Genomic DNA, 54114 nt, shown 5'->3' with positions numbered 1-54114 from the left:
CAAATCTTTACAATAAATTAGTAAAATGCTGTATCTGAACCCTGAAAAGATATGCCTATGCAGTTATAAGGGTCAGCAAAAAGAGTTCCCACTGTTAAACTATGAAGAAAGCAGAAGCTCGAAGTCTCTCAGTTCGATCCCACAGGAAGGCCAAAGAGAAAACTTCTATGCTTAAAGCAGTCTCATTTTGACTCGTCTCGAAACCTGTCGTAGTTAACCCTATATTAACACCTGTACACCCACCGTCGCTCCATCCGTCAGTAAGAAATAACGCGCATGCGTAGTACACGTCCACGAGGTTCTGAAACTGATCGGTTGCGGCGCAGAAACGTTGAAGTGGGCAGTGTGTTAGGCGCTCGCGCATGCGTAAGAGGGATGCTGTCAGGCAAAACAAGCTTTCCACAAACCCCGAGCTTCGTCTAGGCTGGTTTGTGGAGGGTGAAGGAGAAGTCTGGAGTTACGGTGGCCTTGTTGGTTCATGTAGCGCCTGCGCACTGTGGTGTTTGTGTATTCTGGCTGCGCGGCGGCGGCGGCTCCGGGGGAGGGGGGGAATATGGCGGCGTCCTCGTTGGAGCAGAAACTGTCCCGCTTGGAGGCCAAGCTGAAGCAGGAGAACAGAGAGGCCCGTAGACGAATCGACCTCAATTTGGACATCAGTCCTGCTCGGGCTCGGCCTAGTAAGGGAGGGTTTGAATGGGGGAGTTCCAGGGGAAGGGCCCTGTGCTTGAATGACACCGGACTGCCTGGGAAAGGGCCCTGCGACCAGCGGGGTTGTGGGGAGGAAGGTATTCCCGAGTGGGATGGCAAAGTAGGGCTTTTCTTGAGGAGGGGAAGGGGCCGGATGGGGTGACTTATGAAGGTCTCGGGACAGAGGCGAGAGGCAGTGAAGGACCTCTCGTTTACGACGGAGTCTGGGGGAAAAGTGAGGCCCACGGCTGTGCCTGGATGCAGGAAAGATTGGACAATTAAACAACGTGTAGCAGCAGCAAGGTCTCTGCGTAGTGTGTGCCGGTCTGTTTGGAAAGGAAGAACGTGCAAGAGAAACGGGAGGTTGTGGGGACAGAGGTCTTCGGAGTAACCTGAAACCTAATTTCTGGGCTAGTGTGTGGGGTATGCTTTCTGGTGGGCATTTGTGAGATTCTGGGGGTGTGGGTGGGGGAATAATGAGCAGAGCAGAAGGTCGTAGGAACCTTTAGCTTAATGTGTGTTGCACAGATAAATGGATTATCTCAAAGAAATGTGTATTGTGATTACGACCGGAATGGCCCTGTCTTCTTTAAAGATAAGAAAAATATTTGGGGCTCAAACCTACAGTCTGCTTTTTTTTAGTGGAGAAATATGTTCTCTGTGTTCTGGTTAGTAGAAATTAGAGAAGGTAATAGAGAGACTGAAGCTTTTTCCACTGGAGAAAAGCATTTGGGATCTTCTGTCACATAGTAAAAGCAATGAAATGAAAAAATTTCTGCGCACTCTGAAGTGTCCTTGAGTCCATCTCCAGTTCAGAACTGGTATCTCAGTTCCTCGTTGGTAGATAAAGAAGTTCACAAGAGCTCTTTATGTCTGGAAGCCTAAACATAAGAAAGTTCTGTGGGATGCATATAAGGCATTGTTGTCCCAAATTGTTGATATCTGAAACATAATGTTTTTTCCAGCTTGAAATACATGAAATATTTTATTTACAAAACTACATAAAGATCCACTTACAGATGCACACATATTTTCTTGACAATATGTGAGAAAAGTAGTCAGATATCCTCTAAACAGAATAGCCTGATTAATGCTGCATCTTGGAAATAATGTGGTGGTTTTTGGACAACAGTGATACTCCGAGAGGAGCCATGCTGGATGAGAACAAATGTCTTTTTAGTTCAACATAGTGGCCAAACAGATGCCTATCAGGAAGCTCTGAAGCAGGAGATGGAGGTAGTGGCACCCTCTCACTTATGTTCCTCAGCAACTGTTATTGATATGCATGTTTGTGATTAGTAATCATTGATGGTATTGTCCTCCATTAGTATGTCTAATTCCTTTGTTTTGCTTATTTTGAGCTTTTTACTTTGATTTTGAAGAATGGTGACTAGCAGACAAGGCAGTGATACAGACTCCAGATATAGCTTTTAAAGTGCTGAAATTGGTAGCCACAACTGCATTTTATAGTAGCAAATTTCATAATTTATCTATGCATTTGTGAAGCAGTCTTTCCTTCCTATACCTTTTCCAGTTCCACAATATCCTTTTCAAAATGAAGTGACAAAAGCTGCTTCATTGAATTGTAACATAGCATTATTATAATAATAGCAGCCTTATTTTTGCTTTTTTTAAAAACAGTAGCTGCACACAGGATGACATTTTCATTGAGCTATAAACTTGGACCCCTTTCCTGTCAAGTCATCAAGTTGTGTCAATGAATTCAAGTTTATCTTTGCTCTCTCTGGGAATATCTTGGCAGAGAGAGGAAGGCTCAGTACTGTATAGTTCTTCCTCTTCCAAAGAGTATAGAATGGTGCAGATATTTAAGTGGTTTAATATTTTCAAGGCAGACTTCAGCCCCTCTGAGGGCAATGTTTATTTTAGCAGGCTGCTAGAGAATAACAGATAGAACAAGCTGAACATTTTCACTAAGAAAATTGTTTAATAAAGTTCTTAATGCAGATAACAAGAAGAAAAGCTGTGTAAGAACCAAATGGGTCACATAACTGTAATAAGAGTTAACATAGACATTTAGTTTACAGTATTTGTACCTTTGTATTTTAAATTTAAGAGCTGAGATTTTACATGGTGAGCACTGTATAAAGTGCCAGAGAAATTAATAAAATATTGTTCAGCCCATGTGACTGCCTAATGTTACCATTGGCAGCTACTGGATTATGAAATGTACTAAACAAAACATGGGAGGGTATTTATGGGATGTTTAAGTTTCACATAAGTGACATAAATTAATTTTACAATTAAAGTGAGATAGTAGCTGTTGATATTTGTTTTAATTTCTAATTCTTTTTTCTGCCTTTGAAGAAGTAGATTAGTCTAGTTGTAAATTCTCCAAGTCTGATTTCAGATTGTTAATTTAACATAGACTGATTCTGAGTTGAATGTATTTTCTGACAAATAATTTGTCATTGGGGAACGCCTGGTGGAACCTTATGTGGTTGTAGTAGGTTTCTGGCTACTGTATAATCAGTGGCAACTGTACTATAGTCCAAAGTTTGTATTCAGATACAGGGTCCTCTGACTCTGAAGTGCATGGGCAAGACCCCCTTGCACACAGATTTGTCAGTCAGAAGTAGATCTGACTGACAAATCTAATACTACTCAGGTATTAAGCTTCAGAGTATGCAGGGCGGCTCAAAGGGTGGTTGTGATGCAGAGTTCAAGGCTACTGTTGGCACTTTCGTTATCAGGCCTGGCATTCCCAGAGTACAGTAACATGCTTTCTATAGCTTTGCAGATCTTTGCACTGCACATAGGTATGATTTCCAGGTGGTAAGGTGATGTAGGGGTTGAGACTTACACATACCTCTTAATGCAGTTCAAACCCTACCCAGTTTCAGACATAATGCCCAGATAGACCAAGTGGGGGAGGAGAATCCTTGATAAAGTGGATCAAAAGAGAAAGCATCAAACCTGACTGTTCTTAATTGCTTTTATAGTAATGGTTGATACAACTAGTGATCGACTTCTTATGTTGCCTGCACATGTGCCGCCTCAGTAATATATTTTATTTATTTAAAATATTTATATCCCATCTTTCTCCGTAAGAGGATCCAAGGTGGCTTACAGGAGTAAAACAAACAATATTAGAAGCACAAAAACAATAAATTATGACACTATTAAAATGAATTAAACAAATATTAAAACTAGTAGATAAAAACAGTCCTAAAACACATTAAAAACAACAAAAACATCTTCAGACAAAATTTCTTGTAGTCATAGTTTTTTCACATTTCATTATATAAGAAGTTACATTATTCTTTACATAGGAAGTTACGGTATGCACCCTTATGTTTCTTGTTCACACATACAGTGGTGCCTTGACTTACGACCATAATCTGTCCCAGAAGATGGGCGTAACTTGAAATGGTTGTGAGTTGAAGCAGCATTTCCGGTAGGAATATGTTGAAACCCCATTAATCTGTTCCGGCTGGAAAAAAAAAAATCAAAAACAAAACAACAGCAAGCCCCATCGGAATGCAGTGGGGCTGGGAAAAAAATCAATCAAACCAACAGAGCAATCCCCATCGGAATGTGATGGGGCTGGGAAAAAACACACACCAAAAAAATCACAGCACAGAAACATACCCCCCCAACTCAACCCCACCCTGCAAAACAAAGTAAATGTACCTACTCAGAAGCAGAAAGCAGCACCAGGCAGTCCAAAGCCTCCTCCGATGCACACACTCTAACCGTTGGAGTGAAAGAGCTACAAAGAAGCTCTTCACCAACCAACGGTTAGTACCTACATTTGAATTCTCTGCCTTTTTCCCTGCCTCTTTTCTGTTTGCAACTTGAAGCTCCGGCCGCAAGTCAAAGCAAAATTTTTGCGGTTGAAGCTGGTTGCAACTCGAAATGGTTGTATGTTGGGATGGTCGTAGTCGAGGCACCACTGTATTATGAGGGCAGTATAGGTGCAGTCCATATGGAGGAAGTTTCCATGCCACCAGCATTAAGCTTGAAAAGCTTTGAAAGACAGAATAGCTTCAGTTCTGAGCCTTGTTTCAAATAGGCCCAGCTAAAGCAGATCGTCTAGGAAGAAGGGAATGTGAAGAGCTTAGACATTTTTTTCCTGATCCAGACAGATATGGTGTCTGGCTTTTCATATGAGATTGTAATATCTTCAGATCCACTTTCTGTTGTGGTTTTGCGATGCAGGGATAGCTTGTTTTCAATTTTGAGTCTAAAAGTCAGAAATGTGTTTCATAATGTATATTGTACCATGGGATAGTAGAGATAAGCTAAGAGTGTGTCATCAAAAATGATTTATTCAGAGGAATGAGGGTCCTTCAAAATCCTGTATGCAGACTAATTGGTTTTTCTTCAAGGCTCTTTTATTCATGATTTATTCAATCATTTTTCGTTGTTTTTCTCACTACAGATACAAGATTAGTTAAGTGTGCATATTACTGGGGAAGCTTCAGGTACACTTTACATTCAAATCTACGGTATAATAGAAGATAACAGGGCTGGGCAGTTTAGTTCCAGCTGCTGATGCACCGTGACAACCCACAGATCTATTAGCTGTGCAGTTGATACATGTGAGAAGGACTTGACGCACACTGATGTGTACATACAGAACTCTTTCACCTCAAGGTCAGAGTCCTGATTGAATTATCCTAACATGGAAGAGTTTGATGGCTATTTCTTGGTGTACTTGTGCAGCAAAGTTTCCTATGGAAAAATTAGGCAGGAGCTGAGATGTCTGGGTTTGTTCATAGCAAGAAGTAGGACTAGCTCACACAGATCTCCAGATATTTTTCTGTGTGCTTAAAGATGTCTGTGTATGTATGGGGAATCAGTAGCTCATCAATGAATAGGTACTTAACGTTTTGTAGGGTTTCTAGGCAGGGTTTTATTCAGCTTCTATCTAGATCTCCTGTCATCCTGGAATTATGTGTGCTTATCACATATTCAGAGAGGGAAGTGGTGTTTATTATAAATAATAATATTTATATAAAGAAAATATATAAGGGAACATAAGATAGCATAAAAAATCCAAAACAATAAAATGATGAACAAATTAGATTTTTAAAAAACGGAAAAATTTCATAATGGCACATGATAAACAAATTCAGTGATAGATCAAGTTGAAAACTAAGTCTTTAGGATACTCTTTAATGCATGGCTACTTTCCGTTACACAGCTGAGGAGCCACCACCGAGAAAGGTATTTTTCTTGTGTCTGCCAGCCTGATTGCTCTTATCTGTGGCAACACAGTAGAACCTTGAATACTGATTTCATAGTATGGGCAGATGTGGGTTGAGGGTAGTCATATTTCTTCCTCTGCTGCACACATTTGTTCTTTTTAACTCCAAATAAACAAAAATTGTTTCTAAGCCAAGAGCAGCTGTTACTGTATGATAATGGTAGAAATTGTGTAGTAGGAGCTAGAGATTTGGATTGAACTAATCTGGAGAGTTAGATGATATTCCTATCTTGTCATCTGATATACAGTTATTTTAATATGTTAAGGTCTAATTTATCTCAACTGTAGAGTGTGATGAGTCCTGTAAGCCAATAGAAATGACAGATGTACCTTTGGCTTCTGTAATAGAATCTGGCAAGAATTTTTACCAGTCATTCAAGTGAGAGGGGGTTTGAAAGGAGAAACAAAAGTGTAAATCTTCTTAATGAAACATTCCAAATATATATATTTTTTGAAGGGTTATGTCTTTCTCTGTGTGTATGTACATTCTAGTCCCCAGTGTCAGAGGAATGAGGGTCCTTCAATATCCTCTATGCAGGCTAATTGGTTTTTCTTCAAGACTCTTTTATCCATGCTGCTAATTTATTTTCTAAAAATTGGCAGTACCACTTTAATGATTATCAGTTAATTTTATGAAAATTGCACAGAATTAAAAACTGCCAGTGCCAGTTGCATTCCTGGCAGTTGATAGTTTGTGACAAAAGCAAAGGGTTTTGATAGAGGGCTGTAGAAGCATGTTTGTGTGTAGACAGTCCTGGCTTTATTCTCTCATATTTTGAGGTAGAACTGGGAAAAACTCCTGTTGGAAACCATAGAGAGCTCTACTGCCAGTCAAGGGATAGTGTTGAGTGACTAGCCTTTCCCAAGCTTGGCTCCTCAGATGTTGTTGTAGGAGCCTCGTAGTGGTAGGACCAACATGATTTGACCAAACTCTGGGAGGCAGAGGAAGACAGGAGGGCCTGGGGTGCTCTGGTCCATGGGGTCACGAAGAGTCGCGACTTAACGACTAAGCAACAACAACAAAAGTGGTACGAGCCTCGTGGCACAGTGGTTAAACTGCAGTACTGTAGTCAAGACTCTGCTCATGACTTGGGTTCAGTCCTGATGGACTCAAGTATCCAGCTCAAGCCATCCGTCCTTCTGAGGTTGATAAAATGAGTACCCTGCTCATGAGGGGGATGATGTGTAGCTGCGTAATTAAATTGTAAACTGACCAGAGATTGCTTTAAGTACAGTGGGGGCAACATTTAAGCAGCACATTTTGCTTTGCTTTGTTGGGCTGTAGCTCCCTTTGCCCCAGCCAGCATAGACGGAGGTCAGTGCAGATGGGATTTATCATCAAATTTGTGAAAAGCTAAAGTTGGAAACTGCTGAGCTGGGTAGACCAGTGGTATAAATCATGGCCACTGGTGTTTGCATAAGGTTTGTATATCTTGCTTCAGGTAATTGTGGCTAATTGATGAAGAGCTGGGGTGCTTTTCAGTTGCTTGCATGGTTGTGTGCCTAATTTTGCAACTGAAATATGCCCAACACCTCATCAGTTAGTTGCAGTCGGCTATGCCAGTGGTTCTTAACCTTGGGTTACTCAGGTGTTTTTGGACTGCAACTCCCAGAAGCCTTCACCACCAGCTGTGCTGGCTGGGGTTTCTGGGAGTTGCAGTTCAAAAACACCTGAGTAACCAAGGTTAAGAACCACTGGGCTATGCAAACTTTACACCAGTAGGACTTCAGTTAGTGTAAATATTCCCATGTTCTTCACATATGCCATTTGCAATGCAAGACACTTCCTTTTTTGACCATGAATGTGGCTGCTAGGAAACAGCTACGTATTCTGAAGAATGTCAAATAATGTTTTTACTCCTTCCATTTGGTGTGTTCAATGGGGGTTATTTCCTAGATACCAATTTGTGTTGCAAAAATATGTTTGAAAATTACTTTGCTAAAATTAGTTGACTGTACTGTCAAACAGTATTAGCTTATTGGTTGATACAGTACTGTAGTAATAGAAGTATGGAATGTCTATGAAAATGGTTACTGCAAGTAATGCAGAAATTTAACAGGTTCCTATGTATCAATTTTATTTATTTTACTTTTTTTGCAAACAGTGTTGTGAAAAGAACATTTAGTCATAACAGAAAATTTACGTAACAGCCATATGAAATTGCTCCAATTCTACAAGTGGGAAATTTTGTATCCATTAATGTATCCATTGCCTTTATGTTTACCTTGTCAAGAGGTTTGCATGACTGCTTGATGGCTTGACTGTTGGAGCCAAGTGATGGTAACTCAGAAGTAGAAATAAGCTAACATTTGTGGATGTCAAGCAGTCTGTTAGTGTTACCAGAGTATGGGGAAGCACGTCTTGACACTTTAAATTGGAAATATTTTATGAATGAAATTTAGTTTGGGAAAGGTTTTGAAAGTAGGGAAGAATAGGTGGGGAAAAGTTTTGATTTGGTATCAGAGAACTGTTTGAACAACCTGCCAAAGTACATGATTATGGCTATTGGTGTCATGGGGTACCAGTGTGGTCTGGTGAACAGGGTGACAGACTAGGACTCAGGAGAACTGGGATAGAATCCTCAGTTGACAACTGCAGTGGTAATGGCTCTGATAAAACAACCGCTTAAATATCTCACATACACTGAAAACTATATGGTTGTTATTAGGGATGCAACTTAATGACACATAACATATGTACACATGTGCAAGAGAAATCTTTGCTGTAGGTAAAAAATAAGAGATTATAGTTACCTGTCTTTGCTTTTAGATTAGATGATCTTAATTATCCTTTCTGGTTTAGAATTAATATGAGTAAATATTGTGTCAAGAGAGCATGGACTTTAAAACAGGTCTTCATGCTGTTATAAGGGCTAGAAATATTACAGATAAAAATATTTGAGTGCCTAGGTATTTAAAATGTGTGTGTATCACTAGTGCTTAAAAGTATTGAGGCTAGAGCCTGGAATGTATACAGCTGTGTTCAGTTTTAGAATGTAATGCTTACTTTCAACAAAGATAAAGCTGCCTTGTATGCATTTAAATATTTTAAATCAAGTTTCCTTCTAAGATGCGCGCCTGTGGCTCTGCCTCCTTCTGCACATGGCTCCTCCTTTGCACGCCCACAGCGATCATTTTCAGCCCCTTTGATTCGGGCCACGACTGACCCCTGCATGGGGGATGGAGTTCTGCATGCATGGAGGCAGAGTCCTGCCGAGCGGGGCTGAAAATGAAAACGAACATTGTTTTTAATGTATGATTGTGATTATGAAATAGTGGGCGAGTTTTGATGGTCCGATTAATGTTTTGGCCTCTTGAAAGGAAGGCCATTAAACGAGTATTTATCTACAAGAGAGCAGAATCATATAGAGCATAATAGAACAGGGCTTAGAGAATACTCATGGAGGAAAGATGGAAGTGCTTCCTTCACATTATAAGTACTAGGGACATAACTTCTGTGGAACTGATCCTTTGCTTGTTTGGTGCATCTCATTTTCACCTTGTCTGTCCTCTTTGTTGATTTCTCACCACTTCCATTCCTTATCCTGAAATTGATTTGAATATGATTTATTTTCATTTTGATGACTTGATTGTTTCTGTTGTGATTTATCATGTTTTTTTCTTCCTTTTCCCAATCCAGTTATTGTGATCACTCTAAGCCCTGCTCCCGCTCCATCCCAACGTGCAGGTACCAGAACTTTTTATCATCGCAGCTTGGATTTCTTGCATCATTACTTAATGCTTCCTTCAACTGCTTAGAATTACCACTTGTCTGCTTCTCTTTCAAGTGTGTGCCTGACCCTGCTTCTTCCCCAATTTTGGTATTGTCCTTTATTGATCTAGCCTAACATTCTGAGACTGGCTAGATAAAGCAGTGCATATGGCCATGCATGAGAATATGTTTTGATTGTTCATAGCTGCAAGTAGTTGCTTAGCACCTTCCTTTCCTGATGATCTCAAAGCACTTTCTGAAGTCAGGTAACCACTAAACTATCATGCTTATGTAAAACCTTGCCTTAGCCATGTGTCAGAACTTATAGGTGGAATGTGGCAGAAATGCATGTTGTCATACTGTACCTTTGATGCTTTGGAAGGGCAATTGTAAATTGTCAGACTGCATCCAGCAAGATGAAGTACAATGTCTTTCCTGTGTGGAGTACAGTTGCCTTTGAGATAGCAGGCTGTCCTTTCTATTAAACAGCAGCTTGCTCTAGGGCAGAAAGTCAAGATAGTTCTTCTAGTAAAGAGCAACAGCTGCAATGTTCCTAAGATGCAAGCATAGCAGCCCACCATGGAGATAGGTAGAAAATTGCTGTGGTTTCCAATAATAGAGAGGTATGAGAGCAGCTTCTAAAATAAGCAAAATCTATAGAATCTCACAACAGTATATGCTTTTTTATATATAGTCATGGCAAGGGAAAAATATATGTGTGTATTGGTTACCTTTGGATGCCTTTCTCTCTCAGAAAAGCTTGATTCAAAGGTTTCCTAGGCAACATGTTTTCTTAGCTATTGCTTCATCTGAAATATGGTAGGTTTCATTGATGGCCCTAAATATGCTTTCAAGTTGTTTTCTAAACAGATGTTATTTATTTTGTCTTTTATTAGCCTGTACATATTCTTGGGGAAATGAACTCAAAGCAGCTTATTTAAAAACCGTTGTGTGGTCTAGTAGGCCAGTGGTTCTTAACGTGGGCAATAATGCCCCCCAGGGGGCGATTTCATTTTTCAGGGGGGCGGTAGAACGAAAAGGGGCGGTGTGGGGGCGAAAGAACAGAAGGGGGGCGGTGGGGGGGCGCTGGAGCGAGCCAAACTTGTGAAGGCAACTGCAGCTGCAGTGCTGGCAGTAGATCTGGTGCTGCTGCTACCGCCAGATGATCCAGCTCTTTCTACCTGCCATGTCTCGCCTTTCTCCTTTAGGGGAGCACTGAGTGTGGATCAGGTGGAAGGAAAGGGTCTCTTGGGTCCTCATCCTCGCCCCGTGAAGCGCTGCCTCGCACCCGGGCGGGGAGGGAGACAAGGTGGGTAGGTAGTTAGCTAGGTAGGTAGGTAGGTAAGATATCATCTCAGGGAGGGGGGCGATGATAACTTCCTCAATGGCTCAAGGGGCGTTTCTTTCAAAAAGGTTAAGAACCACTGGTCTAGGCATTGCATCTGTTTATTTCTCATATGGGATAAAATTACTTTCACTTTGGTAGCAACTGCAACTTTTAGGAATCCTGAAAACAACCTTGCAACATTGCAAATATTTGGTTAGAGATCTATGCACACTGTTAGCTGTTGTTGGTGTGTGCAGTAAAAACAATCATTATCTAAAAGCTAAATTAAAAATTAGCGTATTTGGGTATTATATTGGCCACAAGTTTGTATTACAGAGTAATAGTATTGATTGAAATGCAGAGTTAGCATTGTACCCTGCATGACTTTCAGGAGGGTAGCATTAGAAATTAAAAAAACAAACAAACCAGTGCCCAGTGCTTGTCTGTTCTGTGTGGTATTGGAATTTTTTGATCGTTCATAGCTACAGTAGTCATACAGTGAGCTTCTAGCTTTGATCCATGTTTCTTTGATGCTTTACTATTTAACAATACTGCACTGGTGAAATCTCTTACTGAGACTTTCAAAATAATCAGCAGTGCTTAAAAAATCCATAAGTGTACCAGAGGGGTTGCACTATTCACGTGCTAGTCCTGGTGCGGCCTGCCTTCTCAAAAGTTCAGGTACTAGTCCTGGCATGCCCTGTCCTAATGGGCTTCTTCACTTTCTGCCCTCACTGGCTCTAGCTGTACATTATGAGAGAGCAACTGTAACTTTTCTAGAGGCAGCCATGTTTGAATGTGGACAGTAGAGAGGGTAGCAGTTTGTGTAGGAGATGCTTGCCTGCTAGTGCTTTGATCTCTTTTCAGGATGGGACTGAGATTGCCTTCCACTGCTTCCCAACCTTGTCTTCCACTGGCTCTTACCTATGCTTTCATGCAGTGCCACTTGCTCTTTGCAGATACCATCCAGCAAATTATCTTACCCCACCATTTAAAAATAGTTATTACTCTAACCTTGTCTTCTGAAGGCAGTATATTGACTATTTGTGTGGCTTTTAGATGTAAAGGTATCATTACTTTTGACTTGTCTAGTTAGGATTAGAGGAGGAATCAATGGGATTTATGTAAGTGTTATGTTACCACTTTGCATGTATTCTTGAAGGCTTTCATGGCCAGGAAGATGCTGGCCCCAGTGACTGGCAAAATGTTAGGAAGAAAAACCTCCAGAGCATGGCCAAAGAGCCTGAAAAACCTACAACAACTATTTCTTCTAGAACACAGACAGAGCTCTAGCTCCTGTCCTCTGAAGATGCCGGCCACAGAGACTGGCGAAATTTTAGGAAGAACAACCTTCAGAACACGGCCAAAGAGCCCGAAAAACCTACAACAACTACCACTTTGTAGTTGATTTACTTGGGATTAACAGTTGCATTTAAGATCTTGAGGAATCACCCTGAATTGCTGCTCCTACCATATGAATGCATTTATTTAAATGATAGCATATCAACATTCTGTTGAAGTGGTAAACTTCCATGCCTCCCTAAGATAGATATATTGAGGATAAAATAGGGCAACTTCCCAATTAACTTTGCAGAATTCATGTGCAGTGCTGCTGGGTGAATCTTGTTGGGGTTAAAACTGTGTTTCTCCCCATCTACCTCCCTAGTCCTTGCAAGCATATGCATTTTCTTTCTAAAGTAAGTCCCGGGGGGGGGGGGGGGACACATTTTTTTAGCCACAAGCTTTAAAAATTCCTAGTCTGAGAAAGTGCTGAGGTGTGTCTCAAGCACTGCTTTTTCCATTTCTTGTAATAAATGACTCCATGAACATGAATTTGGAACTTGGTTGTGCATATTGAGTGCAAACAAACATGATATGCTGCCTTGGATTCTTTTGGGAGAGAAAAGCAGAACAAAAATGAATAATCTGTAGGCCTTGTTTTTAGAATAATGACCAGTAGATAGCATCCACACAAATTTGAATGGTGACCAAAAGGTGGCATACACAAATGTTCACTGATGGCATTCATGTACATTCTTTGTAAACATGTGTACTAATCATGGGGGGTTGTGGGTTGGAATTTTTTGTACTACAGATCTCATCATTCTCCATTTTGGGAGTTCTGGCTGACAGACCCACACATGCATAGCACGCCAGGCCCTCCCGTCTTCCACTGCCTCCTGGAGTTAGGTCAAATTCATGTTGGTAGCTTTGGTGACACTGTCCAACCATCTTGTCCTCTGTCATCCCCTTCTGCTCCTGCCCTCACACTTTCCCAGCATCAGGGTCTTTTCCAGGGAGTCTTTTCTTCTCATGAGATGGCAAAAGTATTGGAGCCTCAGCTTCAGGATCTGTCCTTCCAGTGAACACTCAGGCTTGATTTCCTTCAAAATGGATAGGTTTGTTCTCCTTGCAGTCCAGGGGACTCTCAAGAATCTCCTCCCGCACCACAATTCAAAAGCATCAATTCTTCGGCGGTCAGCCTTCTTTATGGTCCAGCTTTCACTTCCATAGCTTTGACTATGTGGGCCTTTGTCGGCAAGGTAAGGTCTCTGCTTTTTAAGATGCTGTCGAGGTTTGTCATCACTTTCCTCCCAAGAAGCAGGCATCATCTGCAGTGATCATGGAGTCCAAGAAAGTAAAATCTGCTACTGCCTCCGTATCTTCCCCTTCTATTTGCCAGGAGGTGATGGGACCAATGGCCATGATCTCAAGTTTTTTTGATGTTGAGCTTCAGACCATTTTTGGCACTCTCCTCTTTCACTCTCATTATGAGATTCTTTAATTCCTCCTCACTTTCTGCCATCAGAGTGGTATCATCTGCATATCTGAGGTTGTTAATATTTCTTCCAGCAATCTTAATTCTGTTTTGGGATTCATCCAATCCTGCCTTTTGCATGATGTATTCTGCATATAAGTTAAATAAGCAAGGAGACAATATACAGTGGTGCCTCGCTTAACGAGCGCACCGTATAACGATGAAATCGCATAGCGATCCGTTTTTTCGGATCGCTAATGCGATCGCTCAACGTTTTTCCAATAGGGGAAAATTCGCTTTGCGAAGACCGGTAAGCGTTTCGCTTACCGATCTTCGCAAAACGAACCCCGACGATCAGCTGTTCGGCGGCCAAAATGGCCGCCGGAAGCTTGGAAATGGCCCAAAATGGCCGCGCGCAGCGTTTTCGCGCCCTCGTTAAGCGAGGCGAGGGCGCGAAAATGGCTGCCGGCCATCCTGAAGCATCGCTGAACGGTGAGTATTTGGCCCATTTGGAACGCATTAAACCATGTTTAATGCGTTCCAATGGAAATCCCTGCCTCGTTCAGCGATGCTTCAGCATAGCGAAGGTTAATCCGGAACAGATTAACCTCGCTATGCGAGGCACCACTGTACAGCCTTGTCGTACTCCCTTCCCAATTTTGAACCAATCAGTTGTTCCATATCCAGTTCTAACTGTTGCTTCCTGTCCCACATATAGGTTTCTCAGTAGATAGATAAGGTGGTCAGGCACTCCCATTTCTTTAAGGACTTGCCATAGTTTGCTGTGGTCCACACAGTCAAAGGCTTTTGCATAGTCAATGAAGCAGAAATAGATATTTTTCTGGAACTCTCTGGCTTTCTCCATAATCTAGCGCATGTTAGCAATTTGGTCTCTAGTTCCTCTGCCCCTTCAGAATCCAGCTTATACTTCTGGGAGTTCTCAGTCCACGTATTGCTGAAGCCTACCTTGTAGGATTTTGAGCATAACCTTGCTATCGTGTGAAATGACCCATACATACAAACACGTAAATGTAGTTCATCTGGAGTAAAGGCCTAGCTGTGAAGTTTCTAAGGCTTAGCATAGACCTAGCTTCACCCTAGCTTCCAGTGCAGAAAGGCAGCTACCCCACTGTTACCAGGGAGCTTCCTTTCTGAACAGGAAGCTAGGGTGGAGCTAGGCTTGTATTAAGTCTTGAAACTTTCCTAGCTAAGTGGTTGCTCCAGGTGACCCACTTTTAAAGGTAAAAGGTTCCCGTTGACATTTAGTCCAGTCGTGTCCGACTCTAGGGCACAGTGCTCATCCCCGTCTCCAAGCCGTAGAGCCAGTGTTTCTCCATAGACAGTTTTTGTGGTTACGTGGCCAGCGCGACTAGACATGGAACACCATTACCTTCCCACCGTGGTGGTACCTAAATGTGGATCGGTCAGATGGACCACCCAGAACCAAGAAATACTCTGCTAGTTTTCCCCCTCTAATGAGCTTCATGAGTTATATTTAGGCAACAGTGAGATAGATTTGAGTTTTTTCACCCTGTGTTGCCATGCAGTCACATTTTTGGACAGTGGACCATGTTTCCATTTGGGATGGCCTTGTATTTAAAATGATCCAGATTTGGTGTGTGTGTGTTTGTGTGTACAGGCATTGAAGGAAGAACTATCCAGCTGTTAGAATAAAACAAAACCTTCTCTATGCTTCAGTTTACAGGGAAATTGCCAGAGCCCAAAGACACAGGCCCCATTTCTCCCCTTGCTATGTCTGCATCGAAATGTCCTTTCCCTCCTCCAGATGACTTCCTTAGTGTTAAAAATCTCTAGTGAGCTTTCTTAATCAGATGCTGGCTTGAGCTTCGCTTCTTTATTTAGCCCTCCATGTTGCTAGATGGGTGAGATTTAAAAGACTATAACCCCCCCCCCCAAGAGAGTGAGAAGCACTTGTACTCCAACAACTAAATGTAACGTTGGGATAGATCCTACATAGTTAATAATTGTGTTTGGGCAAAGAAGAGTGTTTCAAAAATGCTGTTTTGTATATAGTTGTATTGGATTAACCCTCTTAACATGACTCAGTACCAATTTACCTCTGCCTCTCTTCCCCCCCACGTTTGAATAAGTAAACACGAGTTAGCATTAAAATGTAGATGCAAAGCAAATCCTAAGCTTAATATTGCTCTAAAAGATACTATAGGCATACATTTTTCTTTTCCTTGTCCTTTGGCTAAATAAGCTTTGCAGATGTCCTGATACTTTAACTGATACGTATTGTATCATATTTATGAATATGCTCAAATACATTATTTCTATCCCGCTTTTCTCCCAAAAAAGGAACCCAAGGCAACTTACAAAGGAATAAAACGCACAACATTAAATCACAATAATTACAATAAAGCGTTAAAATGCATTTAAATATGCCAGTATTAAGAAACATTAATTAAAAACAGTTCATAGTTGATTAAAAACACAACAAAAGCAGCAGTATGCTGAACCAAAGCATTTTGAACCAGCTGAAGTTTCAGAACCCTCTTCAAAAGTAATGCCACGTAGAGCACATTGCAGTAAACCAAATGGGATGTAACTAAGGCATCTGTCACCGTGGCCAGACCAGACATCTCAAGGAATGGGGGCAACTGATGCACTAGTTTTAGTACATGTGAAATATACTCCTAGGCACCACCAAAACCTCTGCATCCAAGCTCAGAGATGAGGCCATCAGGCTGAACCCTATCCTCTGATTAGCGTTGTGACTGACCAAGAGCACTTCTGTCTTGTCTGGATTAAGTTTCAGTTTGTTAGCCCTCATCTAGTCCATCACTGACAACAGACACTGGTCTAAGCAAAGAATGAAATGGATCTAGGTAATCTGCTTCATCCAGGAGCCTCTGGAGTTGAGATACAACATGCTCCAAGACCTTGCCCAAAACATGGACTATTGAAGACTGACTGATAATTATCCAATATAATTCAAGGAGACTTTTATTTATTTTATTATTATTTATTTAATTTCTGTCCCACCCATTTAGACCGAAGTCTACTCTGGGCAGCTAACAACGGTATTAAAATAAAATAAAACATCAATATTACTACACTAGAGGATGGCGAAATAAGTTGGGTATCGACAGGAGGGAAGGCCTGTCTGAAGAACCAGGTCTTAAGTTGGCTCTTTAAAACGCCCAGCGAGGGAGCCAGACCAATTTTTGGGGAGTGATTGTTCCAGAGGCAAGGCTCCACTGCTGAGAAGGCCCGCTTTCTTGTTCTTTGTCTTCGGGCCTCCCTCGGCTTTAGGCCCCTCAGCCGCCCCTCCTAGCTAGAGCGAGTGATACTGGTAGATCTAGGTGGGAGAAGGTGTTCCGCTAGATATTGAGGTCCTAAACCATTTAGGGCTTTATATGTCATCATGGAGACATGATGGCGCTGTGGGCTAAACCGCAGAAGCCTGTGCTGCAGGGTCAGAAGACCAAGCAGTCGTAAGATCGAATCCACGTGATGGAGTGAGCGCCCGTCACTTGTCCCAGCTTCCGCCAACCTAGCGGTTTGAAAGCATGCAAATGTGAGTAGATTAATAGGGACCACTTCGGTGGGAAGGTAACAGCGTTCTGTGTCTAAAGTTGCACTGGCCATGTGACCACGGAAGATTGTCTTCGGACAAACGCTGGCTCTATGGCTTGGAAACAGGGATGAGCACCGCCCACTAGAGTCGAACACGACTGGACAAAAATTGTCAAGGGGAACCTTTACCTTTTTACCTATGTCATCATGAATACTTTGAAATCAATGCGGAAACGAACAGGTAGCCAGTGCAAGGCTACCAGAGTGGGGGAAATATGTTGATGTTTTCTCACCCCAGTAAGAAGTCTGGCTGACGCATTCTGCACCATTTGAAGCTTCTGCATCAATCTCAAAGGTAGCCCCACGTTGAGCCCATTAGAGTAGTCTAATCTCGAGACTATAAGCACATGGACCAGAGTGATGCGGACTCTGACATCAAGATAGGGACGCAGCAGGGCGATCTGCCAAAGGTGGAAGTACGCGGTGCGGACCACTGACGCTACCTGAGTTTCCATGTTAAGCGCCGGATCAAGATGAAATATTCTGGTACCTTACCTTGTTACAATAAGGCATTCACTTCTCTAAACCATTCTGCCAGTCTCCCACTGGCTGATTTTATAAACCAGGAAGGGCAAGGGTCCAGCATACATGTCATGGCTTTATCTCCCTGTCCACATCAGACTGCACCCACCGAAACATATCCATTTTAATGAGATAGGCAGGGGCCAGAGTTATATCAGCAAGTCTTGTGTCAACCACAGCACCTAAGTCAGGGTGGATCTGAGCAGTAGTCTGCGAAGTGCCATGCAAAATATTCAGGGCCATTGAGTGGTCAGCATCCTTTTCTTGTGGCCATCTGTGGAATAAACCCTTGACCACACAAAAGAAATCCACTGGATGGCTTTGGGCAGATGCAATAGTGACAGAGAAGCATAACTTCTTTTCTGTCATCACTGCTGCAGAGTAGGCTTCCCAGTGAGCTGTAGTCTGTGTTTGATCACATCTGCTCCAAGTTTTCCGCCATCGTCACTCTAGTCTGTGTTCCAGTTTTTTCATCAACCCCACCTCCTTAGTAAACCAAGGAGCTAGTTTGGTTGTACTTTGTGGAAGGGGACACTTAGGAGTGATTGTGTCAATAGCCCTGGCCACTCCATATTCCAGAGATCCACCAAAGTCTTGACTATCACCTGTCAGGACAGCTGGAGCCCCCCTAGGAGCTGTCAGGAAACCATTTGGGTCCATCAGTCTCCTAGGGCAGATCAGTTTACTTGGTCCTCCACCCCTGCAGAGACTGAGAGATCCAGTAAGTGTACATTTTACCAGATAGTCCATGACGATGGAACTACTGAGAGTTCCTCCACGTCCAGATCACTAGCATCCTGCCCAATACTGAAAACCAGTCCAAGAGTGTGCCCTGCAACATGTGTGGGCCAAATATCAGTTGAGACAGCCCCACAATTGTCATGGTACACATGAAGTCCTGAGCCGCTCCTGATATCTCTGCGTGGATTTTGAAGTCACCCAGCTCAACAAGCAGAAGTGACTACAACAACTCAGCTGAGTCCAGCTCAGCCAGGGAGACTTCTGTGCAGCAGTGGGGGCAGTACACCGACAGAATCCTTGTTCTGTCCTGGGCATCTACTCTCAGGAACATGTATTCAAACCCAGCAGTCTGTGGGATAGGGCATCTGATAAGGATGATTGAATCTTGGGAGACCATTGCAACTCCTCCCTGCCCCCTAGGTCTGGCCTGCTGCTGCATAGAGCAGTGGTCCCCAACCTTAGGCCTCCAGAAGCTCCCAGAAGCCTTCACCACCACCTCTGCTGGCCAGGATTTCAGGGAGTTGAAGTCTAAGAACATCTGGAGGCCCAAGGTTGGGAACCACTGGCATAGAGAACCAAGGTGGACAAACAAGGATACCATGGTCAGTGGTATCAAAAGCTGCTGAGAGGTCCTGCAGAACCTACAGGGACACATTCCCCATATGGTGGCTATCACCTCCAAAGATCCTGTCCACATCAGGACAACCAGGTATCTTTGCTGCAAGCCAGGTTAGCTTGTTAATCCAGAATCAAATCTTAGATGTTAGCTGTCTTGCTGACCTGGAATTTAGCAATAGCACCTTCACCCCAGAGTGTTTCCCATCAAGGCTATCCAGGCTATTTGAGTTGGGAGACAGTAGTGGTGGTAGGCAACTAAGACTGTATTTTCTGCTCTCTTCCCAATATGTTGTTGGTTGACCCCATATTTTCCCCTGGCCTCTTGTAACTGTAATGACTGCTCCCCTGCAACATCCTACCTCCTTTGAAACCACATCCCTCCTCGCCAAAGACCTCACAACAAGCTATTCTATCCTTGTCACTTCTATTGCTTGACTCATTTTGGAAGTGTTTACTGTATTTAAAATGAATGGTCAGAACTAGAAAGCTAAAAGGAAACATTACAACTTGCCTTAACTTTTTTTCTTCTTTGTGTGTGTGGCTGGCATTTTTTGTCCCTCATTCTTCATCAGATGTTTTTTTTCCCTCGGGCATTCAGTTCTGACATTATTACCTGCCACTACAGCAGTGCAGTGAGCATCAGAAGGGGACAGGAAAGGAAAGTCAGTCACTTAAAATACATTCCATTTAAAATGTGGCAAATATACACTGCTGGGATACCTTCCATTTTAATTTTCATGTCTTTGAGAATAGCATGTACACAAGAATGCCAGTTCATCTCAGTTGTTGTAATGCCTTTGTCTATACCATTGGTTAATGTTGCTTTTTAAGAGAAATTGATCTCCATGATGCTATTTGTGAAACCTGAGGTTTTTTGTTTGTGAAAAACATTTGGCTCATTTTCAGATTTTTAAGAAAAGCTTTGCCTTTACTTTCAATTCAATTATTATTGAATGCTTTCAGATTATTAAAAACATGGGAGTTTGTACAGAGCACAACTAGTTACTATTGGAAAGTTATTAGTTATATTTGCAATTCTTTTAGTTCAAAATATATTTTTGTAGTAATAAAGAATAAAGCAGTGCCTTTAATGCCACCTTTTCTAATATTTCAATAATATCCAAACTGTTTCCATAATGTATTTAATAAATGTATTTTAATACATTATGGCAACATTATTAAAGCAATGTATTTCTCAAAATATTCATTTTTGCCTTGCATACATTACATAGATGCACCATCCAGGCCAGAATTGTCTTCAAAGAATGCAAAAGTGGAAGGGCAGTTGTGCAAGTTATACCTACTTTGGTGGGCTGATCTTTATGTGACTAGTTTTTACCATCCTTTTTGCCATCCTCTCCATCACCCTTTTTGCCACCTTTATTGCCATCTGTTTTAATTTCCCAATTTGTTATGTATTAATTTATTTTTATCGTATTTTAATATTGTTCCTATTACTGTTGTTAGCCGCCCAGAGTGGCCTGGTTGCCAGATGGCGAGGGATAAAAATTCAGTAAATAAACAAATAGTTGTGTGCTCTATTGTGAAATAAAGAATTTGCACACAGAAAATGCTCAGAAGGATTTTGACCCTTATGTTATTAGTAATAGCTACATTTCTTAATCTTAAATAAGCATTCTCTTTCCTAGTTTCACTTCTGGAATTTTTATTGAGAAGTGATTTTTTTTAAAAAAGTTATTGTTGCCTTGATGCATATATAAAACTGACTTTGTGATTTTCTGGAATGAAATACCTCAATTCCTGTATATGGTTATCAGATGTGTATTCTGAATTGCATCTCTTTGAATTGATCTTGTCTTTGTTAATACCAGTGGTTCCCAGCTTTGGGATGCTCTTGGACTAAAGTTCCCAGAGAAGTGGGATGCTCTTGGACTGAAGTTCACCACTAGCTGTGCTGGGGAGGATTTCTAGGGGTTGTACTCTACAAACATCTGGGGATCCAAGGTTGGGAACGACCCATTTAAAACAACATTTTTCAACAATTTAATTATCTCTCTTTTTGATAAACATGCTACACAATCTTACACTCCCCATAGAAATTGCCTCCATTGATAATTTAATTCAAAACGTTGTGGCTGAAACCAAACCAGAGTATTTCTAAATGTGGAAGGGAATGGAGAAAAGAGTGGTTACAATGGCTGAAATCCAGTTGCACAGTTAAGTAAACTATGTAAGTTTTGGAAGCAAATTGATATAAATTATTTGTGGTGCACCAATTTACACAACTTGTAATCCTGCAAAAATTATTGCAACTTGCATCTAAAAGTTACACTGTTTGTACAGTGACTGAAATCTACTGTAACTGCACAGCAGGATTTCAGCCACTGTCACTCAAAGATAAAGGAATAGGTGCATAAGGTGATACAGTAAGCTGCATATTAAATTAAAAAGCAATATATATTCTTTTGTCCCCATTTTTCCTAAATAAGTATTTTATAGTATGTTTTCCCCCCAACTGCATCTGTTTCTCTTTCCCCTTGAGTTTCTAAATCGCCCCCAGGGAAGGGGTTTGCTCCAGTGGTTGAGAATCACAGGTTTAGCGAAATTTATGTTTCATCATGCAGGAGCAGCCAGTGTCTGGAGTTATTTAAACTAGACTTAGGGAAATATATCTAAAGGTGGAAGCTTTTTAGAGGTGTGGTGGGGAAACACGATTACATCATGCAGTTCCAAGTGTCTTTCTCCTGTGCACCTAACTAAGGTCTTGCAAAAATAATTTACATAATTCTCATACAGTGACAATTATTCCTTATACTTATGATTTTCATTTCAAATGCATCAAGGACAAGATCTATAGTATCTGATATGGCTAGTGTATTAAAGCTAGTTTTATATCCTGGTTCAACAAATGATATAAAGATCAGTTTTGCCTGGGCATGCTAGCAGCCAGTGATTTGGAGTTTCTGGAAAATTCTGAATTGAGATATTTCACTAAAAAGCTGTTTGATTTTCCAAATAGGTGGTGATCTGATTTATCGAACAAAAATGTTCGATGTCCAAGTAGCCACAAAGCATTTGAATTGAAATATTTGATTAGAAAAAAAATAGCAGACATAATGTCATTTAAATATTATATGTAAGCCATTCAGAGCTTTATATTTTATTTAAAATACTTGTGTTTAATATTTTGCAATACATATTTCCCACTGTGCGTGCGTGCGTGCATGCATGCATGCAAGAGTGAGAGCTTAATTTAAGGAGGAAGAACACTGAAAATTGTTGAGACGCTAATTTTAGTAAACACAGCAAACTTACATGATTTGCTTTGGTTGCCCACTTACCTACTTCTAATCAAATCAAGTGCTTAGCAACTTTCTGCCTATAAGCATTGCTAGCTGATAGAACTAGGTTGACCTTTTCATTTGTGCATCATAGTTATAGTGATCTTAATTGCTGTGTAATGATGCTGTGACTGTAGACTCCTCTCCCTTCATTCCTAGATGATCTGGCCATTGCTATTCAAAGCAGAGTTCACATAGAACTCAGTCAAGGTTGCACAGAGCCAGCAACCAAAGTAATCCGGAACAAGAAGTGAATGCTTCAGAGTCAGAGGAGGTCTCAATACATATTTCCTAGCTGGGTTTCCATCTTGTATACATACCAGTTTATTCCCATTAATAAAATCCTACTGCTTTGCATCTGTCTGGCTCTCTTCCATCTCCTGTTTTGTCCTTTCTGCTACTGTTACTTTCTTCTCTTTTTATATGTTCGGCTTTAATCATACTGGAATGACTGACTTTTTCTATAGCATGTTCTTCTCCTTTTTTGTGGTCTCTTTTTTTGAAAGATGGAGGCTGACAGCTTTGCATGATCAAGCTATAGAATAGCATGTACACTTCTCATATTGAATGTATGGGTGTGGAGTGTGCTGTAAGAATGGATTTGTCCTTGACCAATCTTTGAATATGTTTTATTGGATGTGGAATGGTGATTTCGGTGCGCAATAGTAGAAAGATGTGAAAGACAGCCATTGGATTTTGTTGTCTATCATTTCCACTTGTATTAATATTTTACAGTGGTGCCTCGCATAGCGATTGCATCGTATAACGATGAAATCGCTTTGCGATGAAGATTTTGCGATCGCTTTTGCGATCGCTTTCCGATGTTCCCTATGGGGAAATTTCACTTTGCGATGATCAGTTCCCTGGGGAACCGATCACAGCAAAGCAAGCTTCTCCAACAGCTGATCGGCGGAAGGAGGGGCTAAGGGGCTGGCCCCAATCCCCACGCGCAGCCAGAGAGCTGCAAAGGAGGCTGCGGCTGGGACCGGGATCAGGGCGGCAGTGCTGGACGGGGGCAGCGCGCCAGTGACCCCCTCCCCGCCCCGTTTGCACCCCGCCGAGGAGACCGGGCATCGTGCGGGGCTGGGTGGAATTTTGCTTTGCCCTGATTGCTTCCCTGCTTGGGAAACCGTTCAGGGCAAAGCAACTGCGGAAGGAGGGGAGAAGGGCCTGGCTCCAATCGTTGCGCAGCCAGAGAGCTGCAAAGGAGGAGGCGGCCGGGGACCGGGATCAGGGCGGCAGCGCTGGACGGGGGGGCGACGCGCCAGAGACCCCCTCCCCGCCCCTTCGGCGCCCGGGCTCCCACTTGAGCTGAGCGTGCCTTCCTGCACATGGGAGTGGGACGCGTGGCGCGTGTGCTTGGCCGCTGCTGCGGGCAGTCCCCCTGGGGGCCTTCCTTGCCCTCCCCGCTTGGCTCGGGTTGCAGCGGGATGTGTGTGCGAGGTGGCGGGGACGCCCCGGGAGCTGCGGCCTTTGTCCAAGGCGGACAAACCCCAGAGGCCTTCCTTGCGGCGCCCAGGGAGCGCGGCTGCATCCACCCGCCGGGCGCCACGGGCAGGAGGGGGGCAGAGGCTGGAGCCGAGCACCTTGGGCAGCCGATGCCCTGTCTGCGGGCCGGCCCTGGAAAGGCTCGCTGGGTTTTGGGAGCGCCAAGGACCGAGGAGAGGCAGAGGAGCCCGGCCCCAGGAGGGAGAGGCCCTGCGCCCCGAGCAGTGTGTGTTTGCCCCGCGGCTGCCCAGGCAGTGGCCCGGATGCATCCTGCCCCTCTGGCCTGCCCGTCTGTGCCCCGGGAGAGCCCCACCAAGGAGGCAGGGCATCGTGGGGGGCTGGCTGGTGGTGGAATTTCGCTTTGCTGTGGTCGGTTCCCTGCTTGGGGAACTGATCATGGCAAAGCAATGCTTTTTTAACAGCTGATGGACGGTTCCAAAATGGCCGCCGCTGTTTCCTGGACGGATTCCTCGCTTACCGAGGCGGCGAAAATGGCCGCCCCTATGGAGGATCTTCGCTGAACGGTGAGTTTTTGCCCCATAGGAACGCATTAAACAGGATTTAATGCGTTTCTATGGGGTTTTTTGTTCCGTTTAGCGACAATTTCACATAGCGACGTTAATCCTGGAACGGATTAACGTCGCTATGCAGGGTGCCACTGTATTTGGTTTTTGCTTGGCTTTTAAAACCTAGTAGAGTCATACATCTTGAATTTGAGGATTTTCACCCTTCCTCCTGTTTCTCCACCCAGTATGCCTGATAATCCTCCACATTAATGTTGTGCATTAGCATCTGATTCCAGGCAAAATTCCTTGCCATTCTCTAGGGGGCTGCCATCCACTGGAACAATGATAAGCAGTGGAGTTTGGTTGGAGCTTGAGCTGCCTTTAGCATTATGCATGGAAGTGTCAAGATAGCACATTTTAATCTAGAAAATGGTCATAGTCTCTTTGTGTCTCCAGAAGTGTTCTAACTACTTTTGCAGTGTAGGAGCTGCTCCATCTTTCGAATTACTGTACCGTACCATCTTAATTTGAGGGGAGATGCATGCTTCATACTATACTCCTGTCTTTTATACTTCAAAGACATGCCTGTTATTGGTTTAAGACCCTTTTATGTGTTCTAATGAAAGACCTAAAGGGGAGTGCAAAGTTATTTATGCTTCTGTTGTTATTGGAGAACAATGGCCTCATTTTCCATTGGAAATTGATTGATAGTATCTTACTGGCCAATGCTTTTGAGTTAGAAATTTCTTATATATCCACTATTCACATTGGGTGGCAGGTAATATACACTGTACTTGCATGTTTTTGCAAGCCATGGAATTTTGCAGTAGATCAGTGGATCTAGATTGCAGTGGATGGTATCCTAAAAAGGTTACTTCTACTCAGAGGACACTACAGAGAGCAGGGAGATGATGTTGTGATCTACCCTCTGTTGCTTGTATTTATTTGGACCACACAAAGGTACACGCCCTTCACGCTGCCACCAGGTATTCTCCTAATACCAACTTATGTCACAGGTGCTGCCAACTCTAAGGGTTATAGAACTTAGGAAGCAGAGTTTTAATCAAATATTCTTTTATTGTCAAAACAAATCAAAAGGTAAATCACATATGAACTGTTTCAGATGTTAATACATATTGGATCATGTTTGCTGTCAATCAATATCTCTCTTGCTTTCAATCAATATCTCTCAATTTACTAACTCTCTCCTTCTCTTAAACCCTAACTCTCATTGCACATCTCCAGCTGTCCCTAACTCTGTCCAACTCTCTAACTGTCTCTCTGGCTCCGTCCCTCCTGCCCTATCCTTAGCTGCTCCCCCTTGAGCTGCTGTGATGGACAGGCAGGAATGGCATCACCTTTTGGCATTCCGCTACAATGTTCTATGGCACGAACCATTATAAATGTGAAAGGAATTTGCAAAATTAAATCAAAGGAAAATTTGGTGGATTGAAACATAGCTTCTTGGTGAAATTCTGAGGGAGAAGATGGTTCAGAGTGTAGAGGATCAGAACACCTGACTATGAAGCTGGGAGCTGGAAGTTTGAATCTCCACTGTGCCTCCTGGAAAAATGGCCACCTAAGATTACCTGGAGCCTGTGTAATGGATGAGATTATGTCTACTGCCACTTGTGCAGCCTTAGGCATGCTGCAAGACCCCAGAGCTCTGCCAGAAAGGGGATTTGTAAACAGTTTCTAAATACTTCTTACCAATAAACCTTGGAAGGGTCACCATAACTTAGGTGGCACATGGTTTAGTTATTTTATTTAAATGAATAAAATTAGAAAGATTTTCTGTCCTGAAAAATCTATGAAACTTTTTTGGCTTGTACTGGTAGTTGTCTTTGCTGTAGCCATGATTCTGCTGTTTTCATGGACACCTGCATTCCCTACTCTCTTAGAACAGTAAAGAACTCTTTTAAAAATAGAAATCTGTTTAAGCATATAAAATTGATCCACTCCAATTATTCCCCTCTTAATAAAAAGAGTCATCCCTTATTTCATTAACTTTTTGGTAGAATATTGGCTGAATGTTTAGGAAATTTTGACCTTGGAAATGTAAAATACTGTGTTCCAATTTGTCTTTGAAATTGATGAGTCTGTAATGAGCTTAAGACCACCAAGAGTAGATTGTTTGTACTAAATAATATGCACATATGGATTGTTCTTCATATCCTGCAGGCAGGAAGGACTTGGAAAGCAGCGGCACTTTTGGCACATCTGGTTCTGTTGCTGGCTCGTCCATACTGATACAAGGTTTTTCTCTACACTTCTGTGACCAGCTTCAGTGGATTCGGTGTCATAATTAGTTTTCTCTATGTTTGGCTTTGTGAGACATAGACGTCTTTCTCTGACATGGCGCTTACTGCATATGCCTGTGTCAAGATTATCAGTTTTGATAAAATACTCTGCTTCTCACATGATTAAATGTTACGTCTTTGCAAAAAAAATGCACAGAGAAAACTAGTGTGTTGGGCAGACAGTTTTTTTCTCCTACTCTACCGTTCTTAACAAGCCAGTTATGTCTAAGCAGTATTTTTTCCAAGGGAGAGTTGTCCAGCATTGAGAGTTGTCCCTTCTGAAGTCATACAATACAGTTACAGGTTTGCTATATACAGTAATTTGCTCCTAGGTCATAACCACTTCTTTAATTAATTAATGATTTCACTATCAGGGTCTGCTTATCTATCTCAGGCTTTAACTGATTGAAACTGAGCCTCCTTCAGATTTTTCCAACCTTCACAACCCATCCTGCAGACTTTCTGTTGGGACTTTGTTCTTTCTACTTCTGCAACAGAAGATCTTGGGAGGCGACAGTGAAGCATTTTACTAGATGGGATTTATAGCATTCTTTTTAATTCACAATTTCATCCTTACCTCTCTGAACAAATTGTGGGCTTTGTAATTTGTAGCTGTACATATTTCCCTAGTTTTTCTAGCCAGAGAAGTTTGCTTCTTCATCATGGCTTCTGTGTATTGACACAAGTTGGTTTTCTGTACCTGCATGAATACCAAGTCAGAAAGCTCCAGAGATTTTATGTAATACATTATCTTTTCCCCTGAGCCTCTGCTGCACATAGGCAAGTCATTCCCTCAGTCCTTTCTTATCTGCTGCAGCAACAACACCATTGGACTCCTTCAGAGCATTTTTTTCCAACAACAATGTGTAAATACATAGATACTTACCTGAGTTTTCTTCTTCTTTCCCTAGTTGCCTCTTTAGTCACCTTGTTATTCTTAAAAAGAGAGGGAGAGGGAAAGTCCCCCCCCCCGTTAATAGTTAACACCCCATCGTCTTACCTGTATGCCTGTAACTAAATACTGTTTCTTTTTTTGTGCTTTACTGCCTCTTCAGCTTTGATGAAAAAGTATTTTGGCTGTAAAATTCCGCAAACAGATGGTCATGATAAATGTCTTTTTTGACTAAGGGAGTCTCATTTAGTTCAAAGTTGTACAATTTGTAGGAGTTTTGCTAAATTAACATTGAAAAACTGCCATTCCCACTTCTTTTCTCTGGGAAAAGTCCCTCAAAACAACCAATTCTTTACAACATTTGGCCACAGCTGCTCTCACAAACAAATCTATAACCCAGTGTGGTCAGTAAATGATGGGAAAGGATGCATAGGACAACCACTCTCTAATCCAGTAAACTTTCTGTGATGCATCCTGATGTGCCCCCAATGCATCTTATGAAATTGACTAAGAAGTCTGAACCTGGAAGCAAAATGAGAAAGGCTGCTATTGATACTGACACAGATAGTCAGAAAAGAAGAAAAAACCATCTTTTTAAGTTGAATGTATGCATTTAAGTTCTCCAACTTTTTCTATTTTAGTAATATCATGTGCCTTGTGGACTATTCTGTATACTATACTACAGTATTTCAATGTCAAGGAATCCTCTGTTAAAATCTCAGCAGCCATGAACTCTCTCTGGATACCCTTAGGCAACCCTCAGAGACTCCCTCTCTGTATGTAATATGGAGATACTACTGGACTCCACTTCTATAATATATGGGAATAATATATAAAGCACTTTTAGTAGAAGTTGTAGAATTTGTTTTAATCTTAAAGTGTTAATCTAAACAGGTTCTTTAGTTGTATCTAGCTAGAAACATGTAGGTGTTTCTACTACTGCAACAGGGGGCTGAAATAATATTTGGCAATTCCTCATGTCTGTAGAAGCCCTGCAATGCCACCTCCCATCTTGTTAAAAAGGGTGGAGAAGGCTTGTGGCAATGCGTTTTTGACTCAGTGCAGGATTTGGTGCCAAAGGTTGTAGGGTGGAGGACATTGCAGAAATCCACTTCCTTTCCCATTATGCAGATTGATCAGAGTACTGTATATTCCATTAGTGGAATGGCACTGATTGGTACAACTCTTTTGCATCTCAGTTGCAGGACTGGAAGCCGAAGAATAGTGAAGCAATCTGGAAGTTGAATCATGGCAACTGGACTTATTTCTTATTAGGTTGAAATGTTTCGCTACTCATCCGAGTAGCTTCTTCAGTCACTTCTTAATGAAGCTAGATCTGAGAGACCAAGCAAGCTTTTTTCCTTCCTTTCTTCAAAGAGTGGTATTCGTTCCCCAACCATGTTGTGGGAGATATGCCATTGAAGGAGAAAAAAATTTCAAGAGCAGTATATGAATGTTTTAAAGGAGTCAGCTGTTAAAAAGAAAAAATGTCAGATTCTACTGGATTATTGCCTCACACCTCTTTAGATCCTAGCACAGAATTCTAGCAAGCATGATAGATTCTATTTCAAACATTTAATCTTAAACTTAGAACTGCAGAGCTGTAAGAGACCCGAGGGATCATTGAGTCTATCCCCTGTAAGGGAGGCACAGTGGGGAATTCAACCCCAAAACCTCTGGCTCCACAGCCAGATACAATTCTCAGCCAGGGTTGATTTGATGTAAATCAAATTGATTTAAAAAACAATTTAATTTTTAAAAATTTGATTTTTTGATAATTTAATTTTTTTAAATCAATGTTTTGTCTTGAATCATGATTTGAATCAATTTGATTTTTATCCACCCCAGCCAGATACCTAAACCATTGAGTTATCCAGAAGTTCTGTAAATGCCTAACACAGCTGAACTCAGGATAGAAGTTGGGGATATTCATGCTGGCTGTTCGGGAGCATTTCCAAAATACAGTGGGGTCTCTACTTAAGAACGTCCCTACTTAAGAACAATCCAACTTAAGAACAGCTCCATTTGCTAAATTTTGCTTCTACTTGAGAACAGAAATCCAAGATAAGAACAGGAAAAAAAACCTTTCCTGCTCTTTTTTTAACCTTAGGTCATCTTAGGTTAAAAAAAAATTCTCCCCCTAGTGGTAGAGTACGTATTAACCAGCTTTGCATTAGTTCCTATGGGAACTAATGCTTCAATGTACGCACGCACCTCTACATAACAAAAAAACCAGCCAGAACGGATTAATTGGTTTTCAGTCCATTCCTATGGGAAATTTTGCTTCAACTTAAGAACGTTTCAACTTAAGAACACCATTCCAAAACGGATTAAGTTCTTAAGTAGAGGTTCCACTGTAGTTTCTATGGACAGAAAAGAGCAGATACGGATTAAATGGTTTTCAATGCATTCCTATGGGAAATGCAGATTCAACATAAGAACTTTTCAACTTGAGAACCACCTTCCAATACGGATTAAGTTCTTAAGTAGAGACCCCACTGTATTCCTTTCCACATTTGAACCGTAACTGAAATTCAAAGCAAATGCTTGACAATTGAAGAGGAATGCCAATATAATAGAGGGAAGCACAGTAAAGCAGGCATCTTGGCAAGTCTTCAGGACTGAGTCCCATGATCGAGTCTTCAGGACTGAGTTCCAAGCCCCGAGTCTTGAGTTGTCGCCCCCCCCCCCCGGCGATCAAGACAGCCAGCCTGGAAGGAAAGACTAGCTACTGTCTCTGTGCATGCACAGTGCCTTTGCAACTTCTGAGTCCCCATCCCCGCAGTAGAAGCATTATTTCCAAATGTTTCTCTGCTGTATTGTGGGTTGTACAGGGTATAGGAATATTTTCTATAGCGGGTAGGAGGGTTATACAGGGCTCAGGCATACAAATATTTTGAATATTTTTTTTTAAAAAAATGGTATTAATGAATCATGTTGACCAAGCTATCAAAGTCATGGTGTAGAAGCTAGTTCTTTTTCTTTGGTTCCTGTGGACGCAGTGTCCAAAATCCTATTATTGTAAAATAAGCCATGTAAACTGGATAATGTCATCATCTGATGATGGGAATATTTAATTTGAATTAATTAAAACCTTTTTATCGCCCTCCTTTAGGTTCTGAGGCTTTCTAGGGATCCCTTTAGCTATTGGGTGCTTCAGAATGGGGAAGGAAATTTATTTATTAAATTTATACCCCGCCCATCTAGACGGAAGTCTACTCTGGGCGGCTAACAATAATAGATAAAAACAATAGATTCAATCTGTATTTCTTCAATATTGTCCTTAAAACTATGGCTTAAAAAAAGATTAAGAATAGCTGCTTTGAAGCACAATTTTAGTTAAATTTCAGACTGAATGTTCTCTCTCACTGTTCTCCTTTTCACGCTACATTATAATTCAGCCTTTCTCACAAAGCCTTTAATAGCTAACAATTGCCACTGGACTGCCGGCGGCAGTGCCAGTCCTGGTAGTGCTGAGCCAGTGGTAATTCTGGCTAATAAAGACTTCCCTGCCCTGGGTCTCAGAAAAGGGAACCCTATGGTAGGGAGCCTTGGAACCTGAAAAGTGTGTGGAGGGGGATAAGAAGGTTTAAATTAATTTAAATGAAATATTCCTGCTGCAGGATGATTATGTCCTGCTACTTGTACAGTGTAAAATTGTGCAGGAGGATTTCAGCTATGTTGTTGAGGTCAATGGGAGAACAAGGTCATGTGGTTGAAATCTTCATTTTTGCATGTAAGGAAATAAAGCCACCCCGTGATTAAAGGGACATTGCATCCATTCCAGTTTTGGAAATGAACTATGACATGCTGAGTATGAGTGTGGCTAATTTGCATTCTACATGATCTTAGGATACACAGCCTCAGGGTTCAAATGGAGGACAGGATTTTCCCACAGGGCTTTTGCACTCTAGTACTGGATCTTCCAATTCTGTTCTTTTTCTTCCTGTTTTGTGGTGTAAGTCTGTTTAGACTGAGAAAGGATGAGACATACCTGATGATATCAAATAATTGCACATAGTGTTGTGGAAAGACATTACATTAATCATCCAGCTACTAACAGTTGTTGTTGCTAAAACCTATTCAGCATGACTTCTTGTACTGCCTTGTGTGTAGTGCTCTCAGTATAACCCAGTTTTCTGATCCAGCTGTGGTATCCTTTTTCTATTTCTCTTTTTAAGGTTCAACCTTTCTGTTAGAAGGTTGTCCTTGGAATGCTCTCTTCACCTTTAGCAGAGACCATATGTTTTAGATGCTTGTGGCAAAGCCCAAAAAATTTGTGGTTCTAGTTACAGAATTGTTGTTATGTTCAGTGCCAGCACAAGCTTTTGGTTACAAAAATCAAGCAAGCAGAGGGACATGGAGATGGGAGATGTCTTGTCAGTAGCTGGGTTTTCGTTTTGGTTTAAATTGGGCTTTAAACCAATTATATTGTCCTTCCTGAGCCTTTTACCTGCTCCTCACTTCAAAGCATGCCACTCCTCACCCCTGTAGTATTCATGCGGTCAGTACTGGGTTTGCAATGCTCTGCTACATATGTAATATTAATATGCCGGGGTGGTCTCTTTTCACTCCACAGATTTCTAAGACGAATGATTGTCTTACATATGGACATGCTAATAACTTGGTTTAGCTGTGATACATGGCAATTTAAAGGCAGAACATGGTGAGAAGGGGCCAAGTCTTTTTTTATTGGCTGTCAGTGCCAGTTTGCATATTGTTATCATGATGCTGCTTAAGCAGTGGCTTTCAGAAGTAAGCTGGTAAGCTGCCTAATTCAAATGTTAGGAAGACCTTAATATGATCTTCAATGAATCTGCATATAATTCATTTTCCATCCATTATGCAAAGAAAAAAATGGAAGCAGATGGAAACAGATCATATAATAGGAATGATTTCTAAGAATTAGAATTCCATTCAACTCCCAATAGGCCTGGCACACCTTGACAACAACATAAATCTGTGTTCTGTAAAGGAGGGCTGCCATGAATGTGCAATTGAAAGCTGTGGCATCCATGCAGAGGGCTCCGTTGTCCAAAGTTAACCATGGGATTTGGGAGGAGCTAGGAGAACTGTAATGCTAGGAACACTTAAGAAGTTAGGATAAGTTTGAATTCTATATCTAGATCTTGTAACCTGCTAGGATAATAATGTTTTTGTGGCTTAGGCAAAAGAAGGGTCCAGCCTGAAATCAGAACTAAGTGTTTTTACCTCTTTTTCTGACTTTTCATTTCCTCCTGCTTCCCAGCATTGCAGCTTCCCTTAGCCAATGATGGCAGCAGCCGTTCCTCCTCTCTGGAGAACTCACCCCAGCATCACACTCACCCATCACGTCCCCGAAACATGCTAGGCCTGCCTCCTCAGCCACCATTCCTCATGCACAGGAGCATGGAGAGGTAAGCAGAGTTAAGAATCAGTCAGACCAATGCAGGTGTTCTCTGCTGCATTTATCCTACCTTTGTTAGTCATTTAATCTCATGCAAGTTATTGTTGCCTTTTTTTTCTTCTTTGCAGTCATATGAGAAAAGGCCAGCTTGATTTGGGAGAGAACTTTTTTATTGTTTTTATTTAATAATTTATGAATTAGTAATTGTAGAAGTGCAGTTATTGTTTGATTTGACAGAGCTATGCACAATGTAGAAGCAGTTTACACATTTGTGTACTTATATACCCTTGGATAATAGCAAGTAGACATGGGCTATTCATATTGGTATCCCTGGGGATATGAATATGAATCACTGTTCCAAAGGTGCCATGGATGCCCATTCTCTCCCCCCAGAAATGATTGGTCTACTCAACAGTTGCTGCGTAGCACTCAGGTCCTTTGTCGTTGTCATGGCAATCCAGGAAGGAGCCTGGCCAACGTTTCCCTGCCTCCCTGCACAGCCAAACACTACGGTGAGGAAGTGGGATAGGAAGTCTCCTTGCTCAGCTGATGAGAGGTCAGCTGTGTGGGGAGGTGGGGAAGCATCGGCTGGGCTTCTTCTCAGATTGATACAGCAATGATGATGAAGGACCCGAGTGCTGCACATTGACTAATGTGTGGACCAGCCAGTTCTGGGGGCAAGGGAATGGTCCTCCATGGCACCTGTGCTGCTGCCATTCATACTTCTATCCCCAGGGATATGAATAGCCCATGTCTAATAGCAAGTTAGGGGACATGGTGGCGCTGCAGGTTAAATTGCAAAAACCTCTGGGCTGCAAGGTCATAAGATCAGCAGTTTGAATCTATGCGACAGAGTGAGCGCCCGTTGCTTCTCCCAGCTCCTGCCAACCTAGCAGTTCAAAAGCATGTAAAAATGAGAGTAAGTAAATAGGTACCACCACTGTGGGAAGGTAACGGCGTTCCATGTCTAGTTGCGCTGGTCACATGACCACCGAAACTGTCTACGGACAAATGCCGGCTCCATGGCTTGGAAACAGGGATGAGCACCGCCCCTAGAGTCGGACACGACTGGACAAATTGTCAAGGGGAACCTTTACCTTTACTAAAAAGGTAAAGACCTCTCTTTTTTAAACTAATGTGTTGATTTTGCCTATTAAATGAGTAATTTGTTGCACATGGACACAAGCATACAGTACAGTGGTGCCTCGCTTAACGAGCGCACCGTACAACGAAGAATCCGTATAGCGATCCCTTTTTGGGGATTGCTCTACGGAGCTGCCCCAATCGCCGCACTCACTTTGCGACGATTGGGGCGTCCGGCGGCCATTTTGGAGCCGCCGATCAGCTGATCGGCGGCTCCAAAATGGCCGCCGGATGACCCGAAATGGCCCCCGTCAGTGTTTTCGCGCCCTCCCCTTGCTTACCGAGGTCGCGAAAACGTTGCAGGGGGCCATTTCGGGTCATCCGCGGCCATTAAAATGGCTACGGACGACCCGAAATGCCCCCCGCAGCGTTTTCGCGACCTCGGTAAGCAAGGGGAGGGCGCGAAAACACTGACGGGGGCCATTTCGGGTCATCCGGCGGCCATTTTGGAGCCGCCGATCAGCTGATCGGCGGCTCCAAAATGGCCGCCGGACCGCGAAAACATCGCTGGAGGGGTAAGTTTGGGCGCCTATTGGAACGCATTAAATTAAGTTTAATGCGTTCCAATAGGCTTTTCCTGCCCCGTACAGCGATGTTTTCGCATAGCGAAGGTTAATCCGGAACGGATTAACCTCGCTATACGGGGCACCACTGTAGTAGAAATGTTAATCTTAATGGCCTTAGAAATTGATAAAGAAGTTTCTTTGTCTTTTCAATTTGCCAAATAATGAAAACTTAGTAAAGGTAACTTGAATGGAGACAATCCTATAAGCGTGGAGATTTTCCTAATGAAAAAATGTATTCTCAACTACAAATAAGAACATCACTTTTGATTTGGAGAAAAATTGTCTTATTAATATCGTCACACTTACAGGCTTCTAAGCTCTTCTAGATGCACATCTTAGAAACAAAATCTGCTTGTCCTTCATGGTTTCGTCTTTTGTTTGCTGAAAAACTGCACTGATGCATTACCATATCACAGATAAGACTTGCTGTACATTATTCTACCTTTCTTCCGTTTCCCCTTCTAGTATAGAGATCGATCAGAAACTACAGGAAATTATGAAGCAGACGGGTTACTTGACCATCGGAGGGCAGGTGAGCAGCAACAAATTAAAGGTGGAGGATGGCAAGCTAAGCAGCTATTTAAAGAAAACGAACTTTGGAATAGAGCACCATGATGTTAAGCTGAATAGCACAACAGTATGATGATTGTGGAACATTCATATTTTCTCCCTGTTTATTATGATGCAACCCAAAACAGAGGGGCCAAGTCAGAACTATGCCTTTCAGAAAGACAAGCCCACTGTTGTGTGCCTGCATGTTGTTCCTCTGAATAGTGGTCTGTTGATGCTTCCTTTGCATTTAACTTCCACTTTAGGTTGATCAGCCAGTGTAGTTTCATGGAACATACAGTATATAACTGGCAAGAGATGAGGTTTGCAGTTGTTTAAAACACTTTGAAATATGATGAAATAAGGGTTACTTTAAAGCAGCCTCCATCTTCTCAGTATGTTGTTGGTCACTAGTGTCTCTATTTGCCTATGAGCTGACTGTGTTTATCTTCTCACAGAGATACCAGGCAGAAATCAATGACCTAGAAAACCTAGGTGAGATTGGAAGTGGGACATGTGGACAGGTCTGGAAAATGCGTTTTAAGAAGACAGGCCACATCATAGCAGTGAAGGTGAGGCAGACTTTCTTGCATGCTGAGAGTCAAGTGTCTAAAACCAAAGGGCAATATCGTGCAGTATAATCCTGCAGGGACTCACTGATGATCAGGTGAAGCTCTGAGGAGCCTGGATGGTTTGTTCTTGTTTCATCTGTTGAAGGAGACGTGGGTTTGGATGGGATAAAAAAAATTTAGATTAAGTGCCATGTCTTTACTGAATTGGTCATAAAGCATTCATGGTTTGTGACTGAAAATCATGTCACCCACTTTTTGTCTTCCCATGTCTGCTCCCAGTGCTTACTTTTGCCCCATTTTCCCCCTTTTGCTCAGCAAATGCGTCGTTCTGGTAACAAAGAAGAGAACAAGAGGATTCTAATGGACTTGGATGTGGTTCTGAAAAGCCATGATTGTCCCTACATAGTTCAGTGCTTTGGGACATTCATCACAAATGTAAGTGAACCCAGTGCTGCCATCTTCTCTGGCATCTACTTGTTTGTAAATGAACATTAATAGTAACATTTGATTTTGATTTTTCCCTCCCTACCCTTTAGACGGATGTTTTTATAGCGATGGAGCTAATGGGCACATGTGCAGAGAAACTGAAGAAACGCATTCAGGGACCTATCCCTGAGAGGATCTTGGGAAAGATGACTGTGGCGGTGAGTGAAACCTCACTTGTGTAATCCAGATCAAGTGCTTACAACTTGTTGTCTCCAGCTCCAGAAAGTATTCTGCACATCTTGAAGCAATAATAATTTCTTACATATATCTCTCTAGGAATGGGGCATTGATATTTTTTAGACTCAGGCTCCTAAAATCTGCCAGGAATTCCCCAGGCAGATATGGAATACCTCCCTCCCCCAAAGTACACAGAGCAACTTCCTGTGTGCCTTTCAGAAAGGGTACTGTCCCAGTGCTCTGTAGGAGTTGCAAGGTTTTGTGGGGTGATGGTGGTAGTTCCTAGGAAAGGATAATCTTTAGAGCCTAATGGGGCACGCTATCACTCGCCCTCCTGATGAAGCCTTGCAATTTCCTTCTTTTTGAAAGAAATACAGTAAGAGAGGCACACGTGTAGGTATGAAAGCTGCTGTGTATCCTGTTTATTTATGGATGGATGGATGGATGGATGGATGGATGGATGGATGGATGGATGGATGGATGGATGGATGGATGGATGGATGGATGGATGGATGGATGGATGGATTCATGCATTCATTCATTCATTCATTCATTCATTCATTCATTCATTCATTCATTCATTCATTCATTCTTGCCAACTTCAAGGAGTTGAAATTTAAAAAAATCTGAAAGTCCTCTCTTTGTATATCTCCTCTGTCCCTCAATGAGAACAGTTTTCTATTTCTTATATGTCAAGAGAGAAGTTTTAGGAGGAAAAAGCTTCAGTGTCCAGAGGACTACATATGTGTGCTTTGCTGCTTCCCTCTTCCTCATATATTCTTAGGACTCTGGGTAATTACATCCGTAGTAACAGCTCTGATTGTTTAATAACAATAGAGAACGGGGCTATTGGAATGCTCATCTGACTCCTTCATCTAGTCCACTGTTTTATCTTTCCAGAAAGTCATCAAAAGAAAAAGATTGTTCCTTTCAAAGCTTCCCCCACTTTTTGGTGTTTCTGATATTTCCATATGTGTGAACTGTGATTAGAAAACAATCTTTGCATAATTCTTTTCTTAGAGTTTAAATTCGATTTTAACCTGTCTAATAATGTTGGCAAAATGAAAAGAAAAAGAGATGAAAGGGGGAAATATTCTGGCGCTTTAATAACTGACATATTTGTTTCAGTATCAGCTTTCATTGATTAAAATCAAATTCTTCAGACACAAGGAATGCCTAATAATGTTACCTGTGTAGTTTGATTTGTTCCTTGATATAAGTCCTGAGAGTACTAAGTGAACTTCTGAAAAAAAAAGGAAGTTCTAAGTAATATGTGACAATGTAGAAGTTGAAGCTTACAAAAATAAATGATTAAGAATGTCACTACACTTCTCTCTCCAACAATACTGGGGTTAGGAGTGCCAGTTCTCTATCAAGTTGATCTTTCATTATGTTGACCATCCTTTCTATATAATACCATGTGCAATGAGCCTTAGGGTCTTTCTGACACACACCGCCCCGATCTATAGAGGCTGAATTAGAGATACTGTGTTTGGAAGCATGTAAATTACTTTGACACTTTTGGTACTGAATTATGGGACTTTGGGTAGCCAGAGGCACCATATTTATTGAATATTTACTTATTGAATATTTATTTATGTATTTATTTATTTTAAAAAGTCTGTGTATAACCAAAACTGTGCTGCCCAGGCCCATGCAATTTAAGGGAGAAATGTAATGTACTAGATCTTTTTAAAAAATGATAAGCTTATGATATCTGGAATACCTCCAGGAAGGGGTGCTTTTATTCATGAAAACTTAACATAGCACAACTATGTAATAAACTGTAGTTGTGGGTTTTGTTTTTGTCAGTAGATCTCACTGAAAAAGCGAAGATAGTATCATTGAGAAACATTGGTACAATTTCTCATTCCAAGGAAAGAAAATGTTTTACAATACCTTCCCATTTATTGGTCAAAATCCTGATCACATAAGGCATAAATTTTCAAAGTGAATTGCCACAAGGCAAGAAATCTCCATAGACATTATCTGTTATATGCCAAGTTGTGTGACTCAGTGTGTAGCAGATAATGTCTATAGAGATTTCTTAAGGAAAGAGGTGACACTTTGTGCACTACAGGATTTTAGTCATCATGTTCATGAATGCTGGTTTTGTACAGTAATCTGTATGTCTGAAACACTGTACTGTGATATTGTCCTAAGTTTTTCATGTAATATTTATGTACACAAACTGGGTAATATACATCTTTCCCAAATATGTAATCCCCATAGTGAATGAATTATCTTTGTTTTCAAAGCAGTACTTACGTTTTTGGCCACATTAATTAAAAAAAAGTAGCCTTGATAACTGTTCCCAGACCTGAGCACTGAGGCTTTGCATATAGTGAACAACTGCTGATTTGTTGCTTTCAGATTGTCAAAGCACTCTACTATTTGAAAGAGAAGCATGGTGTCATTCATAGAGACGTGAAACCTTCCAATATCTTGTTGGATGAGAGGGGGCAAATCAAATTGTGTGACTTCGGAATCAGTGGAAGGCTGGTGGACTCAAAAGCCAAAACTCGAAGTGCTGGTTGCGCAGCATATATGGCGGTAAGAAGTGGTTAGGGAGCATCGCCCAGGATGTGGACATGATGTAATTGAATTAACTAATCTGTGGGCCCCACTCTTTGTTCAAATAATCCCGTGTCTGAAACTCAGTAGTAAATCACAACTAGAGTAAACCCATTGAATACAGAGGAGTCGACTCACTAGTCCCCACTGAGTCATTGGGCCTACTCTAGTTGTGACTTACTACAGTGGTGCCTCGTGAATTTTAAAAACCCATTGAAATGCATTGAAAGCCCTTCAATGCATTTCAATGGGCTAAATACCTCATCGTAAAGCAAAGATCCTCCATAGGGTGGCCATTTTCCGGTGCCTGTATAGTGAGGAATCCATCCTAAAGCACAGCGGGGAGCCATTTTGCACAGCAGGCGGCCTTTTTAGAGCCGCCAATCAGCTGTTTGAAAATCGTCACTTAGCGAAAAATCGGTTCCCGAAGTAGGGAACCGATCATTGTGAAGCGAATTTTTCCTATTAGAACATGGTTTAGCAATCGCAAAAACTTCATTGTCAAGCGGTTTCATCGTTTAACAAGGTAATCGTTAAGCGAGGCACCATTGTACTGGATTTCAGCCTGTAAGGCTAAAATAGATTCTTAGCTGATCTCCTGTCCAAGCAGTGCCTTGTGTTGGGCCTGCTTGCTTTTAGCCATTGAAATGCACCATGTATCTGAGGTTGTTTTTTGAAACAGAGGATAAAATCACTTGTGTTCTACACTATAGAAGGTTGTCACTGGATTCTGTCCTTAGTTTCCACACACAAACACTATGCAGTCATCAGTCCAGTAAAAAAACTCCTTTTCTTTTCTCAGTGGTTTTTAAAGTGTTGTCTGTTGTTTCATTGTGTTGTAAACTGCACAGAATGGCCTTGGTAGCCAGATGGGCAGTATAGAAGTTGAATTAAGAATAAGAATAAGAATTGGAAAAACGAACAAAATACAGAGACCTGGCAATCAAAACATTGTGCTTGTGGATGAGACACACTTCAATGGTCGCTGTAGTCATCAGGGCTTTGGAAACAATATCAAGAAATTTCACAGGGCCTCATAAGAAATTACAGATCTCAGAAATAACAGCATCAGAGCTACAAAAAAGAGCAATATTAGGAACAGCATACATACTGCACTAATATTTAAGAGATACTTAGGTTTTTGGTTAAAACTTGTATCTGTTATGTAACACCAATATATTTATTTATTTATTTATTTAATTTATATGCCGCCCACTCTACCCAAAGGTCTCTGGGCGGCTTACAACAATTAAAATTCAATGCAATAAAATAAAATGATTAAAATACAATTAAATACAATTAAAATACAATTAAAATGTTTTTATATATGTTTTTATAATTTTGATTGAATGTGTCTGTTATTTTTGATGACTAGTATAATAATAGAGAAACATGGTTTTTATCTGTAAGTAGCGGAAAATTGCTAGGCGCAGATAAGAAACCTTTAGCAAAGACTTGTTCTTTTGACGGAGTTTGTAACAGTCTTTTTATTTCTAGCCTGAGAGAATAGACCCCCCTGATCCCTCAAAACCTGATTATGATATCCGTGCAGATGTTTGGAGCCTGGGCATCTCTCTGGTAAGTGAGACTCATTTCTCCTTTTTAAGGTCCTTGCAGGCAATCCGCATGGGACTCTATGAAGCTTTCTGTGTGGCCTGTGTGGATGCCCAAGCTTGTTTTAAGCTTAAGGAAATGTCATTTCCTCTAATGATGTATTTCATGGGTACAGTGGTGCCTTGCAAGATGATGTTAATTCGCTCTGCGAAATACGCTGTCTTGCGAAAACATTGTCTTGTGAAACGCAGTTCCCCATTGGAATGCATTGAAATCTATTTAATGCGTTCCAATGGAAAAATCGTTGTCTTGCAAAAATTGTCCATAGAAAACATCGTCTTGTGAAGTGCAACAGCGATTGCAAAAACCAATCGTCTTGCGAGGCAATCATCTTGTGAGGCACCACTGTATTCTGGTGTGAGATTCCTAAGCAGCCTTTCATATATACAGTATTCATTATATTATGGACATGCCAGCAAGTTTTAAGGTTTTTATTTTTCTAAAAGAACTTCAGCTGTATTTCAGTTACTTGAAATAAGCTGAATTCTACAGAATCTTGTGTCCCACTTTTACTTGGGCTATTGAGACTGGAAAATTGAATTGACATTTCAGTTTCTTTGTTGCATAGAAACATGTCCTATCAGTAATTTGTTATGCTTTCTCCATTTTGATCTTTGAGGCAGAGACTACCTTGTTTTTTGTTTTTTCACCCTAATATTCTCAGAAAGAGATGGGATGATGGTGTGGTTTTGGGGGGCATACTGGTGATAGTTTTCTAGGGCTTCATTTTGAATTTTTGGAAAGCAGAGTATAGAATATTCTAGAAATACAGTTAACTTGCAGAGTACTTTCTGTCCATGCTTACTTGGAAGCAATTCTCATAATGTTCAATGGAACTTATGTATATGTAAGGGAAAACCATCAAATATTCATGGCAAAATATAATTGAGAAAAACTGTGCACATAAAGACAGTGGTAACACTGTTCTCCACCAGGCTGTCCTTCAAATGACCAGTTATGTGCCCAGTTATGTGCCTAGTTGCCAATTGAATAGGAATCACATTTTGACTGAGTGGGAATAGGTTTTTGACCTCAGTATCCACATTTTTGGAGAACTCTAACCACAATTGGTACTACAAAATATTCTTTTCCTTGTTAACCTCACAAGTCCAGTGAAATTAGAGAAGACTTCATAACAATATTAAGAAAATTACATTACTATACCCTGTTTCCCCGAAAATAAGACCTTTCCTGAAAATAAGCCCTAGTATGATTTTTCAGGTTGCTTATAATATGAGCCCTACCTCCAAAATAAGCCCCAGTTAAGTGAAACCCCATCCTCCACCATTGTGCAGCAACTCGAAGATGACATGACTGTATTTGAATAAATATAGATCGTTGTAGATTTTTAAAAAATGCCCTGAAAATAAGCCCAAATGTGTTTTTTGGAGCAAAAATAATATAATACCCTGTCTTATTTTGGAGGAAACATGGTATTTATTTTATTTATTTATTAATTAGATTTATATACCGCCCATCTAGAATGTGTCTACTCTGGGCGGTTTACATATATCATAAAAATAAACTAAAGTAAAATTCAGATTAATCACAGAGTCCAAGTTGGGAAAAGAAGAAGAAAAAGAAAGAAAGAGAAAAAAGAAAAGGGGAGATAGGCTAGGTAATGGCTGTAGGGAAGGCCTGCCTGTATGTCTTCAAGTTAGTCTTGAAGACCCTCAGCGAGGGAGCCAGGCAGATTTCTACAGGTAGATTGTTCCAGAGATGAGGGGCCACTGCCGAGAAGCCCTGATTGCTAGTTTTTTCCCACCGGACCTCTCTCGGTTAGGCATTAAGAGAGGTATTAATAGAGATGCTGTTAATTAATTCTTGTCAGGCAAATCTCATTTTTTACACTTGATCTTTGTGTTTTTTCCCACCCCAAATGCAGGTTGAACTGGCTACAGGTCAGTTTCCTTACAAGAACTGCAAAACAGATTTTGAGGTCCTCACCAAGGTGTTGCAGGAAGATCCGCCCCTTCTCCCAAACAACATGGGATTTTCTGTTGATTTCCAGTCATTTGTGAAAGACTGGTAAGTTAACTCAAATATAGGCTGCAGAGGGTATTTAGGATTGGGAATCAGTAGTCTCTTTCATTGGCATATATGTATTTATTTTATTGTGGAAACTCCTTGGGGTAGTTCCATCTTTTAAGGCAGCCTAAAAGTAATGCTGCACTGCAAGGAGAACATACCTATCAATTCTAAAGGAAATCAACCCTGAGTGCTCACTGGAAGGACAGATCCTGAAGCTGAGGCTCCAATACTTTGGCCATCTCATGAGGAGAGAAGGCTCCCTGGAAAAGACCCTAATGTTGGGAAAGTGTGAGGGCAAGAGGAGAAGGGGACGACAGAGGATGAGATGGTTGGACAGTGTCATCGAAGCGACCAACATGAATTTGACACAACTCGGGGAGGCAGTGGAAGATAGGAGGGCCTGGCGTGCTCTGGTCCATGGGGTCATGAAGAGTCAGACACGACTAAATGACTAGACGACGATGAAAAGTAATGCTAAATACTTAGTCTGCGAACTCCATAGTTCCTAAAGTCCTGCTGGTCCCTCTATGTTCCTGCAAAGCTCTTGTGTTCCGATACAGTACTTGCTCAGACTTCAATTCTGACACAGCTCTGTCTCCATTGCAGTTAATTCTATACAACAGCTTTAGAGCTGTTCTCCTTGTTCAGACTAGTGACACACTTCTACAAAAGAATATGCTTAGTGTATGGTGGTTATTTTATTACCATCACCACCACCCCAAAAATAATTCTCTGTGCTGTGATGGGCATACATGAACTCTGGGCCTGTCTGCATTTGTGTCCAACCCTTTCTTCTGTACACATCTATAGCTCTTGTCCTTTGCTTTTCTCTGTCTGCTGTGCCTCAGCTTCCACCTAGTTTTTTGCCTGATTAAAACAGAACAAGCAGGGAGTCCTCCATTGTCCTGAAAATGTCCTCTAAGTTGTCTGAGATATAAGTATGAGGATAGCATAGGAGACTGGTTATGTGCTTCCATCTTCCTTCATTTCAACTCACACCGACAAAGAGGCCACTGTCTGGTGGTTGGATGAATTGTGCACCTTGCTATAATGGTAGGTCCAGTTCTGAGGGTGGTCAGTTTGTGCTAGGTAACTAGAACTTATGACTCACTTGCCCCTTCTCTCAGGCAATCCATGTGCACAATAAAGTTGATGCAAGGTGTCATGGGATATTAGCCATAGTGGTGAAACCTATGTAGATTAATGTAGCAGCATGGTGAACCACATCCTCTTCTCAAGAAAGTAGGATAATCCTATATAACTATGGAGTTCTGTTTGTCATGACCCCTGTATGTCAAATGAGACTTGCCAGAGTAATAGCTCTGTAATTCCTCTTAATATATTTGCTGGGTGGAAAATGATAATTTTTAAAAAATCACTTGGATTCATGTTGTCTGAATGTGTGTTTCTGTCTTTCTAGCCTTACTAAAGATCACAGGAAGAGACCAAAGTACAACAAGCTACTTGTGAGTATTAAACACACCTCTTCACTGGGAGCATTAAACATTTCCTTGGAGCTTGGCAAAAGACAAGCTTCTTTTGCAAACTCTGAACTTTTAGAAGTGATTGTTCCAGAAAACAACTAATATGTTTTTGCACTAGTTTATGCCAACTTGTCACGGAGGTTGGAATTTATCAAATGGTGTCTTTTTTTTACCTGCAAATTGTTTCTTAAAGGAAATATTTGTTTCTCAGTATCTGTTTCAGTTTGGTTATTTTCTTCCTGTTTATACAAAATGTTTCTGTGTGTCCTTGCTCTGATTGATTGATTGATGTCCACCTTTCTCCTTAAAAAGGACCCAAGGCAGCTCTCTCTATAGTTGCATATGGACCTTTAGAAGCTAATCTTCCTTGTGGTCTGCTCTTTTCATTTCTAGGAACACAACTTCATCAAGCGTTATGAGACACTGGAAGTGGATGTGGCATCCTGGTTCAAAGACGTCATGGCGAAGACTGAATCGCCTCGCACAAGCAGCATCCTCAGCCAGCACCACCTGCCATTCTTCACCAGGTAGCCATGCCATGTGGCTGTTGTGGCCAGGGAAGGTCCCCTCGGCAGCCAGAGCTCACATGGTGGGGCAAGAGAGAGAGAGAGAGAGCACCACAACAGCCACCTGTCTTCACAAGAGCAACTCTCCAATGGCGTGAATTGTTCGTGCTTCACCTGCTCTATCAACGTTGCTCATTTCGTCTTCTCCTTCAGTTTTCCAGGAAGAGATGAGGTGGTTGTCTGATCTTTTGGTGTATTCTAGAGTTATTTGCGTCTCAGGCACTAGTCAACCCAAGAATGCGAGGCTGTGGGCATGGAGGCCTTCTCCAGCCTGTGCTTGTTGTCTGTTTCAGCCGTTGGCCATCCGCCGCCAGGAGTTGCCACCAAAGGACAGTGTGCTCCCTGTCCGTCTCTGTCCACCATGACTGGAGTCTCGAGGACATGCAACAGTGACCTTTGCTCACGCACTGTGAACAGACACAAAACACACAAAAAAGGAAAAAAGAAAAGATATTTTTTTTACCGCTTATTTATTAAGTTTGGATTTCTGGTGCCGTGGGATGCCTGCTGCACCCGTTCACCAATCTCTGCGTTATTACATGTTTGTTTTTGTTTTGTTTTCATTTGTGTTTGGGGGGGTTCTATTTGCTGAGGGGACTGGGGCTGGGGTAGATGAAATCAGCTGCTGCTTTAGATTCTGAGCTTAGCTATTACCGTTGTCTTGGTTTCATTTTTTCTTGGGGCTGGCGGGACAGGAAAGGGAAAGTCTGAAGATTATTCTCACCCAAGAGTAGCTCAGTTAAAGTGATTTTTCCATCTTCAATCCTTTTTTTATCTCAGGGGTTCCTATTCTTTTGTTTTGAGTGTGAACAAAGTTTTGTCAATGGTGTTTTATTTACCAAAGTATGTGTTTGATGCTAGGATAAATGCTTCTTCATTTTCTTGCATATTTAAGAAAAGGGAAAGCAAATTTTAAAGATAATCTTGGCATCAAGAAAGCCATTTTAAAGAAAGATTCAGCCCAAATTATATCTTACTGCTGTGGCTTAGGGATTCTTTAAACAGTTCTTTTTTCAAAAGTATCAAATGTATGCCCTTTCTGAATTTACTGGGCTAGATTCTTAACTGGTAATGGTTGTGCATTTCCAGTTGAGGAATAGACAGTTTGTTGTTTGGAAACTACCAGCTAGAATCTGCACTGTCTCTTTAGATCCTCAAATTGTGTGGATTCTTGCAGGTGGGATCTTAAACACAGGGGTCAGAACCTTCCTCCATCCTATTTGGTTTCACACTATGGCTTCTTTTCCACTAATATTTTTCGCAAGATCCACTCACTTATAATTCAAAGGTGTCTCTTAAACAGAGAGGTATTTCCAGATAGTTAGGGGCTGTGGCGTGGAAACTGGTATGTTCTTGTCCAGAACACTGATAGTGTGTGGCCTTTAATTGCTATTGGTGGCCAGAATTCTTGGGGATTGAGTCCTAATTTTCTTCTTGAGTCAAGACTCCTAGTAACATCTGCAGTTCTTCAGATAATCCAGAGGCTAACATGGAACACTGAAATTCTGTGTGTTAGTCTGAAGATGAGCCTTCTGCTTTCTCTTGCTAGCAAAAGTTCGAAAATGTTGCTGTTTGCACAATATCTGGATTAGTATTATGACCTGGACAGGAAAAGACCTCTGTATAGTGACTTATTGTGCTAGTACACTTGCTCCTGGATATTATGCTGAGGACTATACTTGCATATTAAATGTATAGATGATCATTATAAACTCAATTTTATAAATCGGAACAAAATGAAAGATGTTACAAAAGCTTAAGACCTAGGCCAAGTATTGCATAGGAAAGGAGCTGCAATTGTGGCCCTTGATGAGCCAAAGATATCTGTGTGGTACCAATTGCTAAGTCAACAAAATATCCCATCTAAACATTTGTCTAGGTTCTGACTGTTTCCATGAGGTGCTTTTGTAATTTATAGGAACAAGGGAGTCAGCGTTAGGCAGCAACAATGATAGACATAGTAGAGAGGAAGAACTAGGTGTCATATAATCCAGGGTTAGGTGCAAGTGTCAAAAAGGCAGGTCAGGGCAGAGCTTTCAGAATGAGAAGATGGTGTTTTGTCTTAATGGAAAATAGGTGGATAACATGGGTGGATGCTTTGATTGTAGTGGTTTTGAAAATGGGTTGTTGCTCCTGAAGGATGCTGATGCTGATGAGGTAGAGTGTTGTTTATGCAAAATAGAGGTCTTCAGTCCAGATGACTGGGTTGTGGTTATGGCATAGTTTAGAGTTCCATTTCTGTGCTGATCTCATCTCTGGCTATTAACGTGAATCATAATTTTAAAGGAGATGAGAAATGTCTATTTATCACACACACATATATTGTAAGGGAAGTGGGTTTGTGTTAAGAAGGCAAGCACACTTTTCAGTTATATTTTATGAAGAGAGGTCTGTTGTAGGAGAGAAGATGGTAAGTGGAAGGCTGATGAAAATACCGTGTTTCCCCAAAAATAAGACAAAGTCTTATATTAATTTTTGCTCTGAAAAACACATTAGGGCTTATTTTCAGGGGATGCCTGTCATCATCTTCTGGTTGCTGCACAGTGGTGGAGGGCGGAGTTTCACTTAACTAGGGCTTATTTTTGAGGTAGGGCTTATATTATGATCATCCTGAAAAATCTTACTAGGACTTATTTTCAAATTAGGTCTTATTTTCAGGGAAACAGGGTATTAAGTGCAGAAAGCTGAGATGGAAGTGTTTTGGTTATGGTGGACAAAAAGCAGGGTTGCAACAAGATGTGAGGATACATGCTTGGTTTTTGAAAATGGATTGGGAAAATTGTGAAGCCAGAATAAGTTGCTCCAAGCATATTCAAGAGGATAACGCTGGGGAGTGCATTGTAGCTTCAAAGATGAATTCCTCTGAGAAGAAGGTACGTTTATATACACCTTGTCTATAAACTTCATTTAGAATTGCTGGATGGGTTCTTAAAATTCCCCAGATATTAAGAATATCTGGAAGATTCTTCCAGACACATTGTAGCCTAGTTTGCATGTGCTTTTATGGTTTACTAAAGCACAGTTTTAGGTAACCAGCAGTGCATTTTGGGCCAGGCCTTCTCCCTCTGCTTGGCATGCTTATCCTCATTAGTTTCAACGAAGAAAACCAGTTCACGCAGGTAATGGCCATCTCCAAGGTGATCCACAAAGAGGCTGTTTTGAGTACCAACGTGCATACAGGATGTTGGAAAAGGTTAAGAGAAAAGTGGTCCTTCACAAGCGTCTTCCATGCATTGATGAGAAGAGCACTGCAGGTAGCAAAATAGGAGACAGTTTCAAATACTGAAATGACAGTACAGGTGCCATAGATGCAGGTATATACTGTATGTGGAATAATGAAGGTGATGTTGAGTGGAAGAAAGACATGATTTGAGATTGAAATTCAGAGAACAGCTGAAGTCTCTGGAACAGAATTGTTAGTGGGATGGTACAAGTAGAGCTTTCCTATTTCCTGTGTGTCAGATGGAGGAGGCTTTCCTTCTCACTAACAGACCCTCACTCCCCTGTTAGCTTTTGAAACAAGAATTGCTGGGCATTTTGCTAACTGCTTGAGGAATTCATCTTGGAAGTAGATTCGTAATAAACAAATTTCAGTGATCTGGGCATATCTGTGCACGTTGTTTTGATAGGGGAGGTGAAACACCCTGGGTCAGAGAATGTTGAAGAAGGTGAAGAGCATAAAAGTATTGTTGAGTGAATTACGGGATTCCAAATCCAGGTGGAAGAAGAGCATGTGAAAGTTGAGGGCGGCAGCACTTGGCTGCGTGGAGAAGGTCAGTGTTCAGCACTGAACCTTGGGATCAGAATGTGTAGGAAAGTATAAAAGGTAAAGGAAAGGGTTACAGACAGTTAATAGAAACTGTCCTCTGGGAAGCTGTGAATGGCCATGTTCTGTTAGCTTGATGTACCCTCTGCTTGGCTTTGCTAGAGTGGCTTTTGGCCATGTACACTATTAAATATCCTGCAGCAAAAGTAAGCATATTTGTTGGCAGAGAAGTGGTGATACATGATATGGTATTTGGCACTATCACCCCACTAAAGGAGCCAGCAGATCCTCACAGTGGAGCTAACAGTTAATCTGTGTAGGAATGAAATGGTTTGACTTACAGATCACAGAATGGATTTGTTAAGAGATATAGCAGGCCAGTGATGATCAACAGGTGGCCCTTGAAAGTCTTAGTCAAGTGGCAGTAGTTTGGGAGATATCTGATTATGCAGGAATGTACCTAAATAACTGAATCTCTTAGCGCTAAAACAAGGCATAGTCCCACAGATCATTACATGCTGTTGCAAATCTGAGGGTTTTTTAATTCTAAAAATTAATTTTAGTTTTTGTCCTTGTATCTTATAGCGTCTGAGAATTTGTAAGTATCTACTTTGCTGCTCTTTGAATAAATAATCTAATAAGAACTTTAAGTGGAGAGAATCATTGGCTTCTATGAATCAGTGCTTCCTATTATTTTGCTGCCAAAAGTTGTCAGTTGATTTTATCAACTGTTTTCTGGAAAATAACACTTTATGTTGATGGCTACTTATGTTTCAAACTCATGTTTGTGAGTTTGAAACCTAAGAAATCAACCCTTGATTGAAAGTTACCTAAAATGACAAATGCTAAGAATATTGGCTGTAGGTTCTCCACTTCTGCTCTAGTGCCTTGAGTCTCGAAAGTCCAGAGGCACTTCAGTAACAAAGTTGTCAAATTAATTAGCCCGCAGGGCACTGGTGATTTTGAAAAATGACTGCTAACATTTCTGCTGCATGTTAATCATAAGAGCAGTGATGGAGATACCAAGATGGTCTCTTTGTCAGTTGAGTTTGTCATCCTGTTTGTCCAACCCAGGCATTTTGCTATGATACTATTGTCTTCCAGGGAGCTAGGCTCTCTTTCAGTTGGGTACATCATTAGTACAGTCAGGAGTGAAGCATCTGCGTATTTCACAGACAAAAGGCAATGGTTTTGGAAGTACTAGAACAGAATGACAGGATGTTTATTAGGCAAATGCGGCAGGTGCCATGAGGTGACCATTCTTCATTGGAAATAATGTCTCCTAAACTGAGAATATGTCTTGTTTCATATGTAAGAAAGGAGCAGGGATAACGTAGTAGAAAATAGATTAAATGCTAAAATTACATTCTTGTCAGAGGTTCAGAACAATTTGATCCTTGCTGTGTTTTTATGTGGAAAGCTTATAGTACTTTGTTCCTTGTGTGGAGCCAGTGTTCTGTTTCCTTTTGGACTGAAGCTCCCAAATATAAAAATACTGGCCTCCCAAAAGGGACCTCCTTTTGACTTCAAGAGAAAGCAAGAATAAACTCACACAACAGGGGTGAGGGAGCCTCTTCCCTTGCAGATATTTTGGACTCCAATCCCCAAAAGCCCCAGCCAGCCTGGCCAGTGGGGGAGGGGTTGTGGGAGTTGATGTCTGAAAACACCACATGTTCTTTGCCCTTGTCTAACAAGATTGCCAAGCTTTCAAACATGGAAGAACATCCTTTTCTCAACACAAGTTTAAAATTTAGATTGCCATGTGAGGAGAACCTGGGGCGGGTTAGGTTTTCGAAAGTGTTAAAGGCTTTTTAAAATGTTCAAAAACATGGGATGTCTTTTCAAGAAAGATTGAGGGGGAAAATGCAGTTTTATTGCATTTTTAGAGTTATTTTTTTAATGTATTAATTTAGAACAAATCTTTGTTAATATTATTTTTAATCTGGGTGACTGAATGTTTACAATCCCTGCCTGACATCTGCTCTTAAAGTGTGTGGGGCTATTGGGCTTGGGTGGGGCACATGTGTGCAGCGTGTGGTGCATGCAGTTCAAACGGGGGATTTTAAAACAAACAAAACTGTAAAAAAATCATGCCAAAGGTAAGGCAGAGACTAGCTGGGTAGATGGCTATATTCTAGGTGTTAGCATTTCACTATATTCTCTATATATCATATATTATAAATTTGCATGTTAAAGTAAATAGAAATAACTTCTATCTTATATGAAAGGGACTTTTAACTTTGGATTACATGTAAATTTGGTCACTTATCTTGATTCAGGATCTCCTGAACACCTTAAGCTTTAGGGGCTGCTTGATTTTGGGTTTTTTATTTTGTTTTGGGGTAGCCACCAAACTTTTGCTTTGCTGCCTTTTCATTAAAAGGGGCATGATTTATCCAAAGTTTCTTGAGAGCAGAGCAATTAAACAGAAACAGCAAAATTGACTTGAGTCGCAGCCAGCATGAAACGAGTGGCCAATTTTGCATCTCTTCAAATGCTGTTATCTTCCATTGCTGGCCCATTATACAGGAATCTACACGATGGAGACTCTTGAGGGCTTTGTACCACTGAAGTCTACCTGGACAATGCTATCCTCTTGTCATCAGGATAAGCAGTCAGCAGGTTTCAGTTTAGTTTTGTTTGTTCAACCAATCTTCGTCTCGTCAGTTCCAAGTAATCAAAGCTACAATTGTGCACATTTATTTATTGTCCACAGAAAACTCTGTGTGTGTGTGTGTGTGTGTGTGTGTGTGTGTTAATTTATTTTTTAAAACTTCCCTTTTTTGACTTCTTACAGAGAGTGTATTTTTCATTGATAGTATTTACTGAGGTAACTGTCGAAGAGGAGATAAGAAGCATAGCAAATAGACTGAATTTCAGGTGGCAGGCTTCAGGCTGCTGTTCAAATAAGTCCCAACACTTGATGCTTTTCAAAGAGACTTGCACTACTCTGTAGATGGCCACAAGAAGTCCTCAACACAAGTATCTTTGAAATCTCCAATGTCCCATCTTCATGCTATCCAAGAGACCAGAAGAAAGTAGATCATAAACAAGGGAAGAAGAATAGAACATTTACCAGCAAATTTATTGCTTCTCCATCGGGTATTGAGACTAATTCCCACAAAATGCTCATAATATCGGGAGGAGGATGGAGACTGGGAATTAGGGTAGTCATGGTTATGCAAACTGACCAAATTTTATGTTACAGAATCATGAAATTTGCTTTAAATCCATAAGCTAACAGGATGTTGATTATTTTTGCTTGTCTACCAGTTCCAGACATCTAGTGTAGAACACTGTACCTGGCAATCAACAGAGCTTTTAAAGGTGAAAAAATCTAGCCCAAATCAAACTGTTTTAGATGTTTCTCTTTCTGACACATGACTTTCCAGAGTTTAAATCAGAAACGTGACGATGTCCACAAAATTAGTCATTCATTGGTCAGTAGGTGATGTTGGGATAAGAGATAGCAAACATCAATATATTCTCCCAGACAGATATCATTAGTCTCTTGTTGCCTTTATCAGTGATTAGTAGATTTCACTTCGCATAACAGAAACAGTACATGACTTCATGATTATAACACAGGAATTAGTTGAAATATTTCCACAACAGGAGCTGATGGTGGTGGGATACAGGGGTCTAGGGTTTCATTTGTAGTGTCTTGTTGTCAGGATAATTAGTTCCCAGTACTTGTGTATTCACAATTCATACTTGAACAGATGGATTATATGTTACTCCAGAACTAATGCTGTTTAGATGAATTGCATTATTTCTCAAAATTCTTTGTGATTAGGTCTGAAGAGAATCTTTTTCCCATGTGTCTTCTGAGAGTAGCTTTTTTAAAAAGTAGAGCATTGCCATAATATATAGGTGCATATTTTGTGTAAGTTTTTTTTTTAATGATTTGGCTCTAATTCCCCATTGGTGCTGAAAACCAAACAGTTCTAAAAAGAAATGGTATGTATGCCAAAGTACTTGAGTGATTTGCTTGAAATGTTGGGAATTCCTGAATAATTTAATCCACTTCCTATCACCAATGGATTAGAGTCAATCTTCTTGCTACTTTCCAAAAAGTAAGCCTCATGTCATGTACAACATTGTTTTCTTACCAACACCAGATGTTCCCAAAGGCACCCATCATGGACATGAGAAGGGCCCATATAGCAAGCATGCTTATTGTGGCAATGAGGTGCAGAGTGTATCCCAGGGACAACACAGGCAGTAGCCTGCAATTAAGCAGAATACTGGAGTTTGAGGATATGTTCTGATTCCGGTTTGCATTTATTGATTACGAAGGTACCTAACGTATCCTGTCCGGGACCCTTGATCATTTTCTCTCTGTGTGATTTGTTAAAATTGTGGCTTTTCCTATAATCTGAAAACAAGCAAACACTTGTTCCCTTTGAATGTCAATTTTAGTTTGGGATTTTAAAGATCATTGAAGAATAGTACCTCTTCAGGTGTCTTTAAGAGTCTGTTTGAGATGCTCCTTCTGTGCCCTGTGGGACATACTGTAGCTCATCTTGTAGGTTCATTTTAACCACAGACAATTTATAGTCACAAACTTCCATGTATTGATTGCTAGTCATCTCTCTGGATGTGTTCACTGTCCCGAATCTTACTGCCCATTACTTAGTGTGTGCTTTGGATAGGGATTTTCTTCTACTAAGTGCCCCCCACTCCCTGCCTGCCTGCAGTCCAAACCGCTTATAAGAAGTAGTTGCCTGCCTGCAAATAGTCAGCTTGGTCTGGTCAATTTCAGTGGATCTTTTGGGTTTCAGAACAGGCCTACTATAGTGTAAATTAAATGACATTCTTCATTACTTTTGAGAAGCTTTTTTTTTACTGTTTGTAAAAACTCTCCTAGAAGCTTAAAAATAAAAGTTTCTTTCCCTGTACATCTGTGCCTTTCCATTTTTCAGTTTCTGACATCTTTCCCCTGGTGACTTCTGAACCAAAGCAGTGGATCCCTTTGCCTTTGGGAGTAGCAAGAAAGTTATGAGAGTAATTTCACAGCAGCTAGCAGAGTTATGACTTAAAGGTTGGTGGTTTCTCAAGTGGGATGCTTGAGGTTAAGAGATTCTCAGAAGGGAAATTTGGGGTGACAGACTCAGCCTTGGAATAACTAAGAACTTTCTTCCAAATATCTTGTATTTGCATTTTTATCTTGTTGTGCCCTCTCCCTCTGCTCTTGAAAGAAGTCTACCATTCAAATAATAATCAATAACATGCAACCATTTCTAGGCAGAGTCTTACATGTTTGGAACTTAACAAATGAAAAAGGGAAAAGTGTGGTGGACTGTAAGAATGAATAGAAATGAACGCAGTTGCAATGTTAAGGAACTCTGAAAGACCTGTAAATCCCTGAAGTGAACATGATCAGCAGTTGCTCTATTGATGTTTCATACCTGGCCTTCACTTTTGAGGCCTCTTTAAAATATTAGGAATAATGATTGCCAAATAGTTAGGACACATGGTGCAGATTTTGAACCTTTTTTGACAGCTCACTCA

At 41.2% G+C, this 54114-nt stretch overlaps 1 protein-coding gene across 2 annotated transcripts; it reads left to right on the top strand.

Moving 5' to 3' along the window:
- Nucleotides 1-287: 287 nt before the first annotated feature.
- MAP2K7 (mitogen-activated protein kinase kinase 7) lies at nt 288-53501 on the top strand. 2 transcript variants are annotated; one of them, XM_020800401.3, is made up of 12 exons: nt 362-677; nt 9558-9605; nt 32935-33082; nt 35247-35313; nt 35789-35902; nt 36218-36337; nt 36439-36546; nt 38939-39118; nt 40637-40717; nt 42639-42781; nt 44205-44250; nt 44662-53501. In XM_020800401.3, the coding sequence occupies exons 1-12, from the start codon at nt 554-556 to the stop codon at nt 44797-44799; spliced, it is 1317 nt and encodes a 438-aa protein (XP_020656060.1). In that variant the 5' UTR covers nt 362-553; the 3' UTR covers nt 44800-53501. The 2 variants fall into 2 exon arrangements, with proteins under 2 accessions (XP_020656061.1, XP_020656060.1); XM_020800402.3 differs by lacking the exon at nt 9558-9605 and having other exon boundaries at nt 288-677.
- The last annotated feature ends 613 nt before the right edge of the window (nt 53502-54114 follow it).

Source organism: Pogona vitticeps, chromosome 2, assembly GCF_051106095.1.
Source record: "Pogona vitticeps strain Pit_001003342236 chromosome 2, PviZW2.1, whole genome shotgun sequence".
In the NCBI taxonomy this organism is placed as follows: Eukaryota; Metazoa; Chordata; class Lepidosauria; order Squamata; family Agamidae; genus Pogona; species Pogona vitticeps.
Note: the sequence above shows the minus strand (reverse complement) of the source record. Positions and strands in the feature narration are given on the sequence as shown.

Excerpts from the sequence above, each read along its gene's own strand:
- MAP2K7 (XM_020800401.3), top strand. The coding sequence starts at position 554 with ATGGCGGCGTCCTCGTTGGAGCAGAAACTGTCCCGCTTGGAGGCCAAG. Across the intron at positions 39,119-40,636 it reads GTTGCGCAGCATATATGGCG|CCTGAGAGAATAGACCCCCC; the intron begins GTAAGAAGTGGT and ends TTTTATTTCTAG. Across the intron at positions 40,718-42,638 it reads GGAGCCTGGGCATCTCTCTG|GTTGAACTGGCTACAGGTCA; the intron begins GTAAGTGAGACT and ends CCCCAAATGCAG.